Raw genomic sequence first — 53,198 nt, forward strand, 5'->3', positions numbered from 1 at the left:
TATGGGGCATAGCCATGGTAGCCAAAACAATGTCCTGTTCAGCATTTTTATACATAACCCTAAGCATGATGGGCTGTTTATTGCTTAATTAACACAGGAACCACACCTGTGTGGAAGCACCTGTTTTCAATATACTTTTGTGTCCCTCATTTACTCAAGTGTTTCCATTACTTTGGCTGTTGCCTGTATCTTTGTGAGAGTAAGTGAATTATGATTGCATGTGTGTGTGTGTGTGTATACAATAGGCAGGATTCCATTGACCCAGGTTTATTCGACAAAAGCAATGTCGCAACATTGTGACGTGTAATGGAAACATAGGAGACATTTCTAAAGACTGACAACATTTTAAACGGTTCAACAGCGGTGGATTTTTATTTAGTCAAACGTCATTTATTGTTTAAGATTATGGTCAAAACAGTTTTGAAAAAAATTATGATTGCCGAATCATTTTTGAAGGTATGCAAGGAGCGAGTTGTCACCTCGTAACTATAAAACTCCATTCACAATATGTATCAAAATGTGTATGAGTATGCTGATGGACACCCCGACACCCCTAACCACGGCTCTGGCTGTTCTCTGTGACTGATAAAGGCCAATTGAATGTTATGTTATTTTGACTACAGGCCTGTTGTAGAACATGAAGCCTCTAAGCCTGACCCCACTGCTTTATTCCCCTGACCCCGACCATCCCACCCCTAACACACTGTCATTGTTACTCCTCACGAGTTCCGGGGTGACTGAGGTAAAAACAAAGAATAAGAAAGAGAGTTAAGACTGTTCCTACCTTCACTCTGCAGCAGCACAACCAAGCAGCAGCAAGCGATAATGCAAGAAACACCTAAACTTCCCCTGTTGACTTCCTACTCTCTTTTTCCCCTCTTGCGTTCTCTTTCTATATATCTCCCTAATTATCTCCGCCTCTGCTGATTGTATGATTTACTGGTTCATTGATTTGTCAAACTACCAATCATATCAATCTATTTCTCTTATCTATTTAGCCATCTACAATATGTAATGAGCCTCGATTAAGATGATCAGTTTTATAAAGTATCAGTGGTGTCAGTTTAGACAATGTTCACAGTAAAAGTGTAGTTTCCAGATGTAAAATGTAAAGTTGTACGAACATGTATAGCCTATTTGACTGAAATAAATATTTTATTGCCTAGTTTTGAGACTACATAAGGCATTTTAAGGCAGCATAGTAACTTCAAAATATAACTCAGAAAATCCAAATGAATTTAGTTATTAACTTGACCTGATATGACTGTCCCTTGTGGCAAGAAGTGACATCCCAGATAGTCAAATACTAACTAGACAACACATACTAAATGGCTCCTATATAGAGTGCCTTTGGAAAGTATTCAGACCACTTGACTTTTTCCACATTTTGTTACGTTACAGCCTTGTTCTAAAATGTATTAAATTGTTTTTTCCCTCATCAATCTACACACAATACCCCAAAATGACAAAGCAAAAACAGTTTTTAGAAATTGTAGCTAATTTATAAAATATAAAAAACTGAAATATGACATTTACATAAGGTCTCAGATCCTTTACTCAGTACTTTGTTGAAGCACCTTTGGCAGTGATTTCAGCCTCGAGTCGTCTTGGGTATGCCGCTACAAGCTTGGCACAACTGTATTTGGGGGGTTTCTCCCATTCTTCTCTGCAGATCCATTCAAGTTCGGTCAGGTTGGATGGGGAGTGTTGCATCACAGCTATTTTCAGGTCTCTCCAGAGATTTTTGATTGGGTTCAAGTCCGGGCTCTGGCTGGGCCACTCAAAGACATTCAGAGACTAGTCCCAAAACCTCTCCTTAGTTGTCTTGGCTGTGTGCTTAGGGTCTTTGTCCTAATATAAGTTGACCCTTCACCCCAGTCTGAGGTCCCGAGCGCTCTGGAGCAGGTTTTCATCAAGGATCTCTCTGTACTTTGCTCCGTTCATCTTTGCCTCAATCCTGACTAGTCTCCCAGTCCCTGTTGCTGAAAATCATCCCCACAGCATGCTGCCACCACCATGCTTCACCATAGGGATGGTTCCAGGTTTACTCCAGATGTCACACTTGGCATTCAGGCCAAAGAGTTCAATCTTGGTTCCATCAGACGAGAGAATCTTGTTTCTCATGGTCTGAGAGTCTTTAGGTGCCTTTTGCCAAACTCCAAGCGGGCTGTCATGTGCCTTTTACTGAGGAGTGGCTTCCGTCTGGCCACTCTACCATAAAGGCCTGATTGGTGGAGTGCTGCAGAGATGGTTGTCCTTCTGGAAGGTTCTCCCATCTCCACAGAGGAACTCTAGAACTCTGAGTGACTATCAGGTTCTTGGTCACCTCCCTTTGGCTGGGCGGCAAGCTCTAGGAAGAGTCTTGGTGGTTCCAAACTTCTTCCATTTAAGAATGATGGAGGCCAGTGTGTTCTTGGGCACCTTCAATGCTTTAGAAATGTTTTGGTACCCTTCCCCAGATCTATGCCTCGACACAATCCTGTCTCGGAGCTCTACGGACAATTCCTTCAACCTCGTGGCTTGGTTATTGCACTGGCATGCACTGTCCACTGTGGACATATAGACAGGTGTGTGCCTTTCCAAATCATGTCCAATCAATTGAATTTACCACAGGTGAAATCCAATGAAGTGGTGGAAACATCTCAAGGATGGTCAATGGAAACAGGATGTACTTGAGCTCAATTTCGAGTAACATAGAAAAAGGTCTGAATAATTATAAAAAATAAGGTATCTGTTTTTATTTTTTATTTTACTTCGCAAAATCTAAAAATCTGTTTTCACTTTGTCATTATGGGGTATTTTGTGTAGATTGCTGAGATTTTTAAAAAATGTAATCAATTTTAGAAGAAGGCTGTAACCTAACAAAATGTGGAAAAAGTCAAGGGGTCTGAATACTTTCCAAAGGCACTGTATTATTGATCTAAAAGCACAGATTGACTCGTTCATTAAATCAGTTTGATTGAATAGAATATGGTTTTATGATTTTGTGGTAGAAATACACATTGTTACCAGTTGTAAATAAGTTGTTAAAATGAAAACGAGGAGCAGACAAGAGTCAAACATGAAAATCCTTTCACAAATCAATTGGAAGAAAAAGCTTATCAACATGTCTCAAAATACTTTCTGTACCACATTTTCACATAGAAAGTGTGATGAAATTATATTATGAACTATTTGTTCCATCTGTTCTGAGGCAACATTAAACTTGTTTGTGGATCCGCAGGGTATGTGGGTGCCCCGTATTGAGACACTGGACTCTCCCCTATGTGAGTTCTTTGATGTGACTTCATTTTGGAGCGCTGGGTGAAGCATTTCCCACACTGTGTGCACTTGTAGGGCTTCTCCCCGGTGTGGACCAGAGCATGTCTGATCAAGTTGCACTGCTGGGTAAAACTCCTGCCACACTGTTCACAGGTGTACGGTTTCTCTCCGGTGTGACTCCGGAGGTGTACTTTGAGCTCGCTGAAACGCTGGAAGCTCTTCCCACAAAAGGTGCAGCTGAAACGCCTCTCGGTGGTGCCGCCTGATCTCCACTGAGTCCTCATTCTCTTCACCATGTTAAAACTACTGTGACTCAGGCTGTATCCAGAGAAGGTGGAGGTGGTGGCCATGTTTGACCCTGTTGTGCACTCACTCAATCTCACTGTTGCTTCTGAAGCCCTGTATTGATGCTGCCTTGACTGTAGAGCTAAACTATTTCCTTCATTACTTGAGTTCAGCATCTCACTGCTCTGTCCCTCTGGCATCTGTTGTCTAGTCTCATTAGCCAATGTCCTGACATGTCTTGTCATGTGTTTTGCTGCACTGAACATGTTAGCATGTGGTTTCCATATAGAAGAGTGAAGCGATGGCCCTACTTCACCTGTCATAGTAGGAACAGATGGCAGCCCACTATGAGATGGGACCATTGAGATATTCTGAGAGTACTCTTCTGTGGAATGAAAGGAGAAATCTGGGTGGCCATCAGGGTCAGTGTCTCTGCCTGGACCCACAGAGGTCCACAGCTGCCCATCAGTCTCATCCATGACAAACTGGTCAGATCCTGTCAGGACCGTGGTCTGATCTAACTCCTCCTCTTTCTCATCCTTCACCATCACTAGGTCTAATGAGTCGTCGTCCTCGTCTGGCCGGTGCTGCTCTGTACTGAACACCTCTGTAGATGCGAGCCGGGGTGTTCCTGGTTCCTCTGGATGATCAGAATTGGGGTAATGTTCCACTGAGTCTCTGGGAGATATGCTGGGTTGTGTGATGAAGTCCTCACCACAGAGCCGTTGCTCAAAGGATGGTGGTTTCCCAGGCTTGGAACCAGACTCTAAAGATTTGGGGATCAACATAAATTAAACATTATAAAAGACCCATAACAGTTGCAAAACATGACTGCTTTTGAACTGACTGTGTGTCCATGCGCTACATATGCCAGAACATAAAACACCCAACCCCAATGCAGCGATTTGGAACGTGCATACCACCACCCTCACACAGTCTTCCATAGACAGACTGAGCAGTACCCCTTATGGTCACACCCACCCTCTCCAGTGATCCTGAGCTCTTCCTGAGGGTCAGTCTTCCACACATCCTCTGCTGTCTCCTCATCTTTGATCAGTATGGGTTCAGTCTCCACTCTCTGCTCCACATCTGTAGGCTGTAACAGGGACTGAGGTTATTACTCTGGACACACAGCATATCTAACCCTTTTCATGCTCATGAATCACACAAAAGCAATAACATCTCTTGATAATCCAATATCAGAATTGATCATAGATGTAAAATGTGATGTATCACACCTGGGGTTGAGAGTCTTCTTCAACAGCCAGCTCTTCGTCTCTGCACTGTGAGCTACTCCTCTGCCTGTTCAAAACAATCTTGACTGGATATGAAGATCTCTCTGATGCCATGGGGTAAAAACCTGGAAAATAATTGTATTCAATGAAATATCAGGGATAATCACACATTTTTGTCCCCAGTTGTTCCATGGTGCAATCAAATAGCTCTCGAGAACCCAAGGGGGCATAGCCAGTTTACAGCCAGTCCCCCTTTTGGGTTCTCAGCTGATGGGACGAACCACAGCTGGCTCCATATGAACTACAATTCCGTCCCAACACACTGTCTACGCAAATATGCCTCACTTGCCATACGGTTTTGGAAACCTTCAGAACTTAACTTTTATAAGCGAGAAAGAATCTTTCAACTACGAAAGATACACTTACTATGCGCAGTTTAGCAAAGTTGCACCCGATTGTTTTCACACACCGCCTCAGCTACAACACATCCTCACCTTGCTAGACACCACCGATCCATGTTTCATTTTTGTTTTGTCTTGATTATTTACACACCTGGTTTCCATTCCATTAATTATGTTCATTATTTAACCCTCTGATTTCCTTCTCTGTTTTGTGCGTTATTGTTTGTCATGTGGGTTCTCGTTGTTTGTGCTTTAGTTTATTGTATATGTTCCTTGTTGGAATCTTACCATTTATTGAGTAAATCGTGGATTATTACTCAGAACTGTGTCCTGCGCCTGACTCTGCCTTTATTCAATTTTACCAACGGCCTCACAACTAATGGTTATGATTCATTATTCCTGGTAGATACAAAATGTTATGATTGCAGACAGAACCCAGAGAATGCGATGGTGCAATATTGAATTACTCATATTTTGATAGGGTGCATTCATGGTCAACGTCAGCCAGAGGTATACCCATGCTGTAGATACAGTGGGGCAAAAAAGTATTTAGTCAGCCACCAACTGTGCAAGTTCTCCCACTTAAAAAGATGAGAGAGGCCTGTAATTATTAATTATTAATTATGCACACGCACCCTCACACATAAGGATGGCTCTGTTGTGGAAAGACTGATACATGTTTGATAGTGTCTTGATGCTGTATTGTTTGTCCTTCATGTTCTAATACTTTAATGTTACCCCTTCCTTGTGTTTTTTGTAATAAATAAAAATAAAAAATGTAATCTTGTGTTGCAATTCTGATGTACAATAATACCTTTCAGCGTTTTGGCAGTTTCATCTCACCAACAAAAAAACATACAAACGGCTTGTGAGGAGTGCTTGGTGAACAAGCACAACACAGTATTTAAAAAAACCCAGTTAAAAGTCTCCATTCTCTTTTACTCCTCAGTTGAGTTTACTTCACATTTAGGTAGCCAATGTAATGGATTTGTTTGCCAGGGCAAGTTTAGATAGCACTAGCTGTATTATGACGTTTCAGTTCGCTAGGTGTATACAGTGGGGCAAAAAATTATTTAGTCAGCCACCAATTGTGCAAGTTCTCCCACTTAAAAAGATGAGAGAGATGCCATTAATACAGGTAATACATTTTCATCATTAGGTACACTTCAACTATGACAGACAAAATTAGAAAAAAAAATCCAGAAAATCACATTGTAGGATTTTTTATGAATTTATTTGTAAATTATGGTGGAAAATAAGTATTTGGTCAATAACAAAAGTTGATCTCAATACTTTGTTATATACCCTTTGTTGGCAATGACAGAGGTCAAACATTTTCTGTAAGTCTTCACAAGGTTTTCACTCACTGTTGCTGGTATTTTGGCCCATTCCTCCATGCAGATCTCCTCTAGAGCAGTGATGTTTTGGGGCTGTTGCTGGGCAACACGGACTTTCAACACCCTCTAAAGATTTTCAGACGGGCCTGGACATGTACTGGCTTAAGCAGGGGGACACGTCTGGCACTGCAGGATTTGAGTCCCTGGCGGCGTAGTGTGTTACTGATGGTAGGCTTTGTTACTTTTGTCCCAGCTCTCTGCAGGTCATTCACTAGGTCCCCCAGTGTGGTTCTAGGATTTTTGCTCACCGTTCTTGTGATCATTTTGACCCCACGGGATGAGATTGCGTGGAGCCCCAGATCGAGGGAGATTATCAGTGTGCTTACCTATTGCAGATTCAGTCTTCCCAGCATGGTGCAGGTCTACAATTTTGTTTCTGGTGTCCTTTGACAGCTCTTTGGTCTTGGCCATAGTGGAGTTTGGAGTGTGACTGTTTGAGGTTGAGGACAGGTGTCTTTTATTCTGATAAGTTCAAACAGATGCCATTAATACAGGTAACGAGTGGAGGACAAAGCAGCCTCTTAAAGAAGAAGTTACAGGTCTGTGAGAGCCAGAAATCTTGCTTGTTTGTAGGTGACCAAAGACTTATTTTCCACCATAATTTGCAAATAAATTCCTTAAAAAATCCTACAATGTGATTTTCTGGATTTTTTTTCTCATTTTGTCTGTCATAGTTGAAGTGTACCTATGATGAAAATGTATTACCTGTATTAATGGCATCTCTCTCATCTTTTTAAGTGGGAGAACTTGCACAATTGGTGGCTGACTAAATACTTTTTTGCCCCACTGTATACACCTAGCGAACTGAAACGTCATAATACAGCTAGTGCTATCTAAACTTGCCCTGGCAAACAAATCCATTACATTGGCTACCTAAATGTGAAGTAAACTCAACTGAGGAGTAAAAGAGAATGGAGACTTTTAACTGGGTTTTTTTAAATACTGTGTTGTGCTTGTTCACCAAGCACTCCTCACAAGCCGTTTGTATGTTTTTTTGTTGGTGAGATGAAACTGCCAAAACGCTGAAAGGTATTATTGTACATCAGAATTGCAACACAAGATTTAATTTTTTATTTTGATTTATTACAAAAAACACAAGGAAGGGGTAACATTAAAGTATTAGAACATGAAGGACAAACAATACAGCATCAAGACACTATCAAACATGTATCAGTCTTTCCACAACAGAGCCATCCTTATGTGTGAGGGTGCGTGTGCATAATAGTGATATAAAATATATGTCATAGTTTCCTTTTTCATGATCACAATCTTGTGAAACCCGAACCCTCCAAGATCCCCCGTCACAGTTCCCCAATAGCTGTCCCTCAACCATTCAAGACCCCTCCCACAGCCCCCCCCCCCCGGAAGATTTTTTTTTAAATGAATTTCATTCCACACCCCCAAGAACATTTAAAACAAAGGGCATCAAGGACAACTGAAATCATAACAGCAATGGCAAATGTATATGTTTGTGTGCATGTCTGGCACTATTACATGTATGTGTGTGTTCTTGTATGTGTTTATTTGAATGAGAGTGTGTGTATATGCATGTGTACAAACACCTACAAGGCATCAGCCTCAGGCAAACCCGGCATTAGTTGTAAAAACACTGCCACTTAGTGTCATTCAAATGTACTTTTATTATGTTTTATTTTTACTTTATCTTTTGACCATCATCCTCTCTCTCACACAGCAACTCACAGCAACTCCACTCCCACTTGTCTCCAATTCCTCAGCTTCCCTCAGCCCATCCCATCTATCTCTGCTGGTCACCCTCAGCTTCCCTCAGCCCATCCCATCCCAACCCTCAGCTTCCCTCAGCCCATCCCATCTATCTCTGCTGGCCACCCACTTCGTGTTTCTATGCATCACATATCTTTCAACTATGCTGTGATGTTTAACGTACAATTTCAATCTATCTAATCGAATAGAATCTACAGATTGCGTGTTGAAGATAAATACTTTTACTAAGAGTATTAGTATATTATTAATTGACTGACCCGGTCTCTCCAGATCGCCTAACAGTACTATTTCTAGGGTCAATTGTAGATCAATGCTAGGTATTTTCAGCCATTCCTGAACCTGAGACCAGAAACAGGCTACCTGAGGGCAATACCAAAATAAATGGTCTATTGATTCTGTGTCCTCACAACAAAATCTGCAGAGCTTCAATGATTTTATGACCCAAATATTCAACATTTTGTTGTTGGCAAGAATTCTATGTAATAATTTTAGCTGAAAAGCACAAAGTTTTGAATCTTGCGTTGTTTTATATATCAACTCATACACCCTGTACCATGGAATCGGTACATCAAAAATCTCTTCCCAACTATTTTGCAATCTGTATGGCACAGTTGTCAACATCCTGGTCCTCAAAAGAAACTGGTATACTTTCCTATTTATGCTATTTTTATTCCTCCGCCAGTTTTGATCCTTTATATTGGGCAGACAGACCATTTTCCTACCTCCTCCCGCTGCCACCCGCCTCCTCCATTTTTGGGGTAATGCTGTAATCAATTGGTTGTACTCTTGGATTGAGCAGACCTTCCCGTACAATTCTGATAACTCCATGAAGGACATAACTCCACCATTCCAATTTACAATATTGTTTAAGAACAAAATACCCTTTTCAAACATCTTTCCCATAAAGACAGGTATTTAATCAACCGGCACATTTAATTCAGCCATAATATTTGTTGTAATATTTGTTCTATCGTTTCAGGGGGATGAAATTGAAATTGTAGCCAGCTCTGCAAATCTTGTTTGAAAAAGACAGATACTTTGAAAAAAGTATAATTTTCAATTAATCGAAAATGAGACATGGCAAACTGCACAAAGGCAAAAAGGCCATTTTTAAACAATGGATGAGCTTTTCTTATTAATCTACTTGAGAACCATTTAGGGTTCAAATAAAACTTTTGAATGAGTGAAGCTTTTAGAGGGAGGTTTAGTGCTTTTATATTTAATAATCTCAACCCACCCAATTCATATTCATTATATAGATAGGCTTGTTTTATTTTGTCTGTTTTAGCGTCCCAGATAAAGCAAAAACATTTTGCTCATATGATTTGAAAAACGAATCATCAGGACTAGGCAGCGCCAAAAGTGAGTGAGTAAACAGATATGATTAAGGAGTTAATCAGGCCAATTTTTCCATATATAGACCTCTCCATGGTTGCAGGATCTTGTCTATTTTTACAAGTTTTCTATTGAAATTCATTGTGGAGAGCTTATTTATATATTTTGTGATTTGAATACCCGAGTATGTCTACTTCACCATCAGCCCATTTTATAGGTAAGCTGCAGGGTAATGTAAAAGTTGTATTTTTTAAGGGTCCAATAGGTTTTAGTCCAGAGAGTACAGAAAAGTTATCTAGATTTTAATGAGACATTGCAGGGATCTAGCTTGCGGACTTAACATAAGACTTGAGTCATCGGCATACATGGACACCTTTGTTTTTAAGCCTTGGATTTCTAATCCTCTAATATTGTTATTGGATCTGATTTTAATAGCTAGCATTTTGATGGCCATAACGAATAGATATGGTGACAGTGAACACCCTTGTTTAACTCCTCTTGACAATTCAAAACTCTCTGAGAAGGAGCCGTTATTTACTATTTTACACCTGGGGTTGCTATACATTATTTTTACCCATTTTATTTACACTGCTCAAAAAAATTAAGGGAACACTTAAACAACACGACGTAACTCCAAGTCAATCACACTTCTGTGAAATCAAACTGTCCACTTAGGAAGCAACACTGATTGACAATAAATTTCACGTGCTGTTGTGCAAATGGAATAGACAACAGGTGGAAATTATAGGCGATTAGCAAGACACCCCCAATTAAGGAGTGGTTCTGCAGGTGGTGACCACAGACCACTTCTTAGTTCCTATGCTTCCTGGCTGATGTTTTGGTCACTTTTGAATGCTGGCGGTGCTTTCACTGTAGTGGTAGCATGAGACGGAGTTTACAACCCACACAAGTGGCTCAGGTAGTGCAGCTCATGCAGGATGGCACATCAATGCGAGCTGTGGCAAGAAGGTTTGCGGTGTCTGTCAGCGTAGTGTCCAGAGCATGTAGGCGCTACCAGGACACATGCCAGTACATCAGGAGACGTGGAGGAGGCCGTAGGAGGGTAACAACCCAGCAGCAGTACCGCTACCTCCGCATTTGTGCAAGGAAGAGCAGGAGGAGCACTGCCAGAGCCCTGAAAAATGACCTCCAGCAGGCCACAAATGTGCATGTGTCTGCTCAAACGGTCAGAAACAGACTCCATGAGGGTGGTATGAGGGCCCGACGTCCAGAGGTGGGGGTTGTGCTTACAGCCCAACACCGTGCAGGACGTTTGGCATTTGCCAGAGAACACCAAGATTGGCAAATTCGCCCCTGGCGCCCTGTGCTCTTCACATATGAAAGCAGGTTCACACTGAGCACATGTGACAGACGTGACAGAGTCTGGAGACGCCGTGGAGAACGTTCTGCTGCCTGCAACATCCTCCAGCATGACTGGTTTGGCGGTGGGTCAGTCATGGTGTGGGGTGGCATTTCTTTGTGCTCCATGTGCTCGCCAGAGGTAGCCTGACTGCCATTAGGTACAGAGATGAGATCCTCAGACCCCTTGTGAGACCATTTGCTGGTGCGGTTGGCCCTGGGTTCCTCCTAATGCAAGACAATGCTAGACCTCATGTGGCTGGAGTGTGTCAGCAGTTCCTGCAAGAGGAAGGCATTGATGCTATGGACTGGCCCGCCCGTTCCCCAGACCTGAATCCAATTGAGCACATCTGGGACATCATGTCTCGCTCCATCCGCCACGTTGCACCACAGACTGTCCAGGAGTTGGCGGATGCTTTAGTCCAGATCTGGGAGGAGATCCCTCAGGAGACCATCCGCCACCTCACCAGGAGCATGCCCAGGTGTTGTAAGGAGGTCATACAGGCACGTGGAGGCCACACACACTACTGAGCCTCATTTTGACTTGTTTTAAGGACATTACATCAAAGTTGGATCAGCCTGTAGTGTGGTTTTCCACTTTAATTTTGAGTGTGACTCCAAATCCAGACCTCCATGGGTTGATAAATTTGATTTACATTGATACTTTTTGTGTGATTTTGTTGTCAGCACATTCAACTATGTAAAGAAAAAAGTATTTAATAAGAATATTTCATTCATTCAGATCTAGGATGTGTTATTTTAGTGTTCCCTTTATTTTTTTGAGCAGTGTATTAAAGAATTTCCAAAATTGAAAGAATTCAGGCATTTATAAATAAAATCCTGTCTTACTTTATCAAATGCCTTTTCAAAATCTGCTATAAATACCATTCCTGGCTTCTTATATGTTTCATGATGTTCTATTATTTCTAGTAGTTGTCGTATATTATCTCCAATGTATCGTCCTTGTAAAAAACCTGTCTGATCAGGATGAACAATACCTGGTAAAATCCTTTTAATTCTGAGTGCTATGCATTTTGCTAGTATTTTTGCATCACAACATTTGTTCAAGCCTAAAATGTTAGTGCTATGCATTATGTTTCAGGCATGAATTTTCTTACGATACTAACAATTTACATATTGATTTTATTATGATCTTAATGATACTTACGTTCAACCTTTTGGCAGGTATCTTGCTACATAAATGCACCTCAGGTGGCAGACAGCTTCGTGAATAGACCACAATATTTAACATTTCCATCTATCACCTCCTCCCAGCTGCCCACTGCACTGAGGCTAGGAAACACTGTCACCACCGATAAATCCACGATAATTGAGAATTTCAATAAGCATTTTTCTACTGCTGGCCATGCTTTCTACCCGGCTACCCCTAACCCAGTCAACAGCCCTGCACCTCCCACAGCAACTTGCCCAAGCCTCCCCCATTTATCCTTCACCCAAATCCAGATAGCTGATGTTCTGAGAGAGCTGCAAAATCTGGACCCCTACAAATCAGCTGGGCTAGACAATCTGGACCCTCTCTTTCTAAAATTATCTGCCGAAATTGCTGCAACCCCTATTACTAGCCTGTTCAACCTCTCTTTCGTATTGTCTGAGATCCCCAAAGATTGAAAAGCTTCCGCGGTCATCCCCCTCTTCACAGGGGGTGACACTCTAGAACCAAACTGCTACAGACCTATATCTATCCTACCATGCCTTTCTAAGGTCTTCGAAAGCCAAATTTAACAAACAGATCACCGACCATTTCGAATCCCACCGTAACTTCTCCTCTATGCAATCTGGTTTCTGAGCTGGTCATGGGTGCACCTCAGCCACACAAGGTCCTAAACGATATCATAACCGCCATCGATAAGAGACAGTACTGTGCAGCTGTATTCATCAACCTGGCCAAGGCTTTCGACTCTGTCAATCACCACATTCTTATCAGCAGACTTAGCAGCCTTGGTTTCTCAAATGACTGCCTCGCCTAGTTCACCAACTACTTCTCAGACAGAGTTCAATGTGTCAAATCGGAGGGCCTGTTGTCCGGACCTCTGGCAGTCTCTATGGGAGTGCCACAGGGTTCAATTCTCGGGCCAACTCTCTTCTCTGTACAAATCAACAATGTCACTCTTGCTACTGGTGATTGATTCCCTGATCCACCTCTACGCAGATGACACCATTCTGTATACTTCTGGCCCTTCTTTGGACACTGTGTTAACTAACCTCCAGACGAGCTTCAATGCCACACAACTCTCCTCCCGTGGCCTCCATGCTCTTCAACCGATCGCTGCCTACACCTGCCCGCCCGTCCAGCATCATTACTCTGGACGGTTCTGACTTAGAATATGTGGACAACTACAAATACCTAGGTGTCTGGTTAGACTGTAAACTCTCCTTCCAGACTCACATTAAGGATCTCCAATCCAAAATAAAATGTGGAATTGGCTTCCTATTTCGCAACAAAGCATCCTTCACTCATGCTGCCAAACATACCCTTGTAAAACTGACCATCCTACCGATCCTCGACGATGTCATTTACAAAATAGCCTCCAACACTCTACTCAACAAATTGGATGCAGTCTATCACAGTGCCATCGTTTTGTCACCAAAGCCCATATACTACCCATTACTGCGACCTGTACGCTCTCGTTGGCTGGCCCTCGCTTCATATTCGTCACCAAACCCACTGGCTCCAGGTCATCTATAAGTCTTTGCTAGGTAAAGCCCCACCTTATCTCAGCTCACTGGTCACCATAGCAGCACCCACTTGTAGCATGCGCTCCAGCAAGTATATTTCACTGGTCACCCCCAAAGCCAATTCCTACTTTGGCCGCCTTTCCTTTCAGTTCTCTGCTGCCAATGACTGGAACGAACTGCAAAAATCACTGAAGCTGGAAACTCATATCTCCCTCAATAACTTTAAGCACCAGCTGTCAGAGCAGCTCAAAGATCACTGCACATGCACATAGCCCATCTGTAAATAGCCCATCCAACTACCTCATCCCCAAACTGTTATTTATTTGGCTCCTTTGCACCCCAGTATCTCTACTGCACATCTATCACTCCAGTGTTTAATTGCTATATTGTAATTATTTTTGCCACCCTGGCCTATCTCTTGCCTTACCTCCCTTATCCTACCTCATTTGCACACACTGTATATATATTTTTTCTATTGTATTATTGACTGTATGTTTGTTTATTCCATGTGTAACTCTGTGTTGTTGTTTGTGTCGCACTGCTTTGCTTTTTCTTGGCCAGGGCGCATTTGTAAATAGCCTACCTGGTTAAATAAAGGTGAAATAAATAAAAAATTTAAAAATTTGCCATAGGGTGGAGAGAAATGTTTGCAGTTTTTAATATGATATATGAGCGAGAGTGACTAACAAAAATCAATGCAGATTCCATCGGTAATTCAACCATGATTACTACAAGTTTAGACAGGCTCTTATGGAAAAAGATTGCAGTCAGAGTGCAGTATAACTGTAGTTAGAATGCGGTATAACTGCAGTATGCTGCAAATGCTGTGAACAAAATAGCACTTTTTTTTACTGCAGTAATTTTGCAGTTCAACTGCAGTTATTCTGCAATTACTGCACACAAAATACCACAGTTGACAGCAGTTACTGCACTTTTACTGCAGTTTCAAAACTGCAATCTTCTTTTGTAAGTTGCTGGCTAGACTAATTTACCAGTCTCAAAAAATGTTAGCTGACCTGGGCTGATTGAGTGACTGCTGATGCACAACTCAATTTCACCTTGTGTATTCTACTATTCTAACTCTTCAACAGTAAATTGAGACCCCGCTAGTTGCCCATCCCTGGTCTATTGAATGTGCTAGCAATCAAATGACCATGAATAAGACGTCATCAACTACCTTTTCTCCTGACTCGTTGTGTTTTCTTCAGCTCGCTCTCCATCACTTGACACTTCCTTTTCAGTAAATCAATATCTCGCTGGCTTTGGGTCATTTCCAAACGTATAACAGCACAGCTATCATCTACACGTTGGTTTATTTCTGCTACAGCTGCTTTAGCTAAAACCTCCATTAAGGAGACCAACTGCGCCTGAAAATTGCAGCTGGCCATCTTGTTCAGCCAGTATTCTCTGTGATTAAGTAAATAGTCTACAAATCTCGAGCCAATGTGCAATAAACAATCCGTTAATTTCAATTTCTCACACTATGGTAAATGTTATTTGCCCAATTTGGCATTTGTTAAGTGATCGATTGAAGCAATAGATGTTGATCAATTCCAACAATGTTCAAAAGGGAGATCCGTGCGCAATCGCACTTCCGTTCAACTTGTGACGTAAGTATTTATTACCGTAAATATGAGACCGCAAAAGCCCTTCAAAATGGGCAGAGTTTAGCACTGGCAAGTGAAATACCAAAGTGTATAGGACAGCCATATCTATCGACAAAAAAATGATACGTTAAAGTCCAGTGGCTCACATGGTTAGAACTGCATAAAAGGTTATATGCATTTATAATGCACTATTTAAATGTATAATGCACAACACACTGCGATAAAATACAAAAACACTTTATTCAACCATTATTCAAAGTTATGGTTCCTTATGAGTCTAATAATGCCTTTATAAAGAATTGAACACAGGTGTCAGGAAATTGTTAAACATTTAAAATATTGCCATCTCTGTTGTCATCCACACAACCTAATGAAACCATTCTGAAAATGTGGTATAGTATTTATTAAAGGGATATAACTTGTTTGACACAGCTGGGGATCAAGGACAATAATCTAGTTTCATGTAAACTTAAAATAATATGCATTATAGCTGATTTACATTGAGGTTCTTCACTTAGGGTTTTTAAGGCACGTACATATATAAGTAGAAGTATTAGATATAAAGAGTATGCATATTAGATAGTGTGTAGAAGATAACATTGATGGAGCTGCCTGAGAGAATATGCATACGATTACAGTAGTACTGACATATCCGTGTGAGAGTTAGTTAATTATGATTGGATGTATATGGAGCAGTGTGTGTATACAATGGACTGTGTGTACACTGGGTGGTTATTCTCTCCAGGAGAGGAAGTAGAGCTCGCCCAGTGCATCGCCACACACCAGTTCACTGGAGCAGTGTGGGTTCAAATCCAAGACCATAACAGGACCCCCACACACACCTGTACAGAGTTAGAGAGAGAGGGAGTGTAAGCATATATAAACAAAAAGTGCATTGGTCTGACTTTTCATCCATTCCTCGATGAAATCATTTGAGTGTGTGGAAACTGAAGAGTTGTCATGAACCTGTTTCTTGGTGTTTCTGTCCCACAGTTTTGTCATGGGATGCTGAGATCATTGTGCTGTTGTTGAGTCACAGTACACTGATCCTGTCACTGTGTGCCTAGGGAAAATCAATCTTCAGTTTCATCAGAGGAAAAAGGAGAGCTCTTACAGGTTTCTTGCTGCTCCAGGAGTTGATGTTTGGTGGCTGCTTGAACCACGTTTCCCTTGGAATCTCCACACACCACCAACTCTGGAGACAGGACACAAATTACAGTGCAGTTAATAAATTATTCATATCACAATTTGTTTACAGATGCTTCACAATATGTATCAAAATGTGTATGATTATGCTGATGGTCACCCTGACACCCCAAACCATGGCTCTGGCTGTTATCTGTGACTGATAAGAGCACCTCTCCTCCCTGCATCTCGTGGCTATTTTTGCCTTCTCATGAAAGCGGACGTCAATTGAACTGTACGTCATTCTGACTGCAGGCCTGTCGTAGATCATGAACCTTCTGGAGCCTGACCCCACCACGTCCCCATCCCCCTGACCCCTACCATTCCACCCCTAACACACCGTTACTGTTACTCCTCTCAAATTTCAGAGTGAGTTTGAGGTATAAACAAGAATGAGAAAGAGTAAGAAAAAGAGTTAAACTATTCCTTACCTTCACTCTGCACCGGCACAACCAAGCAGCAGTAAGCGTTGACGTAAGAAACCACTAAACTTCCCCTGTTGACTTCCTGAGTCTCTCTCTTTCTCTTTCTCTCTCCCCCATTATCTCTGCCTCTGGCAAATCAATGAAACAGTAAATCCTTCAAACTACCAATCAATTTCTCTCATCTATTTAGCAATATACAGCATCTAATGACCTTTGATTTGGATTACCAGTTTTATACAGTACCTGTTATGCCCTGACCATAGAGAGCCATTGTTTCTCTATGGTATAGTAGGTCAGGGCGTGAATAGGGGGTGATCTAGTATTTCTATGTCTATGTTGTGTTCTAGTTTCTTTTTCTATGTTGGTGTTTTGTATGATTCCCAATTAGAGGCAGCTGGTAATCTTTGTCTCTAATTGGGGATCATATTTAAGTCGTTTTTTTTCCCACCTGTGTTTGTGGGATCTTGTTTATGTTTAGTTGCCTGTTAGCACTTCATTGACTTCGTTCATTCTTTATTGTTTTGTGCGTTTCACTAGATACAGTGCCTTGCGAAAGTATTCGGCCCCCTTGAACTTTGCGACCTTTTGCCACATTTCAGGCTTCAAACATAAAGATATAAAACTGTATTTTTTTGTGAAGAATCAACAACAAGTGGGACGGAATCATGAAGTGGAACGACATTTATTGGATATTTCAAACTTTTTTAACAAATCAAAAACTGAAAAATTGGGCGTGCAAAATTATTCAGCCCCTTTACTTTCAGTGCAGCAAACTCTCTCCAGAAGTTCAGTGAGGATCTCTGAATGATCCAATGTTGACCTAAATGACTAATGATGATAAATACAATCCACCTGTGTGTAATCAAGTCTCCGTATAAATGCACCTGCACTGTGATAGTCTCAGAGGTCCGTTAAAAGCGCAGAGAGCATCATGAAGAACAAGGAACACACCAGGCAGGTCCGAGATACTGTTGTGAAGAAGTTTAAGGCCGGATTTGGATACAAACAGATTTCCCAAGCTTTTAACATCCCAAGGAGCACTGTGCAAGCGATAATATTGAAATGGAAGGAGTATCAGACCACTGCAAATCTACCAAGACCTGGCCGTCCCTCTAAACTTTCAGCTCATACAAGGAGAAGACTGATCAGAGATGCAGCCAAGAGGCCCATGATCACGCTGGATGAACTGCAGAGATCTACAGCTGAGGTGGGAGACTCTGTCCATAGGACAACAATCAGTCGTATATTGCACAAATCTGGCCTTTATGGAAGAGTGGCAAGAAGAAAGCCATTTCTTAAAGATATCCATAAAAAGTGTTGTTTAAAGTTTGCCACAAGCCACCTGGGAGACACACCAAACATGTGGAAGAAGGTGCTCTGGTCAGATGAAACCAAAATTGAACTTTTTGGCAACAATGCAAAACGTTATGTTTGGCGTAAAAGCAACACAGCTGAACACACCATCCCCACTGTCAAACATGGTGGTGGCAGCATCATGATTTGAGCCTGCTTTTCTTCAGCAGGGACAGGGAAGATGGTTAAAATTGATGGGAAGATGGATGGAGACAAATACAGGACCATTCTGGAAGAACCTGATGGAGTCTGCAAAAGACCTGAGACTGGGACGGAGATTTGTCTTCCAACAAGACAATGATCCAAAACATAAAGCAAAATCTACAATGGAATGGTTCAAAAATAAACATATCCAGGTGTTAGAATGGCCAAGTCAAAGTCCAGACCTGAATCCAATCGAGAATCTGTGGAAAGAACTGAAAACTGCTGTTCACAAATGCTCTCCATCCAACCTCACTGAGCTCGAGCTGTTTTGCAAGGAGAAAAAAATTCAGTCTCTCGATGTGCAAAACTGATAGAAACATACCCCAAGCGACTTACAGCTGTAATCGCAGCAAAAGGTGGCGCTACAAAGTATTAACTTAAGGGGGCTGAATAATTTTGCACGCCCAATTTTTCAGTTTTTGATTTGTTAAAAAAGTTTGAAATATCCAATAAATGTTGTTCCACTTCATGATTGTGTCCCACTTGTTGTTGATTCTTCACAAAAAAATACAGTTTTATATCTTTATGTTTGAAGCCTGAAATGTGGCAAAAGGTCGCAAAGTTCAAGGGGGCCGAATACTTTCGCAAGGCACTGTAAATATGTGGAAACCATATCACGCTGCACCTTGGTCCGATGATTCTTACAACGAACGTCATATTGGAACTCTGGGTACGGTTTCTCTCCGGTGTGACTCCGGAGGTGTACTTAGAGCTCGCTGAAACGCTGGAAGCTCTTACCACAGAAGGTGCAGCTGAAGCGTCTCTCGGTGGTGCCACCTGATCTCCACTGACTCCTCATTCTCTTCACCATGTTAAAACTACTGTGACTCAGGCTGTATCCAGAGAAGGTGGAGATGGTGGCCATGTTTGACCCTGTCATGCACTCACTCAATCTCACTGTTGCTTCTGAAGCCCTGTATTGATGCTGCCTTGGCTGTAGAGCTGAACTATTTCCATCATTATTTGAGTTTAGCCTCTCACTACTCTGTCCCTCTGGCATCTGTTGTCTAGTCTCATCAGCCAATGTCCTGACATGTCTTGTCATGAGTTTTGGTGCGCTGAACATGTTAGCATGTAGCATACATCATCTGTCATAGTAGGAATGGATGGAAGCCCACTATGAGATGGGAACATTGAGATATTCTGAGAGTACTCTTCTGTGGAATGAAAGGAGAAATCTGGGTGGCCATCAGGGTCAGTGTCTCTGCCTGGATCCACAGAGGCCCACAGCTGCCCATCATTCTCATCCATGACAAACTGGTCATGTCCTGCAGGGACATGGTCTGATCCAGCTCCTCCTCTTTCTCATCCTTCACCATCACTAGCTCTAGTGGGTCCTTGTCCTCGGCTGGTGCGAGCCCGGGTGTGCCTGGTTCCTCTGACTGATCAGAAATGGGGTAATATTCCACTGAGTCTTCGGGGAATATGTAGTAAAAATAAAGAAATCCTTAGAATGAGTAGATGTGTCCAAACTTTTGACTGGTTTTGGACACACTCATTCCAGGGGTTTTCTTTATTTGTACTGTTTTCTAGTCAACACTAAGTTGACTGTGCCTTTAATAAACAGCTTGGGAAATTCCAGAAAATTATGTCATGGCTTTAGAAGCTTCTGATAGGCTAATTGACATTATTTGAGTCAATTGGAGGGGTACCTGATAATGGAATTATATGTTTAAGTAATGATTAGAATATTCCACCCTGAAACCATATAATTGTATGAAATTAATTAGAATCATAAAGTTACTAATTAGAATCATAAAGTTTCTAGTAATGAGTTGTGTAGGTTTAGACATTAAAATTATATCTCTGTACAAAATGTCTTTATAGTATCTTAAACACAGACTGTCTGAGCAAAATTTGGTGCCGACCTTGCTAGGGGCCTCTGAGAGATTTGAGGGAGGACAGGGAGTGCTTCCCACGGTCTCCCTAATCTTTGTCGGCTGGGTAGTGATACCTTATGTGTGTAGGATACCTACTGTTCGTGTGTATGTATGTGCATATGATATCTGCTGTTTGTGTGGAAGTATGTTTGCCGCTATAAAATTGATGTCTTTGTATTGTGAACTTCAGAACGTTCTTGTGAATAAACTGTACTAACCTTTTGCATAAGCTGAGTCTTTGACAAATTATTATTAAACCCATGGTCTTACAAACCTCGGGATTGGTCAAAGCTATTGATTGATTGTTATTATCGTTGGGATTGAAAATTCTCTTGACAGTACCTGGGGATGTATTTCAAGGCCGACCTTCAAACTCAGTGCCTCTTCGCTTGACATCATGGGAAAATCAAAAGAAATCAGCCAAGACCTCAGAAAAAAATTGTAGACCTCCACAAGTCTAGTTCATCCTTGGGAGCAATTTCCAAATGCCTGAAGATACCACGTCCATCTGTACAAACAATAGTAAGCAAGTATAAACACCATGGGACCATGCAGCCGTCATACCGCTCAGGAAGGAGATGCGTTGTGTCTCCTAGAGATGAACGTACTTTGGTGCAAAAAGTGCAAATCAATCCCAGAACAACAGCAAAGGACCTTGTGAAGATGCTGGAGGAAACAGGTACAAAAGTATCTATATCCACAGTAAAACGAGTCCTATATCGACATAACCTGAAAGGCCGCTCAGCAAGGAAGAAGCCACTGCTCCAAAACCGCCATAAAAAAAACAGACTATGGTTTGCAACTGTACATGGGGACAAAGATTGTACTTTCTGGAGAAATGTCCTCTGGTCTGATGAAACAAAAATAGAACTGTTTGGCCATAATGACCATCGTTATGTTTGGAGGAAAAAGGGGGAGGCTTGCAAGCCGAATAACACCACCCCAACTGTGATGCAAGGGGGTGGCAGCATCATGTTGTGGGGGTGCTTTGCTGCAAGAGTGACTGGTGCACTTCACAAAATAGATGGAATCATGAGGCAGGAAATATATATTGAAGCAACATCTCAAGACATCTGTCAGGAAGTTAAAGCTTGGTTGCAAATGGGTCTTCCAAATGGACAATGACCCCAAGCATACTTCCAAAGTTGTGGCAAAATGGCTTAAGGACAGCAAAGTCAAGGTACTGGAGTGACCATCACAAAGCCCTGACCTCAATCCCATAGAAAATTTGTGGGCAGAACTGAAAAAGCGTGTGCGAGCAAGGAGGCCTACAAACCTAGCTCAGTTACACCAGCTCTGTCAGGAGGAAGCCAACATTCACCCAACTTATTGTGGTGTCATGACGTTGCCCTCTTTGGGTACAGCAAGCCCAGCCCAAGCCTCTCCCTGCCTCTTTCAACTAGGCTGTTGTGGTCAGATAGAGGTCGTAAATTCCTGAGAAGACCCTGCCTCATGGCCACACAGTATAAGAGACAGAGTGAATTTTCATAGAGAACAAAGGAATTTCTTCCACCTCACAGAACTTGAGGTCCGAACAAATTTCATGTTCCGGACAAGGTATAAAAGTTTGGTGAAGGATCCAGCTACGAACTGGTCCATTTGTTACATTTTGGGGAAGCTCATGGGAGACGGTGTGGCCACATTGCCATAACGCTGTTTCTTCAATAGCCTCAGATATGAGATTTACATCTAATTGTTTTAAAAGATGAATGAGTGAGTATGATACTGTTTGTAAAATTGTGTGATGTGATTTTGGACTGTTTAATGACGGAAACTCCAATTCCCTTTTGTGTTTAATAAATCAGAGGACCGCCCCTGAGCCCAGTTAGGGTCAGGCATCCTGGGTCAGCCCTTTTCTGCAATTCCGAATAAAACCCAACTTTGAGAAATTATCACCATACCATGTTTTTCTCATTCACGGGAGTACAAAGGTTGTAGACCCTTGCTGAATCTTTTAACCATACCACGTGGTTAAACTCTTAGACTATCGATACTAACAGAATAAGAACAAGTCTTTGATATTAATTACTAGTCTGCAGCTAGGAATTTGATATCATTGAACGCGAAGAACGACAACCGCCGAAACATCCATTCTATTATGAACATGAATGAATGCCACTCTGAACGAACCATTATAACCACAACAGAGAGAGAAACGGACAATTCTAAAAAAGAAACAAACTTTTCAACAGCGATCAAGACGAGACACTGAGTGTAAATGTATATATTGATTGCAATTGTTCCCGAATGAGTGAGCGTTCATGCGTAAAGGATTAGCATTTCAATTGTTATAATTATCAACTCTGTGGTGACTTCTCAACTGACCATCCTACTGATTCTCGACTTCGGCGATGTAATTTACAAAATAGCCTCCAACAGTCTACTCAACAAATTGGATGCAGTCTATCACAGTGCCATCCTTTTTGTCACCAAAGCCCCATATACTACCCACCACTGCGACCTGTACACTCTTGTTCGCTGGCCCTCGCTTCATACTCGTCGCCAAACCCGCCAGAAGCTCCAGGTCATCTACAAGTCTCTGCTAGGTAAAGCCCCGCCTTATCTCAGCTCACTGGTAGCAGCACCCACTCATAGCACGCGCTCCAGCAGGTATATTTCACTGGTCACCCCCAAAGCCAATTCTTCCTTTGGCCGCCTTTCCTTCCAGTTCTCTGCTGCCAATGACTGAAACGAACTGCAAAAATCACTGAAGCTGGAGACTCATATCTCCCTCACTAGCTTTAAGCACCAGCTGTCAGAGCAGCTCACAGATCACTGCACCTGTACATAGCCCAACTACAACATCCCCAAACTGTTATATATTTAGCTCCTTTGCACCCCAGTATCTCTACTTGCACATTCATCTTCTGCACATCTACCATTCCAATGTTTAATTGCTATATTGTAATTACTTCGCCACCCTGGCCTATTTATTGCTTTACCTCCCTTATCCTACCTCATTTGCACACACAGTATAGACTTTTTCTACTGCATTATTGACAGTGTGTTTGTTTATTCCAAGTGTAACTCTGTGTTGTTGTATGTGTCGAACTGCTTTGCTTTATCCTGGCCAGGTCACAGTTGTAAATGAGAACTTGTTCTCAACTAGCCTACCTGGTTAAATAAAGGTGAAATAAAAAAATTGTAAAAGGTGATGTACCACACATTGGGTTGAGAGACCTCTTCAACAGACATCTCGCTGTCTCTACACTGTCTCTACATAGCTGTGCTGTACTCCTTTGCTCGTTCAAAACAATCTTGACTGGATATGAAGATCTCTTTGATGCCATGGGGTAAAAACCTGGAAAATAACTGTATTCAGTGAAATATTAGGGCTATTCACACATTCATGCAATAAATATTATAATGAATAATAACACATCAACTAACAGTACCTTTTCATCTGCGCGTTTTCTTCAGCTCACTCATTTGACACTTCCTTTTCAGTACATCAATATCTCGCTGGCTTTGGGTCATTTCCAAACGTATAACAGCACAGCTATCATCTACACGTTTGTTTATTTATGCTACTGCTGCTTTAGCCAATACCTCCATAATGGATAATAACTGCAGCTGAAAATTGCAGCCCACCATATTGTCCAGCCTAAAATATAGATTTTAATTCTTCATTTGAAGTAAAAAGTCTACAATTTCCAAGCTAATGAGCAATAAACAGTTCGTAGAAGTTGCTAAATGACAACAATGTAGTGAAGTGGGAGATGCATGAGCAAATGCAATCACACTTCCATTCAACTCATGATGCAAGTATTTATTACCATAAATATGAGACTACAACAGACGTTGAAAATTCTTAGAACTAGCACTGGAAAGGCAAATACTGTACCAGACTATATTCTAGTCTGAATTTACAGTGTAGGGTAGCCATCTCTATTGACTAAAAAATAAGACGCTTTACTATCTGAATCAATTCTTCAGATTGTTAAACATCTTGTGTTTTTAGCCAAAAGATAGTGGAATGCTATGGCTCACATGGTTATCAACCATAAAAGGCTATAGATGCATAATGCACGACACTGTGATGAAACGTAAATACAGAAACACTTCAGCCATTCATAAAAACGAATGGTTTATATATGATCAAATATTGTCATTTCCATTCTCATGAACACAACCTAAAGAAACCCGTCTGAAAATGTGGTATGGTATTTATTAAAGGATAGAAAAAGGTAGAACTGATGAGACACGCTGTACCAAAATAAATGAATGTCGGGAATCAATGCAATTGCACATTAGATGAGGCCTTCTCAGTAGGAGGAGCCTAGTATTTCTTGCTTACGGCATTCAATTAGCAAAACAGTATGTTCTAAATACTATGTAATACGATTAGTACACAGTATGCAGTTTAAGTAATTGTTACAGAAAAACTATGCAATTATGAACTATTTATTCCATCTGTTCTGAGACAACAATAAACTTGTGTGTGGATCCCCAGGGAATGCGGGTACCACGTATTGAGAGACTGGACCCTCCCCTATGTGAGTTCTTTGATGTGACTTCATTTTGGAGCGCTGGGTGAAGCATTTCCCACACTGTGTGCACTCATACGGTTTCTCCCCGGTGTGGACCAGAGCATGTCTGATCAGGTTGCACTGCTTGGTAAAACTCCTGCCACACTGTTCACAGGTGTACGGTTTCTCTCCGGTGTGACTCCGGAGGTGTACTTTGAGCTGGCAGAGACGCTGGAAACTCTTACCACAGAAGGTGCAGCTGAAACGCCTCTCGGTGTTTCCGCCTGATCTCCACTGAGTCCTCATTCTCTTCACCATGTTAAAACTACTGTGACTCAGGCTGTATCCAGAGAAGGTGGAGGTGGTGGCCATGTTTGACCCTGTCATGCACTCACTCAATCTCACTGTTGCTTCTGAAGCCCTGTATTGATGCAGTCTTGGCTGTAGAGCTAAACTATTTCCTTCATTACTTGAGTTCAGCATCTCACTGCTCTGTCCCTCTGGCATCTGTTGTCTAGTCTCATCAGCCATTGTCCTGATATGTCTTTTCATGTGTGCTGCTGCACTGAACATGTTAGCATGTGGTTTCCATATAGAAGCGTGAAGCGATGGCCCCACTTCATCTGTCATAGTAGGAACAGATGGCAGCCCACTATGAGATGGGAAAATTGAGATATTCTGAGAGTACTCTTCTGTGGAATGAAAGGAGAAATCTGGGTGGCCATCAGGGTCAGTGTCTCTGCCTGGATTCACAGAGGTCCACAGCTGCCCATCAGTCTCATCCATAACAAACTGGTCAGGTCCTGCCAGGGCCGTGGTCGGATCTGACTCCTCCTCTTTCTCATCCTTCACCAGCACTAGGTCTAGTGAGTCCTCGTCTGGCCGGTGCTGCTCTGTGTTGAACACCTCTGTAGATGATAGCCAGGGTGTGCCTGGTTCCTCTGGATGATCAGAATTGGGGTAATGTTCCACTGAGTCTCTGGGAGATATGCTGGGTTGTGTGATGAAGTCCTCATCACAGAGCTGTTGCTCAAAGGATGGTGGTTTCCCAGGCTTGGAACCAGACTCTAATGATTTGGGGATCAACATAAAATAAACATTACAAAAAGACCCTTAACAGTTGAAAAACATGACTGCTTTAGAACTGACTGTGTGTCCGTGCGCTAAATATGCCAGAACATTGAACACCCAACCCCAATGTAGTAATTTGTAAAAGTGCACACCACCACACCCACAGTATTCCATAGACAGACAGAGCAGTACCCCTTATGGTCACACCCACCCTCTCCAGTGATCCTGAGCTCTTCCTGAGGGTCAGTCTTCCACACGTCCTCTGCTGTCTCCTCATCTTTGATCAGTATGGGTTCAGTCTCCACTCTCTGCTCCACATCTGTAGGCTGTAACAGGGACTGAGGTTATTACTCTGGACACACAGCATATCTAACACTTTTCATACTCATGAATCACACAAAAGCGGTAAATTCTCCTGATAATCCAATAACATAATTGATCCAAGATGTCAGGTCTCTGTAATTGTAAAAGGTGATGTATCACACCTGGGGTTGAGAGTCCCCTTCAACAGACATCTCGCTGTCTCTCCACTGTGAGCTACTCCTCTGCTTGTTCGAAACAATCTTGACTGGATATGGAGATCTCTCTGATGCCATGGGGTAAAAACCTGGAAAATCATTATATTCAGTCAAATATTAGGGCTATTCACACATTTGGGTTTTGCATATTCAATCAATTTACCACGAATAATAACACAACAACTACCCTTTCGTCTGCGCGTTTTCTTCAGCTCGCTCTCCATCATGTGACACTTCCTTTTCAGTACATCAATATCTTTTTGGCTTTGGGTAATTTCCAAACGTATAACAGCACAGCTATCATCTACGCGTTTGTTTATTTCTGTTACAGCTGCTTTAGCCAATACCTCCATAATGGATACAAACTGAGCCTGAAAATTGCAGCTGGCCATCTTGTCCAGCCCAAATTACAGATGTGTATTCTCTGTGTGAAGTAAATAGCTAATGTGCAATAAACAATCCGTAGATCTAGCTAAATAACAACAATGTAGTGAAGTGGGAGATGAGTGCGCAATTTCAATAGCACTTCCGTTAAACTCTTGACGTAAGTATTTATTACCGTAAATATGCGACTGCAACAGCCCTTCAAATTGTTAGAATTAGCACTGGCAAGACAAATACAAGGGTCGATTCTAGTCTGCAGATACCGTGTTGGGTAGCCATCTCTATTGACAAAAAAAGAACACGTTTAACTTTCTGAATAAAGAATTCAGATTGTAAAACGTTGTGTTTTTTTTGCCAATAGGTATGGCTACATGTAGGAGAGAGTGCAATGCAGTGGCTCACATGGTTATTAATGCATAAAAAGGCTATCAATACATAATGCATTCCTCACTGTGGTAAAAACGTAAAATACAAAAACCCGTTCTTCAACCATTCATAAAAACTCATGAATGATCAAATATTGTCATTAATGTTATCATCTACACTCTCATCGACACAACCTTATGAAACCATTCTGAAAATGTGGTATGGTATTTATTAAAGGATAGAAAAGGTATATAACTTTTTTGACACACAGCTGGGGAACAAAGATGATAAACTATTTTCATGTTAACTTCAAATAAACTTAATTTCATGATATATTTCAAGTAACTATTGCACTATTACATTATAGCTCATTTGCATTCAGAGGTTCTTCTCTGGGTTTTTAAGGCACAGTGCTTTCAGAAAGTATTCATACCCCTTAACTCATTCCACATTTTGTTGTGTTACAGCCCAAATTTTAAATGGATTAAATATATTTTTTTCTCACCCATCTATACACAACCCCATGATGACAAAGTGAAAATATGTTTTTAAAAATGTTTGAAAATGTATTGAAAATGAAAAACACACCCCTGAGTAAATGTTAGAATCACCTTTGGCAGCGATTACAGCTGTGAGTCTTTCTGGGTAAGTCTTTAAGAGCTTTGGATTGTAAAATATTTTCCCATTATTCATTTCAAAATTCTTCAAGCTCTGTCAAATTCGTTGTTGTTCATTACTAGACAACTATTTTCAAGTCTTGCCATAGACTTTCAAGCTGATTTAAGACAAAACTGTAACTTGGCCACTCAGGAACATTCACTGTCTTCTTGGTAAACAACTCCAGTGTAGATGGAATAAGTACAATGATGTTGATCCATCCTCAGTTTTCTCATATCACAGCCATTCAATTCTGTAACTGTTTAAGTCACCATTGACCTCATGGTGAAATCCCTGAGTCGTTTCCTTCCTCTACGGCAACTGAGTTAGGAAGGACGCCTGTATATTTATAGTGACTGGGTGTATTGTTACACCATGCAAAGTGTAATTAATAACTTCACCATGCTCAAAGGGTTAGGCACATTTTTACTCATTAACTTATTTAGGATTTCCATAACAAAGGTGCTGAATACTTATTGACTCAAGACATTTCAGCTTTTTATTTATTTATTCATTTGTAAACATAAAAAAATACATAATTCATTATGATATTATGGGGTAATGTGTGTAGGCCTGTGACAAACAATCTCAATTTAATCCATTTTAAATTTAGGCTGTAACACAACAAAATGTTTTAAATGAGGCGACAGTACAGAATGTCTCCATTTTATTTTCTGTTTTTCTGTTTAGAAATGAATGCACTTTATGCATCTAGTCTCCCAATTTGAAGGTGTCTTAAGTATTTGGACAAACTCACTTATAGTCTATTACTAAAATACATAAAGTTAATTAATTTCTAAACGGTAAAACAGATATGTATGGAAATATCCTAAAATAAAAGGTGAAATTCTGTACTGTGACCTCATATAAAAACATTTGATCTCAAATCCAGAATGCTGGAGTATAGAGCCAAATTAAATAGTTTAGCTTCACTGTCCAAGTAAATACGTAGGGGAGTGTATTATTGATCTTAAACCGCAAATTGACTCTTTAATTAAATAAATGTTATTGAATATAACATGTTTTTTACGATTTTGTGGTAGCAATACACAATGTTACCAGGTGTAAATAAATAGGTTAATAAAATAAAAGTGATGATCCGTTAACAGTCAAATATAAAAACCATTTCACAAATCAATTAGGAGAAAAATCTTGTCAAAATGTCCCAAAATATCTTCTTTACTATATTTTCCCATAGAAAATGCAATTATGTTCCTATTTGATCCATCTTTTCTGAGACTACATTAAACTTCTGCGTGGATCCCCAGGGTATGCGGGTGCCACATATTGAGACACTGCACTCTCTCCTATGTGAGTTCTCTGATGTGACGTCATTTTGGAGCGCTGGGTGAAGCATTTCCCACACTGTGCGCACTCATACGGTTTCTCCCCACTGTGGACCAGAGCATGTCTGATCAGGTTGCATTGCTTGGTGAAACTCCTGCCACACTGTTCACAGGTGTACGGTTTCTCTCCGGTGTGACTCCGGAGGTGTTCTTTGAGCTGCCAGAAACGTTGGAAGCGCTTCCCACAGAAGGTGCAGCTGAAACGCCTCTCGGTGGTGCTGCCAGAACTCCACTGAGTCCTCATTCTCTTCACCATGTTAAAACTACTGCGACTCAGGCTGTATCCTGAGAAGGTGGAGGTGGTGGCCATGTTTGACCCTGTCGTGCACTCACTCAATCTCACTGTTGCTTCTGAAGCCCTGTATTGATGCTGCCTTGGCTGTAGAGCTAAACTATTTCCTTCATTACTTGAGTTCAGCATCTCACTGCTCTGTCCCTCTGGCATCTGTTGTCTAGTCTCATCAGCCGATGTCCTGACATGTCTTTTCATGTGTGCTGCTGCACTGAACATGTTAGCATGTGGTTTCACAATAGAATAGTGAAGTGATGGCCCGATATCATGAGATGGGAAAATTGAGATATTCTGAGAGTACTCTTCTGTGGAATGAAAGGAGAAATCTGGGTGGACATCAGGGTCAGTATCTCTGCCTGGATCAACAGACGTCCATAGATGCCCATCAGTGTCATCCATTACAAATTGGTCAGGTCCTGCCGGGACCGTGGTCTGATCCAGGTCCTCCTCTTTCTCATCCTTCACCATCACTAGCTCTAGTGAGTCCTTGCTCTTGGCTGGCCGGTGCTGCTCTGTACTGAACACCTCTGTAGATGCGAGCCGGGGTGTTCCTGGTTCCTCTGGACGATCAGAATTGGGGTAATGTTCCACTGAGTTTTCGGGAGATATGTTGGGTTGTGTGATGAAGTCTTCATCACAGTTCCATTGGTCAAAGGATGGTGGTTTCCCAGGCTTGGAACCAGACTCTAAAGATTTTAGGATAAAAATAAAATGAACATTACAAAAGACACTTTATGATTTTGTCAATGAGGCCCTTTATCTACATCCCCAGTCAGATTAACTTGCGGATACAATTTTTTATGTATCTGTGTCCAGTATGAAGGAAGTTAGAGGTAGTTTGCGAGACAATGTTAACTGGCGTTAGCGCAATGAATGACTGGAAGTCTATGATTATCTACTACTGTAGTATACTAGAAGATACCCAGAGACTTCCAGTCATTGCGCTAATGCTAGTTAGCATTGGCTCGCAAATCTACTTTACCTTCATTCATACTGGATAGAGACAAAAAAAATGTTACCCACAAATTAATCTGACTCTGGGGAAGTAAGTAAAAGGCAAAATTATGAAGTATCCCTTTAACAGTTGCATACCATGTCTGCTTTAGGACTGACTATGTCTGTACGTTGGTGCCTTATATGCTAACATAAAACACAGAACATCAATGTAGCCATTTGGAACGTGCATACCACCACACCCACACAGTCTTCCATAGACAGACAGAGCAGTACCCCTTATGGTCACACCCACCCTCTCCAGTGATCCTGAGCTCTTCCTGAGGGTCAGTCTTCCACACGTCCTCTGCTGTCTCCTCATCTTTGATCAGTATGAGTTCAGTCTTCACTCCCTGCTCCACATCGGTAGACTAACAGGGGACTGAGGTTATTACTCTGGAAACACACCATATCTAACCCTTTTCATACTCATAAATCACACAAAAGTACATTCTTCTGACGTTACAATAACAGAAATGAATCAATAGGTCAGTTATCTGTAATTGTAAAAGGTGATGGATCACACCTGCAGTTGAGAGTCCCCTTCAACAGCACCCTCTCGGTCTCTCCGCTGTGAGCTACTTCTCTGCTTGTTCAAAACAATCTTGACTGGATATGAAGATCTCTCTGATGCCATGGGGTAAAAACCTGGAAAACAATTGTATTCAAATATTCGAGCTACATTTCACACAGTTCGGTTTTAAATATGCAATGCATTCAATTGACTATGAATAACACATCAACTACCTTTTCTCCTGACTCGTCCATGTGTCTTCTTCAGCTCGCTCTCCATCATTTGACACTTCCTTTTCAGTACATCAATATCTCGCTGGCTTTGGGTCATTTCCAAACGTATAACAGCACAGCTATCATCTACACGTTGGTTTATTTCTGCTACAGCTGCTTTAGCTAATACCTCCATAATGGATAATAACTGCGCCTGAAAATTGCTGCTGGCCATCTTGTCCAGCCCAAATTACAGATTTGTATTCTCTGTGTAAGGTAAATGGTCTACAATGTCCAAGCTAATGTGCAATAAACAAACCGTAGATGTTGATAAAAGGCAACAATGTCTAATGTCTGAAGTGGAGATGCGTGCGCAATTGCAATCGGACCTCCGTTCAACTCGTGACGTAAGTATTTATTACCGTAAATATGAGACTGCAACAAACCTTCAAACTGTAAGAATTATCACAGGCAAGAAAAATACTGTACCAGGGTTTATTCAGGTCTGCATGTAGGGTTGTCATATCTATTAAATAAAAAACGTCTTCAGTTTTAGTCAATTGTTATGGCTACATGTAGGGGAGAGTGCATTGTGCAGTGGCCCACATGCATGGTTATTAATGCATAAAAGGCTATAGATGCATAATGCATGACGCACTTTGGTAAAACGTAAAATACCAAAACACTTTCTACCATTCATTAAAACTCATGGTTTATATATGATCAAATATTGACATCGGCACAACCTAATGAAACTATTCTGAAAATGTGGTATCGTATTTATTAAAGGATTGGAAAAGGTATACAACTTGTTAGAAACATAGCTGGGGAACAAAGATATTAAACTAGTTTAATGTAAATTTCCTTCAATGATACTGTATACTTCAAGTAACTATCGCATTATAGCAGAGTTACATTAGGAAGTTATTCTCTTAGGGTTTTAAAGGCACATGCATATACTCCCCTATGTATTCTTTTGGACAATGAAGCTACAACTTTTAATTTGGCTCTATACTCCAGTATTTTGGATTTGAGATAAAATGTTTTATATCAGGGGACAGTACGGAATGTCACCTTTTATTTGAGGATATTTAATGCATATCTGTTTATGCACGTCATATATCTAACCACCACATTTAGAATAATAATTTTGGGGGTGATTATATGTCACACAAGCGTGTAATGAAAATGTATTTCTTGCATATCCCAACTCCCGAGACACCCGCAGGGAGTGGAGTCACAGGCAGGCTCTCCATTGTCTAGTGCCCCTGGGGCAATTTGGATTAAGTGCCTTGCTCAAAGGCACAAGGGTGAAAGATTTCCTTGTCTGCTCCTTTATTTGAACCAGCAACCTTTGGGTTATTGGCCCAATGCTCTAACCTCGAGACTGCTTGCCACCCACATTCGAAGGTGTCATAAGTATTTTGGACAAATTCACTTAATTAAATAAACTTAGTCAAAAGTTAAGTATTTGGTCACACATTCCTACCACGCAATGAATACATCAAGCTTGTGACTATACAAAGTTGTTGGTTTCATTTGCAGTTTGTTTTGATTGCTTCGGTTGATGTCGTGGCCAATAGAAATGAATGGTAAATAATGTATTGCGTCAGTCACTTTTATTGTAAATAAGAAATTAAGAATGTAATCTACATTAATGGGGATGCTACCATGATTACAAATAATCCTAAATGAATCGTAGGTAATGATGAGTGAGAAAGTTACAGATGCACATAGATCATGCCCCCAAAACATGCTAACCTCTCACCATTACCAATACCATGGGAGGTAAGCGTCTATTTGTGTGGTATGATATTCATGCCTCTAACTTTCTCACTCATCATTAGCTAGGATTCATTCATGATTATCCGTAATCATGGTAGCATTCACATTCATGTAAAAGGGTTCAGAAACATTTTCTATTCTTATTTACAATAAAAGTGACTCCAAAATGACACAATAAATGATTTACCATTCATTTATACAACGCACAACATAATCCAAAACAAACTGCAAATGAATCCAACAAGTTTGTAGTCACAAGCTTGATGTAGTCATTGTGTGCCAAGAATATGGGACCAAATATCAAACTTTTGAGAATATGTAATAAATCATACGTGAATTTGTCAAAATACTTATGCCTCCTTCAAATGGGGGGAGAGTACATACATACAGTGCTTTCATTTCTAAACTGTAAAATATATGTCTGAAAATATCCTCAAATAAAAGGTGACATTCTGTACTGTCGGCTCATATAAAACTTTTTATCTCAAATCCCAAATCCTGGAGTATAAAGCCAAATAAAAAGTTTTAGCTTCACTGTCCAAATAAATACATGGGGGAGTGTATCAGTAGAGGTATTAGATACAAAAACAAAGCACATCAGATAGTGTAGAAGATAGCGAGAAGTGTTGATTGATCTACATTTTCACATTGAAAGTGTTTTCCGAAGCATAATGCAATTATGTTCCTATTTGTTCCATCTGTTCTGAGACTACATTAAACTTGTGCGTGGATCCCCAGGGTATGCGGGTGCCACGTATTGAGACACTGGACTCTCTCCTATGTGTGTTCTCTGATGTGACGTCATATTGGAGCGCTGAGTGAAGCATTTCCCACACTGTGTGCACTCGTAGGGCTTCTCTCCGCTGTGGACCACAGCATGTCTGATCAGGTTGCATTGCTTGGTGAAACTCCTGCCACACTGTTCACAGGTGTACGGTTTCTCTCCGGTGTGACTTCGGAGGTGTTCTTTTAGCTGCCAGAAACGTGGGAAGCTCTTCCCACAGAAGGTGCAGCTGAAACGCCTCTCGGTGGTGCCGCCTGATCTCCACTGAGTCCTCATTCTCTTCACCATGTTAAAACTACTGTGACTCAGGCTGTATCCAGAGAAGGTGGAGGTGGTGGCCATGTTTGACCCTGTCATGCACTCACTCAATCTCACTGTTGCTTCTGAAGCCCTGTATTGATGCTGCCTTGGCTGTAGAGCTAAACTATTTCCTTCATTATTGGAGTTCAGCCTTTTACTGCTCTGTCCCTCTGGCATCTGTTGTCTAGTCTCATCAGCCAATGTCCTGACATGTATTTTCATGTGTTTTGCTGCACTGAACATGTTAGCATGTGGTTTCCATATAGAGTGAAGCGATGGCCCTACATCATCTGTCATAGTAGGAACAGATGGCAGCCCACTATGAGATGGGACCATTGAGATATTCTGAGAGTACTCTTCTGTGGAATGAAAGGAGAAATCTGGGTGGCCATCAGGGTCAGTGTCTCTGCCTGGATCCAAAGAGGTCATCAGCTGCCCATCAGACTCATCCACAACAAACTGGTCAGGTCCTGCCAGGGTCATGGTCTGATCCAGCTCCTCCTCTTTCACCATCACTAGGTCTAGTGAGTCCTCGTCCGAAAGGTGCTGCTCTGTGCTGAACAACTCTGTAGATACGAGCCGGGGTGTTCCTGGTTCCTCTGGACGATCAGAATTGGTGTAATGTTCCACGGAGTCTCTGGGAGATATATTGGGTTGTGTGATGAAGTCCTCATCACAGTGCCGTTGCTCAAAGGATGGTGGTTTCCCAGGCTTGGAACCAGATTCTAAAGATTTGGGGATCAACATAAATTAAACATTATAAAAGACCCATAACAGTTGCAAAATACAACTGCGTACATTCCCTCCATTTGCCAGAACACAAAACACCTAACACCAATGTAGCAATTTGCAACGTGTATACCACCACACCCACAGTCTTCCATAGACAGACAGAGCAGTACCCCTTATGGTCACACCCACCCTCTCCAGTGATCCTGAGCTCTTCCTGAGGGTCAGTCTTCCACACGTCCTCTGCTGTCTCCTCATCTTTGATCAGTATGAGTTCAGTCTCCACTCTCTGCTCCACATCTGTAGGCTGTAACAGGGACTGAGGTTATTACTCTGGACACACGCCATATATTTATTTATATTACCTTTATTCAACCAGGAAAAGCCCATTGAGACATAGTCTCTTTTGCAAGGGAGAACTGGCCAGAAGGCAGCAGCAATCAATACATTACAACACTTAAAACATACAATACAATCAAATCAGCACAGCAATACAATCCAGCCTACAGGAAACATTTACACTCCTCCTGAAAAGAGTTTTGTAACAGAGTTTTAAAGTCATTGAGGGGCAATAGACTACTACATCTAGTTGAAGCATACTTTTCAGAACATTCCATGCCTCTCGTGCACAATAGGAGAAGCAGTCTTGCCTAACACAGTAAGGGCCCTGGAGACTTTAAGTAGCAACCACCTAGTAGATCGTGGTTGCTACTTGCTACTTATTTTCCACCATAACTTGCAAATAAATGCATAAAAAATCCTACAATGTGATTTTCTGGATTTTTTTCTTCTCATTTTGTCTGTCATAGTTTACCTATGATAAAAATGACAGGCGTCTCTCAAGTGGGAGAACTTGCACAATTGGTGGCTGACGAAATACTTTTTTGCCCCACTGTACATGCCTTAGTTATAAAAAAATATACAGAGAATCTTAGCTTTAATTTTACGTGCTTCTATGAACTTCACATATTGGTGCTCGTGGGTCCTTTTAGATGGAAAGCTTCTAGTGGTGAAGGAGAGCAGGCTACAGAGGGAGTTTATCCAGGGCTTTGTATATGAACACATAGCTAATGTATGATATATGATATATGATCATACTCAATCACACAAAAACTGTAAATTCTCCTGATATTCCAATAACAGAATTGATCAAAGAGATCAGGTCTCTGTAAATGGTCATGTATTACACTCCTTAAGTTCCAAGGATCTTATGTTATTTTCAGAGGTAGACGGACTCTGGCTGCCAAAACAGCCAAATACTCCAAACTAAACGTAAATCGATTCTCAATTGCGATACGGTTCTAGAAACATAACGCCCTTTACTTTGACGTCACAACAAAATAATTCCATAAATGCAAAATATACACTTACTGTACACTGTTTTAACGGGTTTTATCACAGTTGCATCCGAAAATATTTTTCAGTGACAACACGTTTCTGGCGGCCTTCTTCCATTACACACTAGGTGTTCGAAGCAGCCTTGGTAACCTTAGCTAAATAGCTCAGGTGGTCCCTCTGTCTTCCGTAAACACGTACTGTAACATGGGGATATGGCCTTATGGGAGCACTAACCCTAAACCTATAAAAAGGTGTGTATCAATTTAACCTTTTGGTGTTTTTAACATTATTTATCGCTTATATGAAAGTTAAGTTCCTTATGCTTCCAAAACCGTACCTCAAGCGATGCATAGTAATGTAGGGTCCCCTGTACAGAAGACGCCTTCATCCAATGACTCTTATGTGTAATGGAATTGCGAGTCATGATCAAGGGCTACACCTGGGGTTGAGAGTCCTCTTCAACAGCCTTCTCTCCGTCTCTCCACTGTGAGTTACTCCTCTGCTTATTCAAAACGATATTGACTGGATATGAAGATCTCTCTGATGCCATGGGATACAAAAAAATGAAAATATTCAGTCAAATTTTAGGGCTATTCACACATTTGTTTTTTGCATATACAATAAATTTACCATTAATAACGAATAACATCAACTACCTTTTCTCCTGACTCGTCCTCGTGTCTTCTTCAGCTCGCTCTCCATCATTTGACACTTCCTTTTCAGTACATCAATATCCCGCTGGCTTTGGATAATTTCCATGCGTATAACAGCACAGCTATCATCTACACGATTGTTTATTTCTGCTACAGCTGCTTTAGCCAATACCTCCAGAATGGATACCAACTGTGCCTGGAAATTGCAGCTTGCCATCTTGTCCAACCCAAATTACAGATGCGTATTCCCTGTGTGAAGTAAATAGTATTCAATATCCAAGATAATGTGCAATAAACAATCCGTATATGTCCATAAATGACAACAATGTAGTGAAGCGGAAGATACGTGCAATCCTTCTTCTTCTTCTATGGTATAATGTCGTTCGCGATAACTTGATGTGCATGTCGCCACCTATTGTGCGGGTGAACAATTTCCAAGCTAATGTGCGATAAACAATCCGTAGATGTTGTTAACTGGCAACAATATGGAAAATGCGTGCGCAATTGCATTTCTTGGTCTGCTTATTGTTCTTCCGCAAACATACGTTAGAAGTGCATGCCGCCTCCTACTGTGTGGGGTGAAAACTGTGGAACTGCTACTTCAACCTCCTTCACCCTAACAGGGCACTCCTGAAACTCGAGCACGTGGTTCCCACCACAAATGCAGCACCGTGTTTCCATCCAATTACTCTTTCACAACATATATGATCAAATATTGTCATCAACACAACCTTATACAACTATTGTGAAAATGTGGTAAAGTAAAAGGTAAAGTAAAACACACTGAACAAAATATAAATGCAACATAAAATTTAAAATATTTCACCGAGGCACAGTTCATATAAGGAAATCACAAATCAATCAATTGAAATAAATCAATTAGGCCCTAATCTATGTATTTTACATGACTGGGAATACAGATATGCATCTGTTGGTTACAGATACCTTAAAAAAAGGTAGGGGCGTGGATCAGAAAACCAGTCAATGGTGTGACCACCATTTGCCTCATGCAGCACGACACATCTCCTTCAAACAAAGTTGATCAGGCTGTTGATTGTGTTCTGTGGAATGTTGTCTCACTCCTCTTCAATGACTGTGAGAAGTTGCTGGATATTGGCAGGAACTGGAACACGCTCTCTGACACGTGGATACAGAGCATCCCAAACATGCACAATGGATGACAAGCCATGGAAGAACTGGGACATTTTTAGATTCCAGGAATTGTGTACAGATCTTTGCAACATGGGGCCGTGCATTATCATGCTGAAACATGAGGGGATGGCGGCGGATGAATGGCACAACAATGGGATTCAGGATCTCGTCATGGTATTTCTGTGCATTCAAATTGCCATTGATAAAATGCAACTGTGTTCGTTATCCATAGCTTATACCCACACATACCAGAATCCCACCGCCACCATGGGGCACTCTGTTCACTCCAAAGTGACACAAGTTTATTAATTGGTCCCATATTCCTATTATGCAATGACGACATCAAGCTTGTGACACTACAAACTTGGATGCATTTGCAGTTTTTTTGGTTGTGTTTCAGATTATGTTGCGCCCAATAGGAATCTATGGTAAATAATGTATTAACACACCATAAGTACTTATGACACTTTTAAATGGGGGGACTAGATACATAAAGTGCATTCATTTCTAAACGGTAAAACAGATATGTATGAAAATACCCTAAGATTAAAAGTTACATTCCTTCGACCACCACATCTGTCAAATCCTCATTCTTCCACCTTCTTCCACAATATTGCCAAAGTCAGGTCCTCCCTTCCTGCCTTTGAAACCCTCATCTACGTATTCATCACCTCTCGTCTGGAGTACTGCAACTTACTACTCTCCGGCATCAATGCAAGCTCCCTTTATAAGCTGTAAATGGTTCCGAACACTGCAGCCCGACTCTTTACCCACACTAAGTCCTTGCAGCACATCACCCCTGTCCTCCATGAACGCCACTGGCTCCCTTTCTCCCAACTTGTTAACTACAAGATCCTACTTCTGACCTACAAAGCCCTTCAACAGCTTACCTCTACAACCTTCTTCTCCCCTACCAACCCACACGCCTACTCCATTTCACTACAGCAGGCCTCCTTGCCGTTCCTAAGTCCAAGCTCCAGATCTTCGGCGACAGGGCCTTCTCAAGGGTTGCACCAAGGCTCTGGAACTCTCTCCCACCAAGAATGGTGGAGCCGGAGGGGATGGCTGCCGTTTCACGGGCTCCTAACCAACTGTGCTGTTTTGTTATTTATTTTGCGTTTTGTAACTTATTTTGTTATTTGTTTTGTACATAATGTTGCTGCTACCGTCTCTTATGCCCAAAAATAGATTCTGGACATCAGCACACCTTGAACTGGACAAAGAATGTTTCTTTAATGAGTCCGATGTGAAGTATATACTGCTTTCTCGAAGAAAAAGCCCAAATCTCTTTCATTTGAGTGAAGACGGAGAGAATTTGTAGGCGAGTGAGTAAACCTCCACTACCATCCGTTCTATTGGCCATGTGCAATCATTGCATGCAAACTTAAATCAGTTTTACCTCACTTCTACCAGCATGTCACATGTGCAACCAGAGGAAAAAAACTCTAGACCACCTTTACTCCACACACCCTGTGTATAGCCTCGTTATTGTTATTTTAGTGTTTTATTTATTCTAATTTTATTTAGGTAGGCTAGTTGAGAACAAGTTCTCATTTGCAACTGTGACCTGGCCAAGATAAAGCAAAGCAGTGTGACACAGACAACAACACAGAGTTACACATGGAGTAAAAAATAAACAAGCCAATAACACAATAAACAAATCAATGACACAGTAGAAAAAATAAAGTATATATACAATGTGTGCAAAAGGCATGAGGAGGTAGGCAATAAATAGAGCGTATAGTTACAATTTAGCAGAATAACACTGGATTGATAAATGAGCAGATGATGATGTGCAAGTAGAGATACTGGTGTGCAAAAGAGCAGAAAAGTTAATTAAATAAAAACAGTATGGGGATGAGGTAGATAGTCCATCTGTAAATAGCCCACCCAATCTATGTACAGCTGCAGTGATCGGTTAGCTGCTCAGGGCTTGTAAATAAGCAATTTACTGTGAGGTCAACCTGTTGTATTCGGCGCATGTGTACATCAACATCTTTCAGTCCCACCTAAAGTCTCACCTCTTCAGCATAGCCTACCCCTTGTGACACATTTGAATGCGGGTCAAAAGAGAAATAAAAGTATTATCTGAGTTGTTTCGCTCCTACCTGCTCTCACCGTCATTAACAGAACCGAGGGAAAACAGTGCCTGACAGGAAGGGTCGAAGGACACCGTCTACCGGTTAACCCCGCTTCCCGCTAGCACAGCAGGCGTGAGGATGGGGCGACACTATGTGCTTGCTAGCTTGCTAGTTAGCTAAAACAGTGTGTTGCCCCCGCGTGCCGGAGAAAACTGTGCCTGAGAGGCGCCGGCGAAGAACACGGTCTACCGGTGTCTCCCCCGCCTATCGCTAGCACAGCAGGTGGGATGATGAGGGGGCACCATGTGCAAGCTAACTTGCTAGTTAGCTGGGACACAGTGTGCTAGCTAACTTGCAGCATAAAGAAAGGTTCCTGCAGATGCAGGAATGCCACGAATTTCAGGCCGCAATTGGGCCCTTCTCAAGAGTTTTGATATCTGCCACACCCCCTTTGAATCAGCAGTTGTAATGTCGGAGGAGAAAAGCATGAACACATTTAAAGAGGATAGATTCTAGAACCAACTTCTCTGGTTATAAACGGCTTATGTGTCATGATATGAGTTAAAAACATAAATTCTAGTGTCAAAATGTTCTACAAAGTGTAAATGAGAAAATGTTGTTACACCAGACAAAATGCTGATACTGTATTTTTAACAGCTGTGAATGACAATAGAAGATGAAAGACCAGTGTAATATTTGAACATTGTTATATTAGAAGAACACTCACTGCTTCTACAGTATTATGTGAATGATGGTTTATTCTACATGGAACTGTTACACTTGCAAGTTATCAAAACACTTTGTTTAGGATATCTACATAAGTTCAGCAATTGCACTCTTCTCATATTACTCTGTAGGCTACTAACCGATACATGAGATGATAAAACTTCAAGTAGCAAGCTACTTTTTCATTTTATTTAACGAGGCAAGTCAGTGTAGCAAGGTGTAGAACTAGTTTCTCATTACACATTCCAGACACTGGTACTCCTTGCTATCTTGGCATACAGTGCCTGCAGAAAGAATTCCCACCCCTTGACTTTCCCCCCACATTCTCCCTGAATTTAAAATGGATTAAATAGATATTGTGTGACTGGCCTACACACAATACCCCATAATGTCAAAGTGGAATTATGTTTTTAGACACTTTTACAAATGAAAATCTGAAATGTCTTCAGTAAATAAGTATTCAACCCTTATGTTATGGCAAGCATAAATAAGTTCAGGAGTAAAAATGTGCCTAACAAATCATAGGTTGCATGGACTCATTCAGTGTGCAATAAGTGTAACATGATTTTTGAATGACTACCTCATCTCTATACCCCACACATACAGATAATTGTAAGGTCCCTCAGTCGAGCATTGCATTTCAAACCGATTCAACCACAAAGACCAGTGAGGTTTTCCAATGCCTCAAAGAAAGGAAACTATTAGTAAACTCAGCAAAAAAAGAAACGTCCTCTCACTGTCAACTGCTTTTATTTTCAGCAAACTTAACATGGGTAAATATTTGTATGGACATAAGATTCAACAACTGAGACATAAACTGAACAAGTTCCACAGACATGTGACAAACAGAAATTGAATAATGTGTCCCTGAACAAAGGGGGGAGGGGTCAAAAGTAACAGTCAGTATCTGGTGTGGCCACTTAGCTGCATTAAGTACTGCAGTGAATCTCCTCCTCATGGACTGCACCAGATTTGCAAGTTCTTTCTGTGAGTTGTTTCCCCACTCTTCCACCAAGACACCTGCAAGTTCCCGGACATTTCTGGGGGGAATGGCCCTAGCCCTCACCCTCCGATCCAACAGGTCCCAGACATACTCAATGGGATTGAGATCAGGGCTCTTCACTGGCCATGGCAGAATACTGACATTCCTGTCTTGCAGGAAATCACGCACAGAACGAGCAGTATGGTTGGTGGCATTGTCATGCTGGAGGGTCATGTCAGGATGAGCCTGCAGGAAGGGTACCACATGAGGGAGGAGGATGTCTTCCCTGTAACGCACAGCGTTGAGATTGCCTGCAATGACAACAAGCTCAGTCCGATGATGCTGTGACACACCGCCCCAGACCATGACAGACCCTCCACCTCCAAATCGATCCCTCTCCAGAGTACAGGCCTCGGTGTAACGCTCATTCCTTCAACCATAAATGCAAATCTGACCATCACCACTGGTGAGACAAAACCGTGACTCATCAGTGAAGAGCACCTTTTTCAAAAAGAGACGAGGACTGAGGACACATCACACTATTTTCCCAACTTTAAGGCCCTCCCCCTTCTTTTCATTTTTTTAAGTTTCTCCCTGCTGGTGTTGTCTTGTAGTGGTCAGTTTTTTTTTAGTTTCTACAATTCTAAATCGACTTTGGGTCACTGAGAAGCGCTATATAAAATTGTCCCATGTATTATCATTCATCTAAAAGTGCAGATTGACTCTCATGAAATCAATATGATTATTTATTATATGACGTTGTTTTTATGATTTTGTGGTACAAACACACATTGTTACCAGTTGTAAATAAGTTGTTATAATGAAAGTGATGGGCCATCAGTGGAACATGAAAACATTCACATATCAATTCGGAGGAAAAACTTGTCAAAACATCTCAAAATACCTTCTGTGCCACAATTTCACATAGAAAGTATTAGCGAAAAATAATGCAATTAAGTTTCTATTTGTTCCATCTGTTCTGAGACTACATTAAACTTGTGTGTGGATCCCCAGGGTATGCGGGTACCATGTATTGAGACACTGCATTCTCTGCTATGTGAGTTCTCTGATGTGACGTCATTTTGGAGCGCCGGGTGAAGCATTTCCCACACTGTGTGCACTCATACGGTTTCTCCCCACTGTGGACCATAGCATGTCTGATCAGGTTGCACTGCTTGGTAAAACTCCTGCCACACTGTTCACAGGTGTACGGTTTCTCTCCGGTGTGACTCCGGAGGTGTTCTTTGAGCTGACAGAGACGCTGGAAGCTCTTACCACAGAAGGTGCAGCTGAAGCGTCTCTCGGTGGTGCCACCTGATCTCCACTGACTCCTCATTCTCTTCACCATGTTAAAACTACTGTGACTCAGGCTGTATCCAGAGAAGGTGGAGGTGGTGGCCATGTTTGACCCTGTCATGCACTCACTCAATCTCACTGTTGCTTCTGAAGCCCTGTATTGATGCAGTCTTGGCTGTAGAGCTAAACTATTTCCTTCATTACTTGAGTTCAGCATCTCACTGCCCTGTCCCTCTGGCATCTGTTGTCTAGTCTCATCAGCCAATGTCCTGACATGTCTTTTCATGTGTGCTGATGCACTGAACATTTTAGCATGTGGTTTCCATATAGAAGAGTGAAGCGATGGCCCTACATCATCTGTCATAGTAGGAACAGCTGGCAGCCCACTATGAGATGGGACCATTGAGATATTCTGAGAGTACTCTTCTGTGGAATGAAAGGAGAAATCTGGGTGACCATCAGGGTCAGTGTCTCTGCCTGGACCCACAGAGGTCCACAGCTGCCCATCAGTCTCATCCATGACAAACTGGTCAGGTCCTGCCAGGGCTGTGGTCTGATCCAGCTCCTCCTCTTTCACCATCACTAGGTCTAGTGAGACCTCGTCCGGCCGGTGCTGCTCTGTACTGAACACCTCTGTAGATGCGAGCCGGGGTTCCTCTGGACGATCAGAATTGGGGTAATGTTCCACTGAGTCTCTGGGAGATATGCTGGGTTGTGTGATGAAGTCCTCATCACAGTGCCTTTGCTCAAAGGATGGTGGTTTCCCAGGCTTGGAACCAGACTCTAAAGATTTTGGGATCAACATAAAATAAACATTACAAAAGACCCTTAACAGTTGCAAAATAGACTGCTTTAGAACTGACTATGTGTGTATGTGCACTCCATTTGCCAGAACACAAAACACCTAACACCAATGTAGCAATTTGGAACGTGCATACCACCACACTCACACATTCTTCCATAGACAGACAGAGCAGTACCCCTTATGGTCACACCCACCCTCTCCAGTGATCCTGAGCCCTTCCTGAGGGTCAGTCTTCCACACGTCCTCTGCTGTCTCCTCATCTTTGATCAGTATGGGTTCAGTCTCCACTCTCTGCTCCACATCTGTAGGCTGTAACAGGGGACTGAGGTTATTACTCTGGACACACAGCATATCTAACCCTTTTCATACTCATGAATCACACAAAAGCGATAAAATCTCCTGATAATCCAATATCAGAATTTATCAAGATGTCAGGTCTCTGTAATTGTTAAAGGTGATGTATCATACCTGGGGTTGAGAGTCCTCTTCAACAGCCAGCTCTTCGTCTCTGCACTGTGAGTTACTCCTCTGTTTTTTCAAAACAATCTTGACTGGATATGAAGATCTCTCTGAAGCCACGGGGTAAAAACCTGGAAAATAATTGTTTTCAGTCAAATATAAAATATTAGGCTATTCACACATTTGGGTTTTGCATATACTATCAATTTACTAGTCTGGAGACGCGACGGAAAATTTCCTTGAATTCTACATCGGGCATAAATGAGCGTCAGGATCAGGAAAGTTCTCTCACGACCTCACAAGCCAGAATGTTGAATAAAATCATATTTTAACTTACTTAACCAGTTGTCGTTGATCCTTGTGCTGGTAGGAAAAGCGGTACGGCAAGCGGTTCCCGGAGTGCCAAGTCTGGGAACAAAAGGCTCCTGAACAGCTTCTACCCAGCAAGCCATAAGACTGCTGAATAGTTAATCAAATGGCTTCCCTGACTACTTGCACTGACTCTCTTGCACCAGCTCTATCCACACTCACACTCCAACACACACTACATAAGCTCACAAAACACACACTTCACATACGCCGCTACTACTCTGTATTATTTATCCTGATCGCCAAGTCACTTTTCCCCCTACCTGCATGGACATACAGTTGAAGTCAGAAGTTTACATACATCTTAGCCAAATACATTTAAACTCAGTTTATCGCAATTCCTGACATTTAATCCTAGTAAAAATTCCCTGTCTTAGGTCAGTTAGGATCACCACTTTATTTTAATGTGAAATGTTAGAATAATAGTAGAGAGAATGATTAACTCCAGCTTTTATTTCATCACATTCTCAGTGGGTCAGAAGTTTACATACACTTAATTAGTATTTGGTAGCATTTCCTTTAAATTGTTTAACATGGGTCAAATGTTTTGGGTAGCCTTCCACAACCTTCCAAAATAAGATGGGTGAATTATGGCCTATTCCTCTTGACAGAGCTGGTGTAACTGAGTCAGGTTTGTCGGCCTCCTTGCTCGCACACGCCTTTTCAGTTCTGCCCACACATTTTCTATGGTATTGAGATCAGGTATTTGTGATGGCCACTCCAATACCTTGACTTTGTTGTCCTTCAGCCATTTTGCCACAACTTTGGAAGTATGCTTGGGGTCATTGTCCATTTGGAAGACCCATTTGCGACCAAGCTTTAACTTCCTGAGTGATGTCTTGAGATGATGTGGACTTATTGAAGCAACATGTTCCATCCTCATGATGCCATCTATTTTGTGAAGTGCACCAGTCCCTCCTGCAGCAAAGCACCCACACAAGCCTCCCCCTTTTCCCTCCAAACACAACAATGGTCATTATGGCCAAACAGTTCTATTTTTGTTTCATCAGACCAGAGGACATTTCTCCAGAAAGTATTAACTTTGTCCCCATGTGCGGTTGCAAATCCATAGTCTGGCTTTTTTTTTATGGCGGTTATGGAGCAGTGGCTTCTCCATGCTGAGCGGCCTTTCAGGTTATGTCGATATAGGACTCGTTTTCACTGTGGATATAGATACTTTTGTACCCTTTTCCTCCAGCATCTTCACAAGGTCCTTTGCTGTTGTTCTGGGATTGAATTGCACTTTTCGCACCAAAGTACGTTCATCTCTAGGAGACACAATGACTCTCCTTCCTGAGAAGTATGACAACTGCATGGTCCCATGGTGTTTATACTTGCATACTATTGTTTGTACAGATGAACTTGGTACCTTCAGGCGTTTGGAAATTGCTCCCATGGATGAACCAGACTTGTGGAGGTGTACAATTGTTAATGTCTAAGATCACTTTAGCACCACCCTAAAAACTTGATTCAAATTCGACACAAACCTTCAAATAGGTATGTAATGACACATTATATAAGAAAATCTTTATAGTGTTTTATTTACATTTTAGAGGCGATAAGGTGATAAGTTTGACAGATCGAGTGAAAAAAAGCAATTTTCCAAGACAACATCTCTCCTCACTATCACGCATTAGTTTCGCTTTCCCACCCGCCGTTTTAAAAAGACCCGAGGAGCTCATTGCCTTCTTGAATTATGCAGAAAAGGGCAGCGTTTAGGTCATGTAATTGATTCTGTTGGAAAGGGGAGAAATTGTGCTTTACAATGGCATTGACATTACAGTTGATCTGGAAGTATTACGTTTTTGGGGCGCTAAAGTAAGGGTAATTGTACGGACCCAGACGATGTAAGAGTTTACGTTACACCTGTTGTATTCGGTGCATGTGACAAATACAATTTGATTGTGAGACAATATCCACAGGAAAGTATAATTAAATCAACCTTTCAAAGTGCTCTCGAGTGGCGCACCATCACTACAGACCCTGGTTCAATCCCGGGCTGTATCACAAATGGTTGTGATCGGGAGTCACATAGGGCAAAGCACAATTGGCCCAGCATCATCCATCCTGGTTTAGGGGAGGGTTTGGTCATCATTGTAAAATAAGAATTTGTTCTTAGTATTAACTGACTTGCCTAAATTAAATAAATAGTGCATTCAGATTTCTATAACCTGAAGCATGCACAAACCATGCCGGAGCTTGGCAAGTATGCATGGTGGTGTGCATGAATTTTCAAATTGTGTGCATGCTTCAGGTGACAGAAATATGAATAAACTACAAGCACTTTGAAAAGTTGATTTTATTATACTTTCCTGTGGCTCACACATATTCCTACATGCCAACGGCCCAACCGGTAAAGTAAATTAAACTATTTTTTACATTCTGATTGGTAGAGATCGTGAGTCAACTTTCCTGATCCAAATGCTCATTTATGCCGGACGTTGAATCCAGTATAATTCAGACGTTCCAGGCTATACATTTACAATAAAAAGTAACACATCAACTAACAGTACCTTTTCGTCTACGCGTCTTCTCCAGCTCGCTCTCCATCATTTGCCACTTCCTTTTCAGTACATCAATATCTCGCTGGCTTTGGGTCATTTCCAAACGTATAACAGCACAGCTATCATCTACACGTTTGTTTATTTCTGCTACTGCTGCTTTAGCCAATACCTCCATAACCGATACCAACTGCGCCTGAAAATTGCAGCTCGCCATCTTGTCCAGCCCAAATTACAGATGCGTATTCCTTGTGTGAAGTAAATATTATTCAATTTCCAAGATAACGTGCAAAAAACAAGCCGTATATGTTGATAAATGACAACAATGTAGTGAAGCGGGAGATACGCGCAATTGTTCTTCTTCTTCTGTGGTATAATGGCGTTCGCAACAATGTGATGTGGATTCCGCCACCTACTGTGCGGGTGAATAATAAGGATCCCAAAACTTGAAATATGTAAGTAAAATTTGAATTAAAAAAACATCAACCTGCTTTTCTGTTTAAAAAAAAAGAAGAAAAAAAAGTTATTATCAGGTCCCTACACAGGCTCGAACGACTCCTGTTAGGGCGGGATATTTCCTAGCGACAATAGTCCTTGTAGTGTTTCTGCTGTGAAGTCTTGAAGCCCCTGCCATCGCTCTTCAGTTCATCTCGTTAAGTTTATTTATTACCGTAAATATCAGAGTGCAACAGCCTTTCAAAAATGTTATGAATTAGCACTGGCCAGCAAATAACAGGGTATATTCTAATTTGCATATACAGTGAAAGGTAGCCATATCTAGAAGACAAAAAAAAAATGCAGGTGGCACACTTGGTTATTAATGCATAATAGGCCTTCAGAAAGTACTCACAGCCCTTGACATTTTCCACATGATGTTATGTGACAGCCTGCATTTAAAATTGATTACATTTTGATTTTGTATCACTGGCATACACTCATCGAATGATGTTTTTAGACATTTTTACTAATTAATTCAAAATGAAAAGCTGAATTGTCTTATGGCAAGCCTAAATAAGTTCAGAAGTAAAAATTTGCTTGAGTCACATAAGTTGCATGGACTCATTGTGTGCAATAATAGTGTTTTAACATGATTTTTGAATGACTACCTCATCTCTGTACCCCACACTTACAATTATCTGTAAGGTGCCTCAGTCGAGCAGTGAATTTCAAACACAAATTCAATCACAAGACCAGGGAAGTTTTCCAATGCCTCACAAAGAAAGGCCCCTATTGGTAGATGGGTAAAATAAAATCATTCTAAAAGCAGACTGCACCTGTACATAGCCCATCCAACTACCTCATCCCCATACTGTTATTTATTTTGCTCCTTTGCATCCCAGTATCTCTACTTGCACATTCATCTTCTGCACATCTATCACTCCAGTGTTTAATTGTTTTATTGTAATTGTTTCACCACTATGGCCTATTTATTGTCTTACCTCCCTCATCCTACCTCATTTGCTAACACTGTATATAGACTTTTTCTATTGTATTAATGACTGTATGTTTGTTTATTCCATGTGTAACTCTGTTGTTGTATGCGTCTAACTGCTTTGCTTTATCCTGGCCAGGTCGCAGTTGTAAATGAGAACTTGTTCTCAACTAGCCTACCTGATTAAATAAAGATGAAATAAATAAATAAAAACATTGAATATCCCTTTGAGCATGGTGAAGTTAATACTTACACTTTGGATGGTGTATCAATACACCCAATCACTACAAAGACACAGGTGGCCTTCCTAACTCAGTTGCAAGAGGAAGGAAACAGCACAGGGATTTCACCATGAGGCCAATGGTGACTTAAAAACAGTTACAGTGGGGCAAAAAAGTATTTAGTCAGCCACCAATTGTGCAAGTTCTCCCATGTAAAAAGACGGGAGGCCTGTAATTTTCATTATAGGTACACTTCAACTATGACAGACAAAATGCGAGAAAAAAATCCAGAAAATCACATTGTAGGATTTTTAATGAATTTATTTGTAAATTATGGTGGAAAATAAGTATTTTTAAGTGGGAGAACTTGCACAATTGGTGGCTGACTAAATACTTTTTTGCCCCACTCGTTTAATGGCTGTGATCGGAGAAACAGAGGACAGAATAACATTGTAGTCAGTGGTGGAAAAAGTACCTAATTGTCAACTGTGAGTCAAAGTAAACATACCTTAATAGAAAATGACTCAAGTAAAAGTGAAAGTCAACCAGTAAAATACTAAAAGTATTTGGTAATAAATATACTTAAGTTTCGAAAGTAAAAGTATAAGCAAACCAGATGGCACAATGTTCTTGTTTTTTTAGCCAGGGGCACACTCCAACATTCAGACAACTTATAAATTAAGTGTTTGTGTTTAGTGAGTCAGATCAGACGCAGTAGGGATAACCAGGGATGTTCTCTTGATAAGTGTGTGAATTGGACCATTTTCCTGTCCTGCTAAGCATTCAAAATGTAACAAGTACTTTCGGGTGTCAAAGAAAATGGATGTAATAAAAAGTACATTATTTTCTTGAGGAATGTAGTGAAGTAAAAGTAAAAAGTTGTCAAAAATATAAATAGTAAATATTCCCCAAAAAACAACTTAAGTGGTACTCTAAAGTATTTTTGCCCCACTGATTGTAGTTACTCCACAATACTAACCTAAATGACAGAGTACATTTTCTATTTAACCTTTATTTTACTAGGTAAGTTGACTTTATTTTTTTATTTCACCTTTACTTAACCAGGTAGGCAAGTTGAGAACAAGTTCTCATTTACAATTGCGACCTGGCAAAGATAAAGCAAAGCAGTTCGACACATACAACAACACAGTTACACATGGAGTAAAACAAACATACAGTCAATAATACAGTAGAAAAATAAGTCTATATACAATGTGAGTAAATGAGGTGAGATTTGGGAGGTAAAGGCAAGAAAGGCCATGGTGGCGAAGTAAATACAATACAGCAAGTAATACACTAGAATGGTACATTTGCAGTGGAAGAATGTGCAAAGTAGAAAAATAAATAATGGGGTGCAAAGGAGCAAAATAAATACAGTAGGGGAAGAGGTAGTTGTTTGGCCTAAATTATAGATGGGCTATGTACAGGTGCAGTAATCTGTGAGCTGCTCTGACAGCTGGTGCTTAAAGCTAGTGAGGGAAATAAGTGTTTCCAGTTTCAGAGATTTTCGTAGTTCGTTCCAGTCATTGGCAGCAGAGAACTGGAAGGAGGGGCGGCCAAAAGAATAATTGATTTTGGGGGTGACCAGGGAGATATACAGTATCTGCTGGAACGCGTGCTACAGGTCGGTGCTGCTATGGTGACCAGCGAGCTGAGATAAGGGGGGACTTTACCTAGCAGGGTCTTGTAGATGGCCTGGAGCCAGTGGGTTTGGCGAGGAGTATGAAGCGAGGGCCAGCCAACGAGAGTGTACAGGTCGCAGTGGTGGGTAGTAAATGGGGCATTGGTGACAAAACGGAGGAACTGTGATAGACTGCATCCAATTTATTTAGTAGGGTATTGGAGGCTATTTTGTAAATGACATCGCCGAATTTGAGGATCGGTAGGATGGTCAGTTTTACAAGGGTATGTTTGGCAGCATGAGTGAAGGATGCTTTGTTGCGAAATAGGAAGCCAATTCTAGATTTAACTTTGGATTGGAGATGTTTGATGTGAGTCTGGAAGGAGAGTTTACAGTCTAACAAGACACTTAGGTATTTGTAGTTGTCAACATATTCTAAGTCAGAACTGTCCAGAGTAGTGATGCTGGACGGGTGGGCAGGTGCAGGCAGCGATCGGTTGAAGAGCATGCATTTAGTTTTGAGTTTGTGTTGCAGGAAGCAAATTTCTGCTTGAAAAAGCTAGCCTTGGCTTTTCTACCTGCCTGTGTGTATTGGTTTCTAACTTCCCTGAAAAGTTGCATATCACGGGGGCTGTTCAATGCTAATGCAGAACGCCATAGGATGTTTTTGTGTTGGTTAAGGGCAGTCAGGTCTGGAGAGAACTGGTTCTAAATGTCTTGAATGGGGCGTGCTTATTTTAGATGGTGAGGAAGGCATAAAAAAAAAACAGGCATCCTCTACTGACGGGATGAGGTCAATATCCTTCCAGGATACCCAGGCCAGGTCTATTAGAAAGGCCTGCTCGCTGAAGTGTTTGACAGTGATGAGTGGTCATTTGACCACTGACCCATTACAGATGCAGGCAATGAGGCAGTGATTGCTGAGATCTTGGTTGAAAACAGTAGAGGTGTATTTAGAGGGCAAGTTGGTTAGGATGATATCTATGAGGGTGCCCGTGTTTAAGGCTTTGGGGTGGTACCTGGTAGGTTCATTGATAATTTGTGTCAGATTGAGGGCATCAAGCTTAGATTGTAGGATGGCTGGGGTGTTAAGCACGTTCCAGTTTAGGTCACCTAGCAGCACGAGCTCTGAAGATAGATGGGGGCCAATCAGTTCACATATGGTGTCCAGAGCACAGCTGGGGGCAGAGGGTGGTCTATAGCAGGCGGCAACAGTGAGAGACTTGTTTTTAGAGAGGTGGAGTTTTAAAAGTAGAAGTTAAAATTGTTTGGGTACAGACCTGGATAATAGGACAGAACTCTGCAGGCTATCTCTGCAGAGTTTGGCCTTTCTATCTTGTCTGAAAATGTTGTAGTTAGGGATGGAGATTTCAAGAGTATTTGGTGGTCTTCTTTTGGTGGACTGAGAACACATTCTCATTTACAGCAACAACCTGGGGAATAGTAACAGGGGATCGGATGAAGGAGTCAATTGTAAACTCGGTTTGATTAGGTGACCGTATGAGGGCAAGATTGGGATTTTAGCCTGGACACCGGGGTTAACAACCCTATTCTTACGATAAGTGCCATGGGCTCTTTAGTGACCACAGAGTCAGGACACCCATTTAACATCCCATCCGAAAGATGGCACCCTACACAGGGCAATGTCCCCAATCACTGCCCTGGTCCATTGGGATATTTTTTCAGACCAGAGGAAAGGGTGCCTCCTACTGGCCCTCCAACACCACTTCCAGCAGCACCTAGTGTCCGATGCAGGGTGGTATGCTGCTGCTGGAAATGAAGGATGCTTGTACAAAATAAAAATATCTAAAAACACACATCCTGTTTGCAATAAGGCACTATAATAAAACTGCAAAAAATGTGGCAAAGAAATTAACTTTATGTCCTGAATACAAAGCGTTTGGGGCAAATCCAACAACACATCACTGAGTACCACTCTTCATATTTTCAAGCATGGTGGTGGCTGCATCATGTTTTGGGTATGCTTGTCATCATTTACTATATCCACAGTAAAACGAGTCCTATATCGACATAACCTGAAAGGCTTTGGAGAAATGTCCTCTGGTCTGATGAAACAAAAATAGAACAGTTTGGCCATAATGACCATTGCTTTGTTTGGAGGAAAAAGGGGGAGGCTTGCAAGCCAAAGAACACAATCCCAACCGTGAAGCACAGGGGTGGCAGAATCATGTTGTTGGGGTGCTTTGCTGCAGGAGGGACTGGTGCACTTCACAAAATAGATGGCTTCATGAGGGAAATTATCTGGATATATTGAAGCAACATCTCAAGACATCAGTCAGGAAGTTAAAGCTTGTTCTCAAATTGGTCTTCCAGATGGACAATGACCCCAAGCATACTTCCAAAGTTGTGGCAAAATGGCTTAAGGACAACAAAGTCAAGGTATTGGATTGGCCATCACAAAGCCCTGACCTCAATCCTATAGAAAATGTGTGGGCAGAACTGAAAAAGCGTGTGCGAGCAAGGAGGCCTACAAACCTGACTAAGTTACACCAGCTCTGTCAGGAGGAATGGGCCAAAATTCACCCAACTTATTGTGGGAAGCTTGTGGAAGATTACCTGAAATGTTTGACCCAAGTTAAACAGTTTAAAGGCAAGGCTACCAAATACTAATTGAGTGTGTGAACTTCTGACCCACTAGGAATGTGACGAAATAAATAAAAGCTGAAATAAATCACTCTACTATTATTCTGACATTTCACATTCTTAAAATAAAGTGGTGATCCTAACTGACCTAAGACAGGGAATTTTTACTAG

At 41.4% G+C, this 53,198-nt stretch overlaps 5 protein-coding genes, 1 long non-coding RNA gene and 1 pseudogene across 8 annotated transcripts; all 7 read right to left on the reverse strand.

Annotated features, from left to right (window-relative positions):
• Positions 1 to 343: 343 nt before the first annotated feature.
• LOC110530552 (uncharacterized) lies at positions 344 to 15,329 on the reverse strand. Its single transcript, XM_021613733.3, has 4 exons — positions 14,891 to 15,329; positions 4,785 to 4,906; positions 4,528 to 4,642; positions 344 to 4,312 (listed from the first exon to the last, which is right to left on the reverse strand). The coding sequence occupies exons 1-4, from the start codon at positions 15,099 to 15,101 to the stop codon at positions 3,171 to 3,173; spliced, it is 1,590 nt and encodes a 529-aa protein (XP_021469408.3). The 5' UTR covers positions 15,102 to 15,329; the 3' UTR covers positions 344 to 3,170.
• Positions 15,330 to 15,543: 214 nt separating this feature from the next.
• On the reverse strand, positions 15,544 to 17,058 carry LOC110530560 (uncharacterized). Its single transcript, XR_002474547.3, has 3 exons — positions 16,937 to 17,058; positions 16,287 to 16,515; positions 15,544 to 16,162 (listed from the first exon to the last, which is right to left on the reverse strand). It is a non-coding gene; the product is annotated as an uncharacterized LOC110530560 (long non-coding RNA).
• Positions 17,059 to 19,193: 2,135 nt separating this feature from the next.
• Positions 19,194 to 23,534, reverse strand: LOC149982119 (uncharacterized; annotated as a pseudogene).
• Positions 23,535 to 24,515: 981 nt separating this feature from the next.
• On the reverse strand, positions 24,516 to 26,982 carry LOC110530553 (uncharacterized). The gene is made up of 4 exons (XM_021613734.3): positions 26,613 to 26,982; positions 26,393 to 26,514; positions 26,119 to 26,233; positions 24,516 to 25,903 (listed from the first exon to the last, which is right to left on the reverse strand). Exons 1-4 carry the CDS (start codon positions 26,815 to 26,817, stop codon positions 24,768 to 24,770), a joined length of 1,578 nt encoding a protein of 525 aa, XP_021469409.1. The 5' UTR covers positions 26,818 to 26,982; the 3' UTR covers positions 24,516 to 24,767.
• A 1,344-nt stretch (positions 26,983 to 28,326) lies between these two features.
• LOC110530556 (uncharacterized) lies at positions 28,327 to 31,609 on the reverse strand. Its single transcript, XM_021613740.3, has 4 exons — positions 31,211 to 31,609; positions 30,990 to 31,111; positions 30,720 to 30,834; positions 28,327 to 30,156 (listed from the first exon to the last, which is right to left on the reverse strand). Exons 1-4 carry the CDS (start codon positions 31,422 to 31,424, stop codon positions 29,072 to 29,074), a joined length of 1,536 nt encoding a protein of 511 aa, XP_021469415.2. The 5' UTR covers positions 31,425 to 31,609; the 3' UTR covers positions 28,327 to 29,071.
• A 347-nt stretch (positions 31,610 to 31,956) lies between these two features.
• On the reverse strand, positions 31,957 to 37,298 carry LOC110530558 (uncharacterized). 2 transcript variants are annotated; one of them, XM_090182606.1, is made up of 4 exons: positions 36,782 to 37,298; positions 36,463 to 36,665; positions 34,980 to 35,094; positions 31,957 to 34,783 (listed from the first exon to the last, which is right to left on the reverse strand). In XM_090182606.1, the coding sequence occupies exons 2-4, from the start codon at positions 36,547 to 36,549 to the stop codon at positions 33,684 to 33,686; spliced, it is 1,302 nt and encodes a 433-aa protein (XP_090038732.1). In that variant the 5' UTR covers positions 36,550 to 36,665; positions 36,782 to 37,298; the 3' UTR covers positions 31,957 to 33,683. The 2 variants fall into 2 exon arrangements, with proteins under 2 accessions (XP_090038732.1, XP_090038731.1); XM_090182605.1 differs by having other exon boundaries at positions 36,565 to 36,665; positions 36,782 to 37,148.
• A 4,172-nt stretch (positions 37,299 to 41,470) lies between these two features.
• Positions 41,471 to 47,810, reverse strand: LOC110530557 (uncharacterized). Of its 2 annotated transcripts, none has more exons than XM_021613741.3 (4): positions 47,162 to 47,810; positions 44,289 to 44,410; positions 44,015 to 44,129; positions 41,471 to 43,798 (listed from the first exon to the last, which is right to left on the reverse strand). In XM_021613741.3, exons 1-4 carry the CDS (start codon positions 47,364 to 47,366, stop codon positions 42,705 to 42,707), a joined length of 1,536 nt encoding a protein of 511 aa, XP_021469416.3. In that variant the 5' UTR covers positions 47,367 to 47,810; the 3' UTR covers positions 41,471 to 42,704. The 2 variants fall into 2 exon arrangements, with proteins under 2 accessions (XP_021469416.3, XP_036842101.2); XM_036986206.2 differs by lacking the exon at positions 47,162 to 47,810 and adding an exon at positions 44,617 to 44,843.
• Between the last annotated feature and the right edge of the window lie 5,388 nt (positions 47,811 to 53,198).

The sequence above is a fragment of the Oncorhynchus mykiss genome, chromosome 8, assembly GCF_057628025.1.
Source record: "Oncorhynchus mykiss isolate SJ-2025 chromosome 8, ASM5762802v1, whole genome shotgun sequence".
NCBI classification, from domain to species: Eukaryota; Metazoa; Chordata; class Actinopteri; order Salmoniformes; family Salmonidae; genus Oncorhynchus; species Oncorhynchus mykiss.

Bases quoted from the DNA above. Each gene is read 5' to 3' on its own strand.
- LOC110530552 (XM_021613733.3), bottom strand. From the start codon at position 15,101: ATGGCCAGCTGCAATTTTCAGGCGCAGTTGGTCTCCTTAATGGAGGTT. The intron at 4,643-4,784 runs GTGTGATACATC...TCCCTGTTACAG, and splicing joins AAGAAGACTCTCAACCCCAG to CCTACAGATGTGGAGCAGAG. The intron at 4,313-4,527 runs GTGGGTGTGACC...CCAAATCTTTAG, and splicing joins GCTCAGGATCACTGGAGAGG to AGTCTGGTTCCAAGCCTGGG.
- LOC110530553 (XM_021613734.3), bottom strand. From the start codon at position 26,817: ATGGCCAGCTGCAATTTTCAGGCTCAGTTTGTATCCATTATGGAGGTA. The intron at 26,515-26,612 runs GTAGTTGTTGTG...ATGATTTTCCAG, and splicing joins GAAAACGCGCAGACGAAAGG to GTTTTTACCCCATGGCATCA. The intron at 26,234-26,392 runs GTGTGATACATC...TCCCTGTTACAG, and splicing joins AAGGGGACTCTCAACCCCAG to CCTACAGATGTGGAGCAGAG.
- LOC110530556 (XM_021613740.3), bottom strand. From the start codon at position 31,424: ATGGCCAGCAGCAATTTTCAGGCGCAGTTATTATCCATTATGGAGGTA. The intron at 31,112-31,210 runs GTAGTTGATGTG...ATTGTTTTCCAG, and splicing joins TGGACGAGTCAGGAGAAAAG to GTTTTTACCCCATGGCATCA. The intron at 30,157-30,719 runs GTGGGTGTGACC...TAAAATCTTTAG, and splicing joins GCTCAGGATCACTGGAGAGG to AGTCTGGTTCCAAGCCTGGG.
- LOC110530558 (XM_090182605.1), bottom strand. From the start codon at position 36,995: ATGGCAAGCTGCAATTTCCAGGCACAGTTGGTATCCATTCTGGAGGTA. The intron at 36,666-36,781 runs GTAGTTGATGTT...CCATGGCATCAG, and splicing joins AGGACGAGTCAGGAGAAAAG to AGAGATCTTCATATCCAGTC. The intron at 34,784-34,979 runs GTGGGTGTGACC...CCAAATCTTTAG, and splicing joins GCTCAGGATCACTGGAGAGG to AATCTGGTTCCAAGCCTGGG.
- LOC110530557 (XM_021613741.3), bottom strand. From the start codon at position 47,366: ATGGCGAGCTGCAATTTTCAGGCGCAGTTGGTATCGGTTATGGAGGTA. The intron at 44,411-47,161 runs GTACTGTTAGTT...ATTATTTTCCAG, and splicing joins GAAGACGCGTAGACGAAAAG to GTTTTTACCCCGTGGCTTCA. The intron at 43,799-44,014 runs GTGGGTGTGACC...CAAAATCTTTAG, and splicing joins GCTCAGGATCACTGGAGAGG to AGTCTGGTTCCAAGCCTGGG.